This window comes from Melospiza georgiana, chromosome 11 (assembly GCF_028018845.1).
Source record: "Melospiza georgiana isolate bMelGeo1 chromosome 11, bMelGeo1.pri, whole genome shotgun sequence".
NCBI lineage: Eukaryota > Metazoa > Chordata > Aves > Passeriformes > Passerellidae > Melospiza > Melospiza georgiana.
The window spans coordinates 16,756,129-16,816,663 of record NC_080440.1 but is presented as its reverse complement, the minus strand read 5'-3'; the positions used below and the strand labels follow the sequence as shown (position 1 = coordinate 16,816,663).

At 44.3% G+C, this 60,535-nt stretch overlaps 1 protein-coding gene across 1 annotated transcript; it reads left to right on the top strand.

Annotated features, from left to right (window-relative positions):
* Positions 1 to 8,402: 8,402 nt before the first annotated feature.
* DCAF1 (DDB1 and CUL4 associated factor 1) lies at positions 8,403 to 58,550 on the top strand. Its single transcript, XM_058031924.1, has 24 exons — positions 8,403 to 8,483; positions 16,177 to 16,294; positions 20,852 to 20,928; positions 21,184 to 21,257; positions 22,206 to 22,319; positions 24,017 to 24,154; positions 24,965 to 25,468; positions 26,602 to 26,703; positions 27,896 to 28,054; positions 29,339 to 29,518; positions 30,727 to 30,936; positions 32,153 to 32,322; positions 33,494 to 33,618; positions 34,692 to 35,952; positions 36,838 to 37,036; positions 37,722 to 37,804; positions 38,575 to 38,659; positions 40,018 to 40,251; positions 40,789 to 40,882; positions 41,342 to 41,446; positions 42,143 to 42,216; positions 43,129 to 43,233; positions 53,884 to 54,139; positions 57,582 to 58,550. Exons 2-24 carry the CDS (start codon positions 16,185 to 16,187, stop codon positions 57,638 to 57,640), a joined length of 4,518 nt encoding a protein of 1,505 aa, XP_057887907.1. The 5' UTR covers positions 8,403 to 8,483; positions 16,177 to 16,184; the 3' UTR covers positions 57,641 to 58,550.
* The last annotated feature ends 1,985 nt before the right edge of the window (positions 58,551 to 60,535 follow it).

The window sequence follows — 60,535 nt, the reverse complement described above, 5'->3', positions numbered from 1 at the left end:
TGTTACTAAAGTCTTGGCAAAGGTTCAGCCAGAGAGGACCAAGAGAGAAAAGTTGCATTAGAAATAGGAGTAAAAACTTTTCTTTGTAAGTGTGGGGTGTCTGCAACCAGTCCAGCAAGACAAAAGGGTTTTGTGAACCTGCTTGCAAGAAAGCTGCTTTGTTCCTCCTCCTTTCCCATTTTCCAAGGAGACTGATGCTGATCAAGTCCAGGCGAAGAGGGAACTGGTTCAGAAGAGCTGGAGCTGTGAGACCTCAGCACTCCCTTTCTCTTGGTGAAAAGGAGAGATGGGGAGTTGCATGGTTGGATCTGGAAATGCTGCTCTAAAGCAAACACTGAATATTCACCATCTGGATGGTGGGTAACCGCAGCTCGCTTGTAAAACTTTCCACAGCAGGCAATGTTGTTCCCTGGAGCTCTCCCTTGGGGATGCATCTTCCAGGGGATTCTCTCCTCCCCCGTGGCAGCTTTCTGTGCCCCAGGAGAATGTAACAGTAGTTAACAGTGAGTAGTGGGAGGAGGCTGTGTCTGAAGGAGCTCATCTGGCCTGCTGCACCTCTCTGCTACAAAACAGGCTGGGAACAATCCCAGCCAGCCTGCTGGGAGAGGCTGGGATGAAGAGAATTCAAAATGTCTATGGTGAAATCTGGCCTTTATTATCCTAGTCACTAACATCCCACATATTTCAAGGAGACCAGCATTTTACTCCCACGATCCAAAGACAAAGCAAAATAAATCTTGGTACTCTCAGCCACAGTGCAAAATTCTGATTTATAGAAAATAGCATCCTAGCCTTGAAGAGTGGCTAAACACACCTCCTTCCTCCTTCCTGGCTTAAAGCTTTGCATCCCTATTGCTAAAATCTCCTGTGAGCTCTGCTGTCCAAACAGCCTGTAAAAGCCATAAATACTTCTCATTGTGTCCTCCCATCTTTTTAATTTCTCTTCAGGCTAAAGCATTGTTTTCCTTGCAGACTACACTGAAGACTGCTGCTCAGGTACTACATTAAATGTAATGAAATTATGATAAGCATGCAAGTGTTACATTAAACACAAATATAGACTGTGAAATAAGGTAATACAGGGAAAATTCCAGCTGATCCTATCCAGTTGTACTGGTGATTTGGTGTGTCCAATAGCTGAAAATTGTCTTTTTTTCTCTGGAGAGGACTTGATGAAAAGAGAGGCAAGATAATCTTGAGAGGGAAAAAATTTCTTAACTGGGGTATGCCAAAATGATTCCTCCGAAATGTCTCTATTTCATAATTAGTAGCTTTTAATTGCAATTTAACAGTCACATTGCAGCAGGTAGGGACAAACACGTAGCTGTAAATGCACACTGCAATATTGTGAATCAAGAGCCCTCCCCGGCAGTGAATGGCATCCACTTCTCTGTAACTGCTGATGGTGACATTGGTTTTGGATAGTTTGTTGTTCCTTTGCACCCAGAAGTGGTAATAATGTGTCTTTCTCAGAAACCTCTCACGTCACAGGGAGGGTGTGTGTGTGTTACACATAGGACTGGTGCTCAAACTGAATGGAAATGCAGAGCTTTGCATCACCCATTTATTGCCATTTGCGGCCATCACTGCACACCTGAGCTGCCCTTACACCCCAGCTCCAGAAGCAGAGAGGACATTCAGGTATTCTTCTGGTTATCATTTATCAATGCTGGTTTTAGAATAAGGATAAGGATACAGTACTTATCTACATCCCAAAAGGAAAAAAAACCTACTATACAAAATGCCCTGCACTCCTACAAATGCAGCTAAATGTTCACAAACAAGGTTCCCTGGAGACCAAAGCCCATGAGGATGTCCCTGCAGTTGCTAACAGAGCGTGCTGTGCCCTGGGAGGCACTGGGATTTTTCTCCCTTGTGGGTTGGCATCCAATTTGATTCCTAAAAATTCAGTGTTTTCCCTTCCCTTCCTCCATATTGTCAGGTACTTTTGATTTATTTGGGCAAAGAAAATTTATGAAGCTTCATTCTTGCCCTATTCCCTCTCCACTGACTGGGGATATGAAGCTCCTGGAAGGAAGAAAAGACACTCTCATCTACATGAGGGAACTAGTGGAAGAGGGAAGGGAAAAGCCTCAAGCTGGTGCTGCTGTCTGGTTGTGGGAGTTCAGCAGCAGAACCAGAACTTTTTAAAGTCACCATGATGTCAGAAATCTGGATCTGCACCAGTAACAACATGCCCCAAGGCCCACCCAATTAGGATTTCCTATGATGAACCCCACATAGTTGTTATTAAGACCCTTGGTGGAATCCCTCCATAATAAAACAACTCATAAACACAAAATTGCCATCTGCACATGTGCCTGCCACCATTATAGCCCACTCTCACCAACTTGCTTATTGTTTCCATGTGCATCAAAACTGAGACATAAATACACTTGACCTAATAAACTCCTATAGAAAGATGTCATGAGGAAAGCAGATGTAAAATCTGCACTTAAGGCCTGATAAAAAGGAAAAAAAAGAAAAAAAAAAAAAAAAAAAAAAAGAAAAACCAGAAAAAAACCCAAAAACTCTCCCCTTAAAAAGGCTAGTAGTCTTAAAATGGTACTTTCCCCTGGTTCTGTTTAGTCTTTGTTTTTTAAAGTTGCTATTGTTGCAAGCAATCCCTAAGATCCTTGTTGCTGGAAAACATAAGGAAGAATTTGTTTGTATTCCCAGTGTGTGTCTTGCAGGCATTTCACAGTGTGCTGTGCAAAGCCTTTTCTTGCTTCCTTCTGTATGAAGAGTTTCCTTTGCTGGTTGTTTCCTAGAGTAACAAAACAGATTAAAAAAGGGAAAACCCTTGTTAAACCACAAAAAACTAGCAAGGGATTTTGTGTAGTGCCTGAAATGAACTTTTAACATTCCCCATTTAGAGAAATGAGTTTAGTCAGGAAATTATGTCTTGTTGCCATGATGTCACTTTCTGTGTACTAACTGCCCCCAACTTTTCTCATGTTCTCCCTTGTATATTCTCTGTGCATGGTTTATCTGTCCACTTCCAGTCTCCCAAAGGCTTTTTCCTTTCATAGCCTCATACCTCTGCATAGCTCATATATCACAGGACACACCAATAACCCCATTTTTCAGTAATTTAGGAAAAAGGAGAAGCATGAAAATCTGCCTGAAGTTGCTGTGTGTGTGTGTGAGAAGATGAGCACAAAGCTCTGAGCAAGACTGCAGTAGCAGAGTGGTCAGGATTTGGGGGCCATGCTGCTGCAAGGCAGAGGTGCATGGCAGTATATACTTCATGCAACAGTGATCACTTTGTACTATTGAACTTTTTTGTTGACTTTCAGCCTCCAAACGCAGATGTGCTGTCACTCAGATGCTCAGCTAGGCAGAGTTATGTGCTCTTGGCATCACACTGACTGTCTGAATGGAGAGTTTTGGCACCAGCCTGTTCAGAAAAGAGCTTTTTGCCTGCTCATGTTCTCATTAGTATCTGAGCTGATGAACGACATTCTTCTGCATTTCCATGCTCCTAGATATAGATCTGGCTTCTGTCTCAGTCTGGGTTAAATGCTCAGGGGGAGCTGGCTGGGCAGCCTGTGTCTGCACTGCTGAATCCCTGCAAACACAGGAGAGCTGGGGAGCACCTGCCTGATGGGGATCCTGCAGATCCTGTCAGTGTCCAGAAGAGTTAGTGCAGGTGGCCATGGCAAGGTCCTTGATGCTTTCAAGAGTGAACTGCTTCTACTCATCTACAGTAGTTAAACAAGACAAAGCTGTAGCTCTGCCAAAATGTGGGTGTCTTCCTGGCCCCTCCTCATAAATAGCTTAGCTGGTTTTAGTTTGTGATGCTGTTTTAGCTTTTTAGCTCCAGCCCAGAGAAAGCCTGCCCCAGAAGTGTTGCTATCACTCTTCTATCACTCTTTCCTCTCCCCACAAGCACCCACCCTTGAAATCCTCTTCCAGCAGGAGCCATCAGCCTGCTGTCACTGTTCCCCTGTCATTGTATCTCTGTGAGAAAATTCTTCTTGAGCTTTGCTTGGCCTTTTCTTCTGGAAGGAAACCCCAAATGCTCTCTCCACACACAAGAGCAGGCATAATTCTCAGAACAGGTGGCAACTCCATTCCCTGGATCAGCGCCCGCCTCTGCTGCCCTCCGTGTGTTTCCTCTTTGCATCCCATTGATGAGCGAGCCTCCCCTGCCTTTCCCACCGTCACTCAGAAATAGCAAAGGAGCACAGGCACAATTCCATTGAATGAACACATTTCGCCTGCCCTTTTACATTTGATGTCTCTCTCCAGTTGTTGGGTGGTTTTGCTCTGTGTGTGTGAGCACACAGATGGCTCCTCTAAGCACCTCGGCCCCGGATGATTGCTTGTTAATTTTTGCTTTGGGCTATTTTGAGCTTTTTCCTCTCTTACCGAGAGGACTTTGGTGTGGTGCGGTGATGCCGGTGTGCCACCTAGTGATTGAGCTATTCCCTTGTCGCACATCATTGATCGGAACACTCGGTGCACGGATTCTGCCCCATTTGCTCACCTGGATCTCAGGTAACCTGCGGCAATGCCTGCAGCCCCTTGCTCTGCTCAGTCTGTCCAGGCAGAGGGGATCCCACTGAACTGCTTTTCCCTGCTTATTTCACTTTGTACCTTTTCCCCTCCCTTTGTACCTCTTTCTACTGTATTACCTGCAGTCTCTGTGAAGCGGACAAGAAATGGGAGATCATTTGAGGGGTGCCAGCTTGCAGGTCACCCATGGCCATAATTAATCCATCAGGCAATATATTTTGTACAACATGAAAATTTAGCACTAGATACATGTCAATCAGATGCTCTGGGGAAGTTTAGACAGTATTTAAAGCCCTTTAGGCACGAGGGGTATCATTGCAGATATTTATCTGCTTCACACCTCATAAACCCACTTCTGAACTATTTGGGCAGATCCAGGCTGGGAGAGCAATAGATGGTCCTGGGGTTGGAACTGAGGCCTTTTTGTCAGGGTTTTGTGCCTGCTGGCCACTCCCAGATTCCCAAAGGCACCCAGGAGACTGGCAGGGTGGGAGGGGGAAGGCACTGGGCACAGAGGTGCATCGCAGCCCGCTGGCCTCCAATGCTGCCCTGGCAGTGAGCTCTGCTCCAGGTGCAGCTCCCCAGACTGTCAGACCTCCTGCCGGGATCCGCATCCCCCGGGGCATGGGCGTTGCACAGAAACTCCCCCAGCTCAGAGCAGCTGAGCAGAGCAGGTTCAGACCCTGCCAAAGGCTCAGGTCCCGGCATTGTACCCTTCCCTGGATGCTGCTGGGAAATCCAGCATTGTACCCTTGCCTGGATGCTGCTGGGAGATCCAGCATTGTACCCTTCCCTGGATGCTGCTGGGAGATCCAGCATTGTACCCTTCCCTGGATGCTGCTGCAGCTGGAAATCCAGCATTGTACCCTTCCCTGGATGCTGCTGGGAAATCCAGCATTGTACCCTTCCCTGGATGCTGCTGGGAGATCCAGCTGGCTGCTGGGTGCAGCTGCAGAGTGATCCAGAGTGCTGGGAAGGGACTGAGCTCTCTTCCTGAGCTCACTGCTCACCTGCCATGAGTCACACAGCAAAACTGTGCTGCAGAGGCTGGTTCTGCTGGGTCAGTGAGCACTGTCACAGCTGCCCTTCAATAGGAGCTCAGCTGCAGGGAGAAACACGGTGACAAGCAAACTGAGACCTGCAGGAGGATGGGGAAATTAGTGACAGGTTAAGTGTAGGAAGTCAACAAACTTTGCCACTGTAGATCTGTGTTGGAGGTCATGGTGAGCAATTACTCCTAAAAGCCTAAAGAATCCATCCTGTCCTCTCCTCGTAGGGCAGCTGTGGTGAGGTGTCTCTGAATGTTGTGATTTTTTTGATAATGACCTTTTTCTCATTCTCAGGGTAAAGGTCTGTTCAGGCAGAAGGTGAAGTTGCAGCCTGGGTCTGGGGCTCTCTGCCTTTGCCAGCAGCTGTGAGAGTTGAAGCATTCCAGACAATTTTCCACCCCTGTCTGTACTCAAGGCATCCTTTGGAAACACAATTTGTGTCTTCCTGGCCTCTCCCACAGTGCTGCTCCTCCTCTGATCCCACAGCTAATTGTCCTTAAGTCTAGAAGATTATTAGGGCCCCATGAAATGGGTTTATCCTCTCCTGTAAACCACAGTGTTGAGGTGATCTGGGATGTGACAGCAGTGGGGAGAAGTGGTTCCTTTGTTCAAGGAGCCTCAAGCTGTGACTCAGCCATAAGTCATTGTTACTGTCAGGTGGCCATCCCATGGAATATGTTGTTCTTCTGGCTGGGGAGCTCAAGGAGTTGAACCTTCCCTTCCTTGCACACCACAAGTCTCTCTCTCAGCTACAAGATCCCACAGGGCAAGAGGTGCCAGCTCACTGCTGACCTCTCATTTTTATTGCTCTGCAATCCACGGCCATATTTTGCATTTCTTTTGTGGCTTTTTCCCCTTCATTGCATCATTAAGGTGAAGTGTTGTTGTGAGGGTGGGGTCCTACTGCATCCAGTGCTGCAGGATTCCCACTCATTATCCTGGAGTTAATCAAGACTGACAGTCAAATGTTGCAAGTGTGGTAGCAGAATCTCTACCTGTGCAAACACTGCCCAGGGCGGGGATTTATGCAGTTGCAGTGCAGGAAAGTGGATTAATGTGGACACTGTGGGGCATCTTAGATAGGAATGGTGCTTATGAAGCTTTTCCTTGAGAGGGCCCTCATTCCCCTTATTTACTAATTTTTTATTCATATTTATTCTTCCATAAGAAAGGCTTCTGCCAGTACCTGGACAATTACTAGAGCACAGCAGCATAAACTGGGATTTCATTGCTTCCATGATGTTTTGTTCCTGACAGGTGAGCCAGCAGGACTCCCACCTGCCCTGTGGGAAACAAGAATGTTGGACTGAATCCTTCCCAAACATCTTTGAGGTGTGGAAATGCAGGAGCTGGAGGCCTGAGCATTTCAGGCAGTTTGTGAGGAGGCTGTGGCAGAGCCAGGGGCTGGCTGCAAGCTGTGCCCTGTGCCAGCAACGTGCCAGGCTCTGGCAATGAGCAGCAGGCTCTGACTCTCCTCACCTGCTCAGGTGAGCTGGGAACTGAACACCAATTTCTGTGAGAAGTGACCCTTCCTCCAGTGCACCATGGATATGGCAGGAACTGGAAACCTTAATTTTGCTCTCAGCCCTTTGAACGTGGAGACGAGGAGGGGAATGCTGACCTCTGCAGCTCCTGCTGAACAGCCCCACGGCTGCCTCGAGGCTCCCAGGTGCCATGCAGGGGAGGGAAGGTGCAACTGTGGATGTGATGATCTTTTCTAGATAATACTGCTGCAGGCAGGTCTGATACTTTTGAGACTGCAGCCAGCCAAGAGGGCCTGGGTGAGGAGGAGTGTGCATTTCCAGACTTTCCTTCCCCTCAGCAGAGGTAACTTCGCTGAGAGCACGTGGATCGTCACTCCATCCAGCGGGGCAAGGGGCTCTGCTGAGTGACAGCTCGTTGCCACTGTAAAGCACACAGAGCAGGGGTACTCTCACTGTGGAACCAACAAAGAAAAGCAATCCCAGAGGAGCAGGACGTGGAAGGCACCCAGGGATGGGCTGTGCAGAGCTGAAGGGTTTCTTTGCACACACTCTTCCATGGCAGGCAGGTGCATAACTTCTGCAGTGACGGAGGGAAGGACAGGGAGGCGGAGGAGCTCTCCGAGCTCATAATGAGCAGCTGCAGGGAGGGTGGGAACGTGGGAAGAGGAGTCTCCTCTTCCTCCTTTGTTATGGTCCAGGGCAGGGTAGAGGTGGGTGCTCAGTTCCTCTGTGGGGTTTTACCACATCTGCCAGAACCAGCGCTGGTTTAAGTGTGAAGCAGCAGGACGCGATTCCTTACCAAGCTGGAAATAGGAGGAATCACTCTGGGGCAGGAGCCGAGCTCTCCTGCAAGCTCCCCTCCCTGTGGAACACCTCACTGTCCAGCTGGAGGTGAACACCACAGCGAACAATGTCCAGCCTTGGGAAAGGAGGAGCAGGCGCAGCTGGTGATGTCCCGCCTTGGGGCTGTAGGGCGGATGGCGGCGTGCCCAGCAACGCGCCGCTATCGGGGCGGACACGCAGGTATCGGGGCCGACAGCTGCTGCTTGGCGGCTCCTCCGTGTCACGCCGGGCCGCGGAGCCAACAGCCTCGCCCCTCTCCCGGAGCGCGACTGGTGGAGCGCCTATCGCTCCGCCCGGAGCCACCGCGCTGGGCAATGGCGGCGCGCCGAGAACTACAGCTCCCAGCACCCCCTGCGGCGGCAGCTCCGGAGGACGCGCATGCGCCCCGCGCGAACTCCCTTTCCCGGCAGGCCGGCCGAGCGCGCGGCCCCCGCCCCTCTCCCTCAGGGCCGTGACGCGCTCGCCGTGACGCAGCGCGGTGACGCAAAAAAGTGTGCGCCCTCCAGAGCGATCGCGGCCGCCGCGGGGTGCGCGGGGCCGGCAGCAGGGGCCGGGGGCGGCGGTGGCACCGCGGGGCAGCGCTCAGGTACCGGGGCCGGGGTGGGCGGGACGCGCCGCCGCCGCCGCCGCTGCTGCCGCTTCCCCGGAGCCTCGCCGGGCCGGGCCGGTTGGCGGCCGCGGCCTCCGCGCCGGGCAGTGGCAGCGGCGCGGGGTGTGGGGGGGGCGCCTGAGGGGCGCGGGGTCGGCTGCGGGTCCGCCCCCGCGCTAGGGGGCGCCCTCGGGGCGGGGGGCCCGGTGGGCCCGGCCCGGCCTGGCCTGGCCTGTCCCCCCCGGCCCGTCCCGTCCCCCCCGGCGGGACCGGGCCTGCGCCGCCCCGCCCGGCCCGGCCCGCCCCCTGCGCCGGCTCTTCCTCCTGCGCCGGGCCCGCTGGGGCGGGCGGATTTCTGGCCCTTCGCTCCCCGGCTCTGGTCTCTGCCGACCTCTAAACGTTGGGGCCGCCCGTGCGTCCCGCGGAGCCGGGCCGGGCCGTGCGGGACCCCCGGCAGCTGTCACCGGCCGCCCCCGCGAGGCGCGGCCCGCCTGTTTCCCCTTGCAGCCGCGCGAAGAGGAATTGGTGTTGAAACGGAGCGCAGCGGGGCTTTTTTTTTCTTTTTTTTCTTTTTTTTTTTCATTATTTTGTAGACAGCAGAAGTTTGTTCCTGTTTTTTGGGCTTGTCTTGCCAGATCAGATCGTAGTTCTGTTTGTTTTGTAAAAGGAGAAATTTCAGGAAACTGAATAACCTTGTGGTTTTCCCTGTCCTTAAAATGCCTTAATTAAAAAAAAAAAAAAAAAGAAAAAAAAAAGAAAAAAACCAAAACAACCGAGTTTTTAAGCAAATACTTAAAGGCAACATTAGGGATATGTTCAGTATAGCAGCCAATTTGGAGCTCTGTCAAACAAGAAGTTGAACAAACGTAGACTTCCCTCAGTGTAGGAAGGACACCAAACCATGTTTTGTGCTCCAGAGATTCCGAGGCTTTTCTTACTTGGTGGTTTTGTTATTTCCACAAGTGAATTTCAGTGTTGACACTTTGTGATGCTTTAACTTCCACGTGGTTATTTCAGGCTCAACAGGTTTAGACAAATAGCTGTCAGGTGCCTCATCTCTTTAAAGGATATTTGTGATGGGAGGGAGAATTTTATTTTTTTCTTAAAGTAAGGAATTCTTTGTGTTAAAGCATTAGCATAAATGAACCTACAAATGTGCTGCTCAGCTTTGCTTGGCAATTAACTAGATTCCAACTCATTAGTGGCACATTATTACTTTAGTCTTCCTTACATTTTGTCCTCAGCCACACTTAGAATCAGTTTTGGCACCAATGTCAAACTGGACTATTTAAGCTGGCCCAAAGTGCAGTTATTGGAATTTGAGTTGCCCCTGTGCATGTGGAATTACAAATCTTCATGTAATTTTTGTCCTTTAGTGTGCACATTAGTTTAAATGTGCAATCTTTCTACAAAGTGATCTAAATTGTCGTTTTTGGGAGATTTTTTTTGCTCGAGGTATAATTTTTTGTTTTATTATATAGCTCATTCATTTGGCATTTAAATTGCTAAGTTAGGCCTTTTGTGTTCATTTCCCAAATAAGCAAAGTGTTGGTTTTCAGATTTTACAAGTATATTCTCTAAGAGGTTTCATGCTTTAAAACGTTTATCTGTGAGGCGTTGGTGTGTTCAGCACCTGCTGATCCTTTCCCTGAGCTCAGCATCAGCCAGGGAAGGAGCTGCAGTGCTGTTGCAGTAGGTGTGAGGCTCCACTGGACAGAAGGGTGGAGCTGAATTGCTCCAGCTGCTCCAGGCACTCAGGCAAGGTTTGTGGTGAGAGGTCACTGGAATTTGATTACCTTGCTCTTCAGAGGTGTCTCACTGAGGTGACTCAAGTGGCAGAGGTTTCAAAAACATGAGAGCACCTTGAGGAATCTGTGTCTCGCTACTCTCTGGGTTTCCCTTTAGTGTCACATTCTTACAGCCAAGCTCAGAAGAGAGAAATGCCCATAAAGGCTTTGCAGTGGCACAGCAGTGCCAGGCAGTGTTTGGCATTACAGCAGTGCCAGGCAGTGTTTGGCATTACAGCCTTTGCTGTGGCACAGCAGTGCCAGGCAGTGTTTGGCATTAAAGGTTTGGCTGTGGCACAGCAATCAGTGCCAGGCAGTGTTTGGCATTAAAGGTTTTGCTGTGGCACAGCAGTGCCAGGCAGTGTTTGGCATTACAGCCTTTGCAGTGGCACAGCAATCAATGCCAGGCAGTGTTTGGCATTAGAGCCTTTGCTGTGGCACAGCAATCAATGCCAGGCAGTGTTTGGCATTAGAGCCTTTGCTGTGGCACAGCAGTGCCAGGCAGTGTTTGGCATTAGAGCCTTTGCTGTGGCACAGCAGTGCCAGGCAGTGTTTGGCATTACAGCCTTTGCTGTGGCACAGCAGTGCCAGGCAGTGTTTGGCATTAAAGGTTTTGCTGTGGCACAGCAATCAATGCCAGGCAGTGTTTGGCATTAGAGCCTTTGCTGAGGCACAGCAATCAATGCCAGGCAGTGTTTGGCATTAAAGGTTTGGCTGTGGCACAGCAGTGCCAGGCAGTGTTTGGCATTACAGCCTTTGCTGTGGCACAGCAATCAATGCCAGGCAGTGTTTGGCATTAGAGCCTTTGCTGTGGCACAGCAATCAGTGCCAGGCAGTGTTTGGCATTAAAGGTTTTGCTGTGGCACAGCAATCAATGCCAGGCAGTGTTTGGCATTACAGCAGTGCCAGGCAGTGTTTGGCATTACAGCCTTTGCTGTGGCACAGCAATCAGTGCCAGGCAGTGTTTTGGCATTACAGCCATGCCAGGCAGTGTTTGGCATTACAGCCTTTGCTGTGGCACAGCAATCAGTGCCAGGCAGTGTTTGGCATTACAGCCTTTGCAGTGGCACAGCAGTGCCAGGCAGTGTTTGGCATTAGAGCCTTTGCTGTGGCACAGCAGTGCCAGGCAGTGTTTGGCATTACAGCCTTTGCTGTGGCACAGCAATCAGTGCCAGGCAGTGTTTGGCATTACAGCCTTTGCAGTGGCACAGCAGTGCCAGGCAGTGTTTGGCATTAGAGCCTTTGCTGTGGCACAGCAATCAATGCCAGGCAGTGTTTGGCATTACAGCAGTGCCAGGCAGTGTCTGCCATTACCACAGTGCCAGGAGCACCAGGCACAGTGTGCTGGAACAGCCACATCTGAGTTTGCAGTGGCCACCAAGGTGGTTGAGACTGCAAATATTTGTCTTTCAGAGTCAAATCCTTTGAGTAAGTGCTTTATGTTTTGTTAATATTGATTCTAAATATATTTTGGCCATAACACTGTTTGGGATAAAATCCCATTCCTTAGCTTTTATTAGATGTTCAAAGTGAAATCTGTAGTAGGCTGTGATTTTCAAAACTTATTAAGAGAAAAAAATTACATCCCTCTGCCCCCTCCCCTCCCCAAATTTAAATCTGATGGGTTTTGCTGGTTCTTGGAGAGCAATTTAAGATTGGATTTTTTCAGCAACTTGTGCTGAAAAGGGAAGTAGTGAAAGTCAGAGCTGTTCTCCCAGGTTTCCTCTCCATCAGGCCAGGTGTGTTGCTGACAGTTACAGGTTGGTTCATTTCATTTATGTTCTTGTCTTCTCTGCAGAGCTCTTCACTTTGGTTTAAGCTGTAATTCCTGACAAAAGTGAGCACAGTAGGAGTTTCTGTGGTGCCATCTAAAATAATTGTATTTATTTGAATAGATTGGAAGGGATAAGCCTGTGGAAGGGAGGAGGTGCCTTGGCAAGACATTCATTGTCACTGCTGAGTCCCAGTAGAAAGGGTGGCATTTCTATGCTATAACTTAATTCTAGGAAAACAGCTCTCTGTCAGCACCAGTTCTTTAGACCAATAATGAGCTTTATTGAGGCAGGTTTTAGGGATAACTGGGATTTTTCACTTGGTTTTGGGGTAGCACAAGGTGTCCCAGAGGGCTGTGAGCAGTTCCTGTGGTGTTCTGGCTGGGACTTTGTTGACCTGTTGCAGGTACTGCTGAACCTTTTCTGTTTTCCAGCAGGAGCAGTTGAGGGTTGTTAGAGGAAGTAAATTGTTTTCCAGATTGCAGGGGAGCCTGCACAGGCCCTGAACAAGCTCTGAGCTCACAGGGCCCTTTTTGCTGTATCCCTTGAGTACAGAATGGAGATGGGGTTGTCTGAATGTGGATTCTGTTACAGCACTTGGGTTCTGAGGCCCAGAGTGGATTTGTCTGAATGTTTTTCTGTGATATTTAAAAGCTCTGAAGAGCTACTGGCAAGTGGTGTTCAGTTAATGAAAAAGGAAATGGAACTTAATGAGCTTGGAGTAGTTTTTATTTTTGAAGGTGTTTTGGAAGTGTGTCTGTGTGTACAATCTCATTATGTTTTTACCTGCACCTAGGCAGTGTTTCTTCCTAAGCAATTTATGCATTTGCATTGAATTTCCTGATGTAGTTCTGAAATGAATGAATGAATAATGAGTGCCCTAGATAAAATCATAATTACTTGTGATTTAGGAAGCATTATTTTTCTTCATGCTTAGGTAGTTTTTTTGTTAGCATATGTCCAGTGCATATAGTACTTAACAGAATGGTGTTCTAGTAGTCACAGGTTTATCTTTTCATAGTCTTTGGCTGATAACTTCTGTGCAGTTTCTGCTGGTTTAATCTTCAGCCAGTGTTCTTAACTTCATGTTTCCCATTTAACTAACCAGTCACAGTACATTAAATTCAGGAGCACCTATGGGACAAGAGGTAGAACTGTAGGATTGTTCATCCATTCCCTGAGTGAGGAGAAGTTTTAAACCAATTGGAGGTGTCCAGCACACAGTTAAATTGTGGGGATGTTTTGCAGAGACAGCTTGGGCTATAAATGCATGTATAATCTCTGCTATGGCTGCCTTTAGTCTGCCATTTGACTGGCTCCTGAACATGTATTTCAGGAGCTGATGTGTATGTCACTGTCTTAAACACTTCTGTATTTTACACTGGTTTGAAAGCTTCTTTCTCTGGGTCAGTTATGACAAATGGGTATTTAATCTCATGACAGATGGGTATTGGCTATGTCATGGCTAATGAAATGCTGGAAACCTTTGTGTGGTTTTGGATGGGAAGAAATCTGTTTTGCTTGGTGTACTCTCCCCTACATCCAATACCAAGTCAGTTTATAAATCATGTTTAGGTATTCCTTCCTCCAGAAATTACAACTCTTCACAGCAATCACAGTCTGTCAGGTTGGAAACTAGGGGCATGGCAATACCTTGAGACAGATTTTGTTCTAGTTGAAGCTGTTAATATTTCTAGTAGGTTTTTATCAGTTCGACAAAAGCTGACACCTGGAAATTTAAAGGCTTAAACAGAACCTACAGTGATAGTTCCCTTCATTAAATGATACTTCAACAAGTCACTCAGTGCTGTAGGAGTTTCTCACTTTTGAGGATGGGAAGATAAATCTTCTGTCAGCTGCTGTCATGCAAGTAAAGGCTGATAAATCTGAAGTAATTGCTCCAGTGCTCCCTCCTGTGATCATCCTCCCTTCCTCCTGGAGCCAGTGGCTGTTCTTGGGAGCCCTGAAGGAGCTGTGCAGGCTCTGAGGGAGCGATGGAAGCCCTGGAGGAGCAGTGGAAGCCCTGGAGGAGCAGTTCAGACCCTGAGGGAGCAGTGGAAGCCCTGGAGGAGCAGTTCAGACCCTGAGGGAGCAGTGGAAGCCCTGGAGGAGCAGTTCAGACCCTGAGGGAGCAGTGGAAGCCCTGGAGGAGCAGTTCAGACCCTGAGGGAGCAGTGGAAGCCCTGGAGGAGCTGTGCAGGCCCTGAGGGAGCAGTGGGAGCCCTGGAGGAGCTGTGCAGGCCCTGAGGGAGCAGTGGGAGCCCTGGAGGAGCTGTGCAGGCTCTGAGGGAGCAGTGGAAGCCCTGGAGGAGCTGTGCAGGCCCTGAGGGAGCAGTGGGAGCCCTGGAGGAGCAGTTCAGACCCTGAGGGAGCTGTGCAGGCCCCGAGGGAGCAGTGGAAGCCCTGGAGGAGCTGTGCAGGCCCCGAGGGAGCAGTGGAAGCCCTGGAGGAGCAGTTCAGACCCTGAGGGAGCAGTGGGAGCCCTGGAGGAGCAGTTCAGACCCTGAGGGAGCAGTGGGAGCCCTGGAGGAGCAGTTCAGACCCTGAGGGAGCAGTGGAAGCCCTGGAGGAGCTGTGCAGACCCTGAGGGAGCAGTGGGAGCCCTGGAGGAGCTGTGCAGACCCTGAGGGAGCAGTGGGAGCCCTGGAGGAGCTGTGCAGACCCTGAGGGAGCAGTGGGAGCCCTGGAGGAGCACAGGGAGCAGTGGAAGCCCTGGAGGAGCAGTTCAGACCCTGAGGGAGCAGTGGAAGCCCTGGAGGAGCACAGGGAGCAGTGGGAGCCCTGGAGGAGCAGTTCAGACCCTGAGGGAGCAGTGGAAGCCCTGGAGGAGCTGTGCAGACCCTGAGGGAGCAGTGGGAGCCCTGGAGGAGCTGTGCAGACCCTGAGGGAGCAGTGGGAGCCCTGGAGGAGCACAGGGAGCAGTGGAAGCCCTGGAGGAGCAGTTCAGACCCTGAGGGAGCAGTGGAAGCCCTGGAGGAGCACAGGGAGCAGTGGAAGCCCTGGAGGAGCAGTTCAGACCCTGAGGGAGCAGTGGAAGCCCTGGAGGAGCTGTGCAGACCCTGAGGGAGCAGTGGGAGCCCTGGAGGAGCTGTGCAGACCCTGAGGGAGCAGTGGGAGCCCTGGAGGAGCACAGGGAGCAGTGGAAGCCCTGGAGGAGCAGTTCAGACCCTGAGGGAGCAGTGGAAGCCCTGGAGGAGCACAGGGAGCAGTGGGAGCCCTGGAGGAGCAGTTCAGACCCTGAGGGAGCAGTGGAAGCCCTGGAGGAGCTGTGCAGGCCCTGAGGGAGCAGTGGGAGCCCTGGAGGAGCTGTGCAGGCCCTGAGGGAGCAGTGGGAGCCCTGGAGGAGCTGTGCAGGCCCTGAGGGAGCAGTGGGAGCCCTGGAGTAGCAGTTCAGACCCTGAGGGAGCAGTGGAAGCCCTGGAGGAGCAGTTCAGACCCTGAGGGAGCAGTGGGAGCCCTGGAGGAGCAGTTCAGAGCCTGAGGGAGCAGTGGGAGCCCTGGAGGAGCAGTTCAGACCCTGAGGGAGCAGTGGAAGCCCTGGAGGAGCAGTTCAGAGCCTGAGGGAGCAGTGCCCCCCTCTTTGCCACCACGGCTGCCCTGGGGCTGCTCCCACTGCCCGCAGCACTCAGGGGCTGCCTCTGCTCCTCAGCACTGTGGGCCCCAGGAGTTTGTTGGCACCTCCAGTGCTGCCTGCAGGGCATTAAAATGGGATGAGGACACTGATCACAATCTTGCTGTCCTGGCTGGGTTGGTTCTTGAGTAAATCACCACAAAGGGTAACTCAGGTCTGCTCCTGGAGTTGAGGTAGAGCTTTTGAAAGGCTCAGGCAGTGAACACAGTGTGGTGAGCTGTGCATTCCAGACAGCCTGGTCAGGGCTGGGCAGCTCCAGTCAGGACTTGTGTTCAGAGGTGCACATGTTCTTTAGTCTGCAGGGAAAGGACCGGAAAGAAACTTTCACATTTGAAAGCACTGTTCTGTCACTTTGTCTTCTCACTCCTTTTTGCTGAGTATTATTTGCCTCTTTCAAATGACTTCTAATATTTGATTTAGATTGTTTCAAGGAATAAAAGAGTGGGATTTCTTGCTCATTTTTATGCCTTTTTTTGTCCTGGTTGTTACCTCTCCCTTAGGCTAAGCCATGACTTCAGGATCTGGGCATGTGGACTCCAAGGCTGAGCTCACTACTTTGCTTGAGCAATGGGAGAAAGAACATGGCAGCGGGCAAGACATGGTCCCTATCCTCACCAGGTAAGATCTATTGAGCAAATCCCTAAGGCTGAATGGCTGAAGTTACATGACAGCAGCTTTTACCTTGTTTTTTCTTGAGGTGTTCACATAGCTGATAATCCGTAATTCATTTTCTTGGTCTAGAAAATGAACCATTAGTGTGGTATTTAAATAAAAACTTTTAATGACATCTTACACTGTCTCTACAAATTCCCTGAAATAGTAGAAGTCAGGAGCATCATTAAATGTTTGAAATAACTTTGGTATCTTTACTTGAAGCTTGTAAAACATTCATTGTGGTGGGAAGCAAGGTGTGAGAGGTTTGAGATTGCAGTGATGTTGATCAGATTAAATGAAAGGGTGAGAGTAGGGTGAGCAGGAGGAGCTATATTGAGAAGGTATTAGTGAAGCTCATAGGGCATGTTTAAAGTGAAATTTTAAAACCTGATTGTTTTTTAAGCTGCGTGATGGTCGAGTGGCATTGTGTTGTGAGAAAAATGCCCTGGTCCAGTAAATTATTTGGGGTTGTTTAGGTAACACCATTAATTATAAGACAGTATCTAGTACAAAAGAAAGATTTGAATGATCAGTTGCATTTGTGTTTTCCCAAGCCAGGCTTCATTTGGGTAAACTGACATTACTCCTGCTTTAAGGGGAGATTTGCAGAAATTCCCCCAGTTCCTCAGAGCTCTGCTGGCAGATCCATGGCCTGCCTCACGTGTGCAGGACTCAACTGCTCTGCAGTTCAGGAGCAGTCCAGGTGTCTCTTCTGCCTCATTGGGTCAGACAAGTCAGTGCACAGAGCTGGAGCTGGCACTGTGTGGAAGTAACAGGAATCTGCTGGAGGTTCTTTGCTCAGGTCTGTGCTGTGCCTCACCCACTGGGCACAACTTCTTTGCTGTTCTTACTGCTTTTTAAAAATAGCAGCATAGGAGGAGGAGATGAGCAACAGAAAGCCAATCCTAAACACTTGAAAATTAGTGGGTCTCTTGAAAATCATGAGACTGGTTTTGGTGTATCTCAGTGTGTTGTCTGAAGGAAATCTGTGCTATTTCAAGGCTTTTTCTTGTGGGCATAACCAGAAATTTACTGTGTTCGAAGAAATTTAAAGACATTTGAACTAAACATGTATTTTTTTGTGCTTATAGCAGTCTGGCACTTCTTGCTCCCTCTCAGCTCCTGGAGCTCCCTATATTATTTCTGCTCAGACAAGTCTGATAACTTTGTTGGTTCTCAAGGTTTCTGTGCAGCAGGCAGAGGGGTTATGAATGGTGAAGGCTTGGGTATTTTTGCTTTAGTGGAGATAGTACAGATTAATTAAGGTAGCATGGGGATTTCACCAGAAGTTAAAATCAGAAATTAGATTTACAGTGCTTCAGTTATCAATGAGAGCCATGTTTCTGTTTGTAGGAGAGACTTTTAGCTATTTAGATATTTAGAGTTGCTGGCAGAGATGCTCCTGAGCAATCCTCACCAACTGGAGCTTGCAGTGCCAATCTCCTGAGGCAGGGCAATGCCCTTGCATATTGGTTTGGTCTTAGGGCAGAGGGAGCTGTGGTCATACTGGTTGGTGAGTGATATTTCTCTACTTCCTTCCTCCTTGTGAGCTAAATGAAAGAAAACTTCCCTTTATGGATGGGAGTCTGTTGAATGTGATGCTGAGGCAGCACAGGGGGGAGTGCAGTAACAGGACAAGGACAGCAACAGTTACAGCACCAGTTGCAGACCACAGCTGAGCTGCCACTTCCAAAAAGCTGGATTCACAAACACTTGAGTGTTAGAAGGTATGGACTGAAGAAATTGCTTGGAAAGCCTATCAGCAAAAATCAGATATGTAATATACATGGTTTTCAAAACTACTGTAAATTGAAATGATACTGTAATAGTCTTACTTCATAGATTGGATGCAAGTCATGTTCAACCAATCAGGCAAATTGTGAGACTCAGATAATTTATTGTGTCCCAGGAGCCTCCTTCATCAAGGGAATAAATCAGCAGTGTAACATTGTAACTTCATCTCCACAAACCAGCTGTATTGTGGTGTGGGATCCTAGAGCACCTTATGCTCTGGCAATCTGCTGTAAAGGCTCAGGTTGGTCATTAATGCCAGGTGATGACACAAAGCAGGATTAGGGTGGCTTTGTTGTTCCATCTGGATCACTGGGGGCCTTGCAGAGTTGACAAACTTCTGTATACCCCTGCTCCCAAGGTGAGCTCAGTTTGTGGCAAGTGGAAATGAGGATCTAACTAACTTTCCAAACACAGTTGTAAAGAGAAAAAAAAATAGAAGTAAAAGGCTCAGTGTAAATCCTACATCTTGTCTGCAGACTTGGAAGTGGCTGCTGAACCAGTACAATGCCAAGTGAATGAAGGAAATCTTGAAACTTGAATAAAAGTTGTGTGGTTTTGTGAACTGTGTTTTGTTACAGCCCTGTATACCAGGTGCCTATGTTAGAAGGCAGAAATGAGCTTTGGTAGTTATTTGACACTCGGTTGCTTCAATTGAGAATTGACAAAGCTGTTGGATCTAGATAGATTTATCTAAGTCAAGTCACAAACCACCTTTGTATGTCTTAGTTAAAAGAAGGGCATTGTAAGCAAGCTTGATTTTTCTCCTTTTTTCTTTTTTGAAAGTAAATTTCAAAGAGGCAATGTTTGTGTGGGGTTTTTGTTTTTGTTTTTTTTTTTTTTATTTTTTATTTTGGTCAAACAGTTGTGAATAATTGTCTCAAAACCCTCCATAATTAGTGATTCACATTTGTCTTTCTTTGAGCCTGTGATAATGTTGTTGTCCCTGGAAGCACTGGGAGCTGGCTCGCTGCTTGGCTGCCTACCCAGACAGGATGCACTGGCCAGAGTGTTGTGCTCACTTTCCATGCTGCTTGTCTGTCCTTCCTGGCACATCACCAAAATGCTAATTATCACCTCAAAAGACCTGACAAGGCGAGAGTGCTGCTTCCCAGCTCCCCATTTGTCTGAGTTTTCTGTCAGCAGACATCCCTCAAGCTATTAGTTCTCATGGAAAAAAATGAGGAGCTGGCAGTGGAGTATTTAAGTGACTTGCTTGTGCCAGAATTTCTTGAGAGCTCAAGCTGTGCCTCCTATTATTAACAAGGGACACAATTTGCATCCTTTCACAATCAGGCTTATAAAAGTAAATATTGGAACCCCACAAGATCAACAGCTTGTTGAAAGATAATTGTTAGATCAAAGGCAAGCAAGAAAGTTCTCTGCTCATTTCCAATGAGCTAATTTGCTGTTCCTGGAATCTGGCAGGAGTTATCCTCTGTCACACTGGCAAGTCAGTGTAGCTCACAGAGGCAGGACTAAGAACATTTTTGCCTCTAGTCATGCCTGGGAGCACTGGGTATTTTCTGGAAAGTAACAGGCACGGAATAGAAGTCAGCAGTGTTCTGTAAGGGAAATCCTCTGTGAAAGACAAATATTTTTCCAGGGATTACTGCAGCCTTCCAGCAGTTTTCCCTCCCCTGTGATAAACTCTGCCTAGATAACTACTGTGAGGTATTAAGACCTTGTTTTAAAATGCTGTGCTGCACATAGATGCTGCCTCCCACTCTGAACCTCTGTAGAGGGGAAGGAATCATGTCTTATACCAAGGAAATGAGATTTAATTTCCTAATGTTTTTTCAGTTGAATTGAGTGCTCTTTATCTCACCTCAAACTGCATGGAGAAGGACAATGAAGGACTATGGAATTATTTATTCCTTGACCATGAGATAGTTTTCCTCTTCTTGATTTTGTGTAAATAAAAATAATAATTAATTCTCTTACTGCTCATTCTAAATGAGTTAGAGTGTAGGATTTCTTATTTCTGCTGAGGCTGCTTCGAAGTTTAAGGGAGGGCATAGCACCAAAACAACTCAGTTTTGTGTTTTTGATAGAGAGGAGCATTTAATGTATTTTGAGGATCTTTGAGCAGGGAGCTGGCTGAGTTTCTCCTTGTCTTATCCGTGGTGGTAGTTGACGCATGGTAAAAAGCTGATAACTGAATAGAGGTTACACAGCACTTAATAAAGCTATTTAATATTTATTAAATATTCATATTTATATTTAATTCTACAACACAATTGAAATTTAATGTGCAGAATAACAAAAAACTATGCAGGCAGTTTGAGCAGCTGCCCCTGCACAGACTGAGCAAAGGGGAGAAATAAGTTACCTGTTCAGGACTTGCTCTGCTGCAAAAGAAAGACACTGTGGTGGTGTGAGGTAGTGCTCAAGCCCTTTATTGGCTCTAGTTCTCTACACTGTGTGTAGAACATCACAAGGAGTCTAACATGAGTAAATAAAAGGTGTTAGCCCTTCAGAGTGTCAAAGTTTATACATCTCTGGGTTGTCACTATGGATTCAGTGCATTTTGGAGCTAAAAATGAGATGAGATAGTAGAGGCCAGTGTTTTCTCTCCCCCCTATTGTGGCCAGTCAGAAATCCTCTGGTGGCACTGAACACTGGTGAGAGCTGATGGGCTGGTTTGCAGTGCTCTGCCAGGTGTGTGACTGTGAGGAGCTGTGCTGCAGCAGTGTGAGTGCTGCTCACTTTGTGCTGTTCCTGCTGCAGGATGTCCGAGCTGATCGAGAAGGAGACTGAGGAGTACCGCAAAGGGGACCCTGACCCGTTCGATGACCGACACCCAGGTGAGGAGTCCTGGCAGCCCCAGCTGTGCCCCAGTGCTCACTGGGAGCTCATATTCAAAGGTAAACAGCTTCTAGCCTGGATGTGCCAGCTCTGATTGAGGTCTGACTGCTTTTGCACTAGGGAGTTGTGCTCTGTAGTGCTGACTCTGGAGCATCCCCAGGCAGTTTGAAGGTAGCAGTTCAGTATTGATGTTGGCATATTGAAGAAGGAAAGTGAGTGTTGAGTGTTTTCCTGTGTTCCTGTTTGTCCCACAGGTCGGGCAGACCCTGAGTGCATGCTTGGTCACTTACTGAGGATACTCTTCAAGAATGATGATTTCATGAATGCGGTAGGTTTGCTCTGAGAACTTTCTCTGTCAGTTCTTCACACCACCTTACTGCTTTTATTTCCTCTGTGCTGGTTGGCCTTGTTAGTTGTTTAATATTTATTTTAGTGGTGTCAGAATTCTCTTTTCCATAATACTGGATTTTAAGATGGGTTTAAGAGCAACTCTTTTGCCACTATTGGAGTCACTCAGATAAAGGGGAGTTCATGAGCTGTTGGAATGTGTGTAGCAACAACTGAATTAGTTGTTTTCAAGGTGTATCAATCTCTTTAAAGAAAATGGGGCTTCTTTAATACAATTCCAAAAACATAATTTCTTTCTATAATGAAGATAATGCCACTAATTCTAGTGCCTTGTTTCTGAGTGCTTGGAACTACTGGGCTGCCTGCAGGAACAGAAGAGCATGTTGGCTCTAGAAGACTCAGGCAGAGAATCAGGAGACAAGAGTCTGCCTTTCCACTTGGACTGCTAAACTCTAACATGACTTAATAGCTAGAATTTTGTGACCTTTGCATGCCTGCAAACACCTATATCAGTACACATTGCTGGAAGGATTCTGACAGATTACTTGCATCTCTCTCTCTGTCAGACTGCAAGTGATAAGAAAATACATGTGCAGTCAAAAATGTGCAATTTCTTATGTTAATTTTTTCATTACCTTTTAATGTTTGTACTGTTACAGTTTTTCAAGGCACTTGTCTTTACAGATCAGTTCAAGATAGATATTTAGTCAGTAAACACCAGATCAGAGGCTCTCTGGTTCTCTGAGAAGTAGTTTTGACTTCCAAGGCACTCAGGGAGCAGGCTAAAGGCTGGTCATGTTGAGATCCAGGGCTTAGAATGGCATTCCTTACTTTATTATTTTCCTGCCATGGGAGCTGTAAGGCTTTCACTGCTCTGGGTTTGGTCAGAGTTGAATTTCAAACCTGTGCTGTTCCTGATCTTCTCCAGCTAGTGAATGCTTATGTGATGACAAGCAGAGAACCTCCACTAAACACTGCAGCCTGCAGACTCCTGCTGGACATCATGCCAGGACTGGAAACAGCTGTTGTCTTCCAGGAAAAGGTATCACCTGCACTAAAGCTTGGGTTTTAAGCTTGCTTTATTTTGTACTCCAATAAGACTTCCCAAAGGAGAAGCCAGTAAAAAGCCATATTGAAATCCTGTGTCTGGGAGCCAATCTGTTCAGTCTCACTAATGGTCTGGGGCTTTTTGCTCTTGGCATGTTCAATTAATAAAATCTTGGGTATTTCATAGCTTTTTAAAGTGTGATGTGACTGACTGAAACAGAGGAGCTGGAATTTAATGTAATGTTTTGGGAATTGTTGCTTTATAGGCCTGTGAATGGAGCAGGCTGTGCAGAACATGGAGGACTTGCCCAGTAATCCCCAGCTCTGGCAGAGCAATAGCTTTCCTAGAGCTAAGTGATAAGCAAGTCATACTTTAACTGAGCAGTCTAAAATCCACAAGCTTTGTGAGCATTATCTGGAGCTCTGATAGACAGCTGAGTCAGACTTCACATGTTGACAGATGAGTTGTTCTGAAGGAATGCACGCAGAGTGGAAATTGAGGAGAAAGTGAATTTCACTCAAGGCATAGTTTCCTTGTCTGTAAGAATTAATATTTTTCTGAAGTTTGGAAATGAGGCAGTGCTGTATATAAAAGTTCTGAATTAATTTCTCTACTATTGGAAATATGCAGATGAATTCTAAAGCATAATAAAAGATAATAATGTGCTCCCTTTGTGAAAGATTTAATTTAATTTGAGCTCTTTGTGATTTGTCCAAAAGCTGAGGCTGGGAAGCCTTGATCAAAAAACAATTTAAAACCAAAACAGTAATTCCCCATTTGAGGAGAATATAGCTATTTCCAGAGATAAAAGCTTTCTGTAAACTGAAATGAAATTAAGTTTTGCACTGAGGGACTTTTTTCCTTTTGACTTGAGAATATCTAGAGCTCTGTTCTGGCACTTAGGGCTCCTCTATATAGGAGGCTTTGGGAAGAGGATGTTGTTCTTGTCACAGAGAGGCCCTCTAGCGACCAAGGGATTTCACAGCACATCAGTTAGACTTTTTTTTTTTTTTTTTTTGATTACATAAGAGCAATAATAATGCAATTGTCTTTAAGTATATAACAGGCAATAAAAATCTGTGAGCTGAGTTCCTGTCAAAATGTGTCTCTTCATTATTACTTTTCACTGATTTTCTATTGTATTGTACCTGTAATTCAAATTATGTGCAAGATTTCTGTCAGGATAATTGTTGTCGATGTTTCTAAATCCAGTGGCAATTTAGAGGAAACAAATTGATCTTTCATTCCAAACCATTGTCTTTCTAATTGTCTGTTTTAAATTTGGCCAAATTTCATTTTATTTGATATAAGTTCAACACAGCTTATTTGAAATTTGCTAAATTGCTGGAGATTTTTATTTCCCTGGCCACTTTTTGCATTTGTGCAGATCCAGGTATCTGATGCCTGGGAATAGCTTCGTGCCACTTAAAGATTTAGGGGTGGGGGTTTTTTTTGTGTGTTTTTTTTTTTTTTTTTTTTTTTTTTTTTTTTTGTTTGTTTTGTTTTATTTTGTTTTTTTGGGTTTTTTTTTGGTTGCAGCAGGTATTTTTATTCATTCCATGCTTGGTGGGAAATCCAGCCTGGTCATTACTGCAATAAGAGAGAATTCTTCCCAAAAGATGCTTTCACTGGGACCTCACTAAAGATGAAATGTAACTGTTAGAACTGGTTTCTTGTTTTCTCCCTTCTAGGAAGGCATAGTTGAAAATCTCTTTAAGTGGGCACGAGAAGCTGATCAGCCACTAAGGACATATGCAACAGGACTGTTGGGAGGAGCTATGGAAAACCAGGATATTGCTGCAAATTACAGGGATGAGAACTCCCAGTTGGTAATGATCTCTCAATCACTTTCCCTTTGTGGAGTACAGTTACCTCTTTATAATTTTTATTTATGGGGAGCTCACATTCATGGGTTAATGTATGAGTCTTACAGTGGTTGTAGTACTGTCTGTAAGGGTCATGGTTTCCATCCTTTCCTGCCTGAGTTGGAGCATGCAGTCTGATATTCTGTTAACAGCAGTTGTATTCCAAATGCCAATGGAAGCCTAAGAAGTCAAATACTTTTTAATGAGCTCATATTCATACTTTCCTTAAAGAACAACTTTCAGAAGCTCTACATCTGTAACTATTGCACATTGTGGTTTGCCCACCAGACAGAGGTTTTAAAATGAAAGGTGAGTCAACATGGAGACAGCTATGACTTCTCTTCTAAACATTAAAAGTAAAAGCATGACCTTTGGTTTTGTGGAACTGCAATTTACCAAAGCTGCTGCTTCCAAAGGGAATGTTACCTTTATTTCAGGCTGGGCAGAGATGGTGGAAGGATGCTGCAGTCTGGTATGTGGTTCTGTTAGCACCACTATAGCTCATCTGCTCTTAATGGCTTTCCAGCTACTTCCTTCTCACATGGGAGACATGGTGCTGATATTTTAGAATGAGAGTTGCTGTAGCAAAATGGATTTGAGTTCTCTCAGACACTTTGAAGTTGTTATGTCTCTGGGCAAATGTACACAGCAACGTACTCTGACCTGTATGCTGTGGAGGGGTTATATGATGATAACTAAAAATATGGCTGAGGTGAGTTGCATGATCAAAGCAAGGAGTGTATTCTCATGAGTGCTGCTGCTTCTCTGAACCAGGTGGCTCTGGTGCTCCGTCGGCTGCGAGAGTTGCAGGTCACTGAAATGACCACAAAACAGGAAAACAAGCGCCCCAGTCCTCGGAAAGTGCCCTCAGATCCTCTGCTGCCCCTCGATGAAGAGGCTGTGGATATGGATTATGGGGAGATGACAGTAGATGGAGAGCAAGAAGAAGTTTCTGCTGATATGGAGATCTCCTTTCATCTCGATTCAAGTCATAAGACCAGCAGCAGAGTAAACTCTGCTACCAAGCTGGATGACGGGGGACTGAGAAGAAGCAAATCAGGGAAGCAGCACGAAAGAGACGGCTTCCGCAAGGCCAAGCAGAAGCTGGGCTTCTCCACCTCGGAGCCAGAGCGGATGTTTGTGGAGCTGTCCAACAGCAGCTGGTCAGAAATGTCCCCGTGGGTGATTGGCACCAATTACACGCTGTACCCCTTGACTCCTGCCATAGAGCAGAGGCTGATTCTTCAGTACCTGACTCCCTTGGGGGAGTACCAGGAGGTGAGCATATGAAGGTGGGAGGAAGCACTCTGTGCTCTAATTCTCTGTACAAAGCTGAGTGGAATTGTGGGGGGAAATTGGCAGAACTGCTCTATCACGCTCTGGTATTTCTTGTCATGATTAAGACTGATAACTTTTCCTGAGTTGTTGATGACTTCTAAACTGATGAAGTCATTAGTTTGAATATTACTTGGTGGGTAATACTCAAACCTAAACCTAGCAGATGTGTGGTCTGGAAGTTGGAGCATGGCCCTGGGGATTTTGTCCCATGTTCCTGCTAAATTTAGTGCTTGGAAGCTTTGTTTAAAATGCAGACATTTCCTGTTTCCTATGGTGGATATAATAGAGTCCTGCAAGTAAAAGTCTGAGGAAATAATCAACTTGAAATTCTAAATGAAGTGGTTTGTGTAACCTCTGTAGTAGCTCTGAGGAGAAGTGGCAGGGTCTATGTTATGCAGATGCTTTTGATAACTGGTAGTACTTAAATGGACAAAATAATGTGACTGTGTCAGGTTTACCAAAGAGTGTTTCCTTTTTTTTTTTTTTTTTTTTTTTGTGGTTTACCTTAATTAGTAACAGAACAAAGCAACACAAGTTTTGCTTTGTGGTGGATGTTGTGTGTGCACATGTGTGCCTTGTTTCTGTGAGACCCAGTGAAACCATTACCCCCTAACACCCTGCATGCAGACTGGATTGCTTCATATGCCAGCAATAATAGGCTATAAAAATAGGAATTACTAGCATAAAGGTGTTACAAAGAATGATGCAAAGGGTTTTGGTCTGTTGCCCTGCTCTCCTGTTTTTTCTGTTCAGTTGTTGGGTAGTTGTCTTTGCACAGATGGAAGGTGGAGCCTCTCTCCAGGGTGGTATCTGTGTCTTCCATAGCTGCACTTGGAGGAGAGTCTTAAGATTTCCGTGTGGCAGCTGCCATGCACCTTGCTGCAGTCAGCAGATGTAATACAAGAGGTCTGTTAACCTTTATTGCTTCCTATGGATGGAGCTGGTTACCTCTGACCTCTCATAACAGGTATCTGCTAATAAGGGAAAACTGGGGGTTTGAGAGAGTATAAACCAAGAGAGACCTTGTAATTCCCATGAAACATTCAGCTAGTGTCCCATTTTTGTTTTCTCAGCTGCTCCCCATCTTTATGCAGCTGGGATCAAGGGAGCTGATGATGTACTACATTGATTTGAAGCGAACCAACGATGTGCTGCTCACTTTTGAAGCCCTTAAGGTAAGCTTCTTTCAAAGTATATAAAATATACCATAAATATTGTAAAAACATGGAATATATGCTTGCTATGTGTCAAAGGCAAGTGCTCATCTTCTTTAGGCTGATGTCTTGCAGCATTCCCTTGGATTGGAAGTGCTTTTCACTCAAGCTGAATGTACTGCAGTTTTGATTTTTGAAGTGTCAAGCACTTAAAATGAAAAAACAGGAAAGGAATGAGGGAATAAAAAGATCTTAATTGTGCAGGAAAGGCCATTAAGTTCATCTTTCAGCTACCTATTTGAAGATGATAAAATTTCCTCTTTCTGTCAAATGATTGTGTTCCTGCTGCCCTTAGATGGCATTACTGAGTTATTCCACTGCCTGCTATCTCAAAGGACACTTGTGAGGGGTAAGGAGCATAAACATCTTATTCCCAGAAGCTCCAGCATGACATCTCTGATCTCAGTGGTTTAAGTACTAGTTTGGTGTGAGTAGTCTTTAGGGTTACCTCCCCAAGGTAAAAAGCCACACAAAATAACCTTACTCAAGCCAAACCTGCAGTGCAGCAGCACAAGTTAAACTCTTCTGTGCATTCTTTCCCTCTTTCACAATAACTTCTCTGCCTCTGATCCTCCAGAGTCTTCCTCTCTGTATCTTTGTCATTTGCCTGAGAATTTATTTTGAAGGAGCAGTGTTCCTACAGTAGCTGTTGGTTACTTCAGCTGGGAGTAGAGTGGGGTGTACAGTGGCTCTTACTGTTTGCTCTTAAGGTGTGGGTAATACAGAAAAGCAGTGCAGCTGCAGGCTTCCCTTTAACTGTCTTTACACCTCATTTTGTAAAATTCCTTCCATCAGCAAGATGTCATAATCAATATATGAATGGAAATTTAAATAGTTAGTAGTGATAATACAAAGTGAGTGAATTTGAAGACAATAAAAAGACCTTAAGGTGGCCTGTTGGATAATTTCTGAGTTGCTCTGCTTTTCTAGTATTTTTTTTTTTTGCAAAATGTGTAAAAAAATGGTAGTGCCTCTTTTGGTTTTGTTATTGGGATAAATACTGCATTGTGGGTTAAATGTAATGGGAGGAGGAAGTGAGGTGCACAAAGCACAGAGCAGTTACTTTTTCTGCTGTCTGTTTTTCTATGGGGTGGGGATGCAACTGATGGCAGTTTCAAGAATCCTAGTCTAATCTGCTTTTATGATTCCTTAGCATTTGGCATCATTGCTGCTGCACAACAAGTTTGCTACAGAGTTTGTTGCTCATGGAGGAGTGCAGAAGTTGCTGGAGATTCCTCGTCCTTCCATGGCAGCCACAGGAGTGTCCATGTGTTTGTATTACTTGTCATACAATCAAGATGCTATGGAGAGGGTAAGAGCTGTTCTTGTGCTGTAACTGCAGTCATTCCCATAATTTCTCAGTGTTTCTACCTGTGTTCAGACACTGAATAAGCATCTTCTAAGCTTAAAAGCAAATTTATATGGATGGTTAATTGATATATGCAGAGGCTTTAGGAGGTGTATGAATAATAGTGTATTGTTTCAAGGTGTATATATGAATAACAGTGTTTTGTTTTAAGGGTGTGGATTTCAGTTCCTAGGGAATTAACTGAAGACCTTGTCAGCATTGTCTTAATACTTTAATCACCCTTTTCATTCTATTCTTTCCCTCACAAAATCCCAACAGAAAACTCCTTCATCCTCATTTGCCTTTCTTTTCCTGTCTGTTCCAATGGACTACTACACCTGAGATTGTTTTTCTCCATGGATGGTTCCAGATGTTCTGCCAGATGTTATCCCCAGTATATTCAGATACCAGGTAGAGGAGGTGTCTGTGGTACATTTTGGATTTCAGAGGAAGCTACCTTCAGGGTACAGTCATTTGTCAGGTAGTCCATGCCAGACCTCAGGTCTGAAGCTGGTAGCACTGGATTCTTTGAGTGTATCCAACACCAGCAGAGAAGAGATGGAAAACTCTGCTAACTTGGCACACAGCAGCTGGTGCCAGCACTTCAGTTCCTCTTGTCACTGACCCTGACAGAGGGTTCCCAGTTCCTCCTCAGTGGAAGTAAATAGACAAATGCAGAAGTGCAGTTCTGAGTGTATGGTCTGCACATCTTGGAGGCACAGCCTGAAAACAGGAAAAGACCAGCTCAGTTGTCTGTTTCCAGAGAAAAGTCAGGCTTTAGACTTGGATTTGACAATCCTTGCAGTTCCCCTAAGCTTCAGTGCTGCTAGAGTTTGGTAGTACCTTAACATAGATTATGGTACTTGGTTTCACTGAGCAGAATTTGTGTTTCTTCAGTGGAAACCTGTCTGCCTCTAGCAAAGCATTCTTTGGATATGTGGAAATGGTATGGAGAAGGACTGGAATCATACTACACTAAGGCTGCTGTATTCATTGTGTTTTACTCTGGGAATGGCCAGTTTCTAGTCCTACATTGCCAAATCATACTCTTTATTAGTCTTTATTAGTCAGCAGCTTTTTTTACCGGTCTGGAAATGAGACTTCTTATTTCATGTCAGATGTCTGAAGTCAAGCTGAGAATAGCTGATACTTGTCCTCTGCTTCTCAAAGAGTATTCATTCTCCTTGGACCAAATCTCTTAAGCGATCTGTTTGAAGTCTTCATCAAGAATGTTCTTTTGCTTTCCAGGTGTGCATGCACCCCCACAATGTGCTTTCAGATGTGGTGAACTACACCTTGTGGCTGATGGAGTGCTCCCATGCCTCGGGCTGCTGCCATGCCACCATGTTCTTCTCCATCTGCTTCTCCTTCCGTGCTGTGCTGGAGCTCTTTGATAGGCACGATGGGCTGCGGCGCCTGGTGAACCTGGTAAGGACTGTGGCTTTTTAGGGGACAGGGGCTTAGTGGCAGGTTTTGCACCCTGTAAATGCAACTGTGTAGAGTTTTGTTCTTTTGTTTGGTTTTGTTTGGAGTTCTTCCTCCTCAGTTCCCAAGAGATGGAGGGGTGGGTTGAGTTTTCTAAGCAACACTTGCATACATCCTTTTATCTTTATTATTTTTATTATTATGATTATTGTCTAGAGACTTAATACCCTTTGGGAGCTTTTTTGTGCAACTCCTGGGTTAAGCAATACTCATTCAAACAGTGGTGGCTTAGTGGTAGTCCAGATGTTTGTTGCCACTCCACATAGATGTGCACCCTGTTGGATGTGGATCAGTGCAGCCTTGTTCCAGGAGAGGAATGGCTGTGTGCATGCTGCAGGAACTGTACTACCTTCTGGGCACAACTTCAAGACATTGTTCATGTAGAAAAGCTGCAATGCCTGCAGGGTGTGGCTGTGCACTCCTGCAGCTTGGGCCCTGTCTGACTCAGGGGCATTAGTGCTGCAGGGTGCCAGCACACCTTGTGGTGCCATATTTTGCTTAAGAGTACTGAGCACAACACTGCCTCAAGACCTACACTGATGTAACTTCTTTAGCCTGGAAAAAAGGGAAAAAAGGAGGCTCAGGGGTGACCTTGTCACTCTCTACAACTACCTAGTCAGGTGGGGGTCGGTCTCATCTCCCAGGCAGTGAGTGACAGAATGAGAGCAGAACGCAGTCTTAAGCTGTGCCATAAGACATTTAGGTTGGACATCAGAAAAAAATTCATTGAAAGAGTGATTGGGCACTGGAATTGTCTGCCCAGGGAGGGGAAACATGTCTCTGGACATGTTTGAAAAAAAGACTGGATGTGGCACTCAGTGCCATGGTTTAGTTGATGAGGAGGTGTTAGGTCATAGGTTGGAGCTGATGATCTCAAAGGTCTTTTCCAACCTAGTTCATTCTGTGATCCTGTGATTTCTGTCTTCATGGATAGTGAAGGAGAGGGCATGGTTCAGTTTTGGCTGTTTACCCACACAAAGACCCTTTTCTGTTCAGACAGCCTTTCTCAGCTCTCAGTGTGCTTCTATGTCCTGTACAGCAAAGACAGTGTTAGAGTTTGGTGTGAGAGCAGCTGAGAGTTGTAGATGCTTTTCTTTCCTGAAGACTGAGCTGATGAACCATTTTTTCCCATACCCAACTTCTTTCTGAAGATAAGCACTCTGGAGATCTTAAACCTGGAAGACCAAGGAGCCCTGCTGAGCGATGATGAGATCTTTGCCAGCCGGCAGACGGGGAAGCACACCTGCATGGCGCTGCGCCGCTACTTCGAGGCGCACCTTGCCATCAAACTGGAGCAGGTGAAGCAGTCGCTGCAGCGCACCGAGGGCGGCATCCTGGTCCACCCACAGCCCCCCTACAAGGTGAGGAGCACATGGCAGGCTTCAGCTTTTCACCAGGTTGTTGCATTTCTTAGTTGAATCCAAGCTGCAGACGTGCAGATCCCTTTGAAGCCAGTGCAATAACTAGGCAGGCTGCAGTTGTTTTATTTGTACCTTTTTCCTGTCGTGTGGAATGGCATTGTAATAGGGAAATACAGAGGCTTGTCTGAATGACATTTGATGAGGGTTCCTGCTCATGTGCTGTGGTTCCCTTTCCATCTCTCAGAAACTCAGAGGCAGGTTGTTTTTGGTATTTGTATTTGATACAAATATCAAATATTTGTTTGTATTTGATATTTGTATTTTCTGTGCTGTGAATCTCTGAAAGAACAAAATTTGTACATGTATAGAGGTCCTTAATGCTGAAAAACTCAGAAATACCTTTAATTTGATAATGATAACTGAAATGTCTTTTGAACACCACTGTTTTTAGAAATGACCCATGAGATTCAGATAGATAATAATCATAGTCTTGGCCATGATTTTTTTTTCCCTGATTTCTCCCTGCAAAGCTGGTTTTGTTGATTTTTTTGGGGTTTGTTTGTTTGTTAGGTTTTTATAAAACTAGATTGTAGGGCTGCTGGTTTTGAGAAAGTACATTCATCTGTGGTTCCTGATTTAATTTATGATAGTTCTCTGGAGGAACTGAAGTAAGAAAATATAAGGGAGCTTTTGCTTCTGCAGAAATCACTTTTGTTCTGTAACTAAAAATGTATATAAAATGTTGCTTTCTCGTGTAATTAAAAATATTGAAAGGCAGACTTTCTAGGAATTTTTTAAAATTCAGTATGCTTTATAGTCAACACTTAGAAACTGTAATTGAATATTTTTTGCAACCTTTTTAGTATTTTAGCATAAATGTATATTGAATGATGGTGTAGTAACTACTAGATTAGTAGCTTAAAAGCAGAGTAGAATTGTAATTTAATGTAACTTTTCTTCTTAAATTTGCCTTAGCTTTCTGAGACTGTAAAGAAACTTTAAGGATATTATCCTTAAGCTTATTATTGTGTATTATAGTGACAGTTGCTATATTCTTTTGTAACTGGGGAATAAACCAGAAAGCAAATACTTAATCTGCAAGACACAGAGTAGTCTAATCTTACAGATGCAGTTTTCAGTTAAATCCCAGCAGTGAGGGATTTGATGTGCAAATTTGTAACCCTTGTGATGTAATGGTGTCCCTTGGACCCTGCAGGCCTGCTCCTATACTCATGAGCAGATTGTGGAGATGATGGAGTTCCTGATCGAGTATGGTCCAGCACAGCTTTACTGGGAGCCAGCAGAGGTTTTTCTCAAGCTGTCTTGTGTCCAGCTCATGCTTCAGCTCATTTCCATTGCCTGCAACTGGAAGACGTACTATGCAAGGTGAGCTCTTTGCTGTAGTGCTCTGTTTGATAGGCAGGACATTACATTTCCAGATTTTCTACCCTGATATTGTTTAAAACAGGCACGTGCTGGTTAGTGCTGTTAGGGCCTGTGCTGTGGCCACACAGTGCTTATCAAAGCTAACTCTGGGGAAAGCAGGACTAAAATTGTAAGGTAGAGGGAGGGATGTCAAGAAATTTCTGAAGAGCCAAAATCCCTCAGGCCTTTGATTAGTATGACACTGATTTCTCAGAAAAGCTTCATCACAACTCTGTGCCTCTTTCTAGCTGTCTCAACATTTGTTTACCTTTTTGTTAAGAGAAAGACTAGAAAATGATCCAAGAAGAAGGTGAAATCAAGGTGTACCTTAATCCTGGAATGAGGTGGGCCAGGACTCCCTTCTTATTTCTGCTGCCTACAGGAGCTCCTTGCCTAACTTAAATTGAAAGCCTTTGAAATCTGTTTTTGCTTCTGCAGTTCCCTGCCTCCCTCCCACTCTCAGGTTGCACTCTCCTGCCTGGGTAGTTTGTGTTCTCCTGTTTCTTTCCTTCTGCAGCTGTTTCCTAATTGCTCTCTGGGTTAACTCCTACCTTTCCACACAGGTTAAAAATCTCCTCTTTTTTGCATTTTTCTGCTCTCTCACCTCTTGCTGAACATCCCTTTTCATCTTCCACAATCCTGCATCTTCCTTAAGCTGGAGCCTAAGTTGGTGTCTTTTTGACTATCAGAGTTGTCTGGTTTACTGCTGAACAGTTTCTCTTGATTTAAGATAAACTTCCTTGCTAGTTAACTGGTGACAGAGTATTTTTGATAGCACTGTTTCCCTGCTAAGATGTAGAGTTAGATTAAATTTAGCAGCTTAATTTAGAATGGTTTCTTTAGTAAGTCCTAACATTCTTATTTTTATAAATATAGAATTACCATGCTTTTAGGAGCCTGTGAGCCATGTGGGATAAATGCTGGCAGACTGCAGGCAGTGGTGTGCATGTGAGCACTGCCTTCTATGGAGACCAGCCCTTTTCATTCTAAAATCAAAAGGCACCATCAAATGCAGCAGATGTGACTGATTTGCTTCCATTTCTTGGAGTAGAGTAAATGGAACACTATTTTATGCTATTGAAACAACTCTGTACATGCAATTCTAAGAAGTCCATCTGTTGCTGTCTTGCAGGAATGACACGGTACGATATGCTTTGGATGTGCTGGCCATCCTGACTGTAGTACCTAAAATCCAGTTGCAACTGGCAGAACCTGTGGATGTGTTAGATGAAGCTGGGTCTACTGTTTCCACTGTGGGTAAGCAGAATATGGTCCTAATGACTTAGACATTTTTCAGTTGTCTCCTGCTACATGGGTTTTGGCTGGCTGTTCCTCACCTGCAGTGAGACAAGGGTTAAAGTAATTAATGTAGTCAGAGTTACTGTCAAGGATGCAAATAAATGGGAGAGTGCACTGTGGTTAAAATTGTGTCATGATTAGCACTGAGGTTGGGTTACAAATTTAGAGGCAGGTCTTTCTCTTGCGCTTGTTTTCAAGAGCTCATTAAATACAGGTGGAGGCAAATATACTTTTGTAATGGGACTATTAGGTTTCCTCAGTTTGTCAGAAATTTAGGTCTCCTGAGGATATGACATCTGGGAGTAAGGGAGAGGAACAATTATTGCTGTGTGAATTATGCTCTACCTGGTTACCTCCAGGTTCAGCATATAAATGACTGAGATGTGCCTGGATCAGATCCAAGGCTTCTACTTTAACTGGGGCCTCACTTTTCTTTATAAGAAAATAAAAATAAAGGCAGACGCAATACTAGATATAGGCAAAAGACAATTCCTTTTGCACTAAATGTCCTAGGCAAACAGCAATTCTGTGAGGGTTTTGATATTCTGAAGCAGATGTGAAACTAACAGGAATTCTGTGGGGGAAAATAGTCGCCCTAAAGTTTCTTTTCTGCCTGATTCCTTTGGAAGTTGTGATATGATTATTTTGTCCTCAATGACTTGGTCCCCTTCCTTCCTCTTAGTATTTACTTTGTTGGTGTTTGTACAAGGGTTGCTCTATGCAGTAGCAATCAGAGCATGTCTGTGCATCTTGCTCTGTCCAGATACTGGCCTGTGCTTGATCACCACATCTAAGAGTTTGTGTGACATTACGTACTGGTGATGATGTGGAGTACCAGCAGGGCAGGAGAATATTTTGCTAGGGAGGTAGAAGAATATGTCTTAGACTAGTTAGCAGAACTTCAGGAATTTCTGGAATTAAGGGAAGTACCTATTTTCTTCAAATTCGCTGGAAGACTCCTTTACTTGTCTGATCAACTTGTGTGAGATACATGTTAGAGTAATAAAGAAACTATTTTTTTCCCTCACTAGGTATTAGTATCATCCTTGGGGTTGCTGAGGGTGAGTTTTTCATCCACGATGCTGAGATTCAGAAATCAGCCCTTCAGATCATCATCAATTGCGTGTGCGGCCCAGATAATCGGATCTCCAGCATCGGGAAATTCATCTCTGGGACTCCTCGTCGAAAGCTCCCTCAGGCCCCCAAGAGCAGCGAGCACACGTTGGCCAAGATGTGGAATGTGGTGCAGTCCAACAACGGCATCAAGGTGCTGCTGTCGCTGCTGTCTGTGAAGATGCCGATCACCGACGCAGATCAGATCCGGGCCCTGGCCTGCAAAGCCCTGGTGGGGCTGTCGCGCAGCAGCACCGTCCGGCAGATCATCAGCAAGCTGCCCCTGTTCAGCAGCTGCCAGATCCAGCAGCTGATGAAGGAGCCGGTGCTGCAGGACAAGCGCAGCGAGCACGTCAAGTTCTGCAAGTACGCGGCCGAGCTCATCGAGCGCGTCTCGGGGAAGCCGCTGCTCATCGGCACCGACGTCTCGCTGGCACGCCTGCAGAAGGCCGACGTGGTGGCCCAGTCCAGGATCACTTTTCCTGAGAAGGAGCTGCTGCTGCTGATTCGGAACCACCTCATCTCAAAGGGCCTCGGGGAAACGGCGTCTGTCCTTACGAAAGAGGCTGACCTGCCCATGACTGCAGCATCCCACTCTTCTGCCTTCACCCCTGTTGCAGCCGCTGCCTCTCCGGTGACTCTGCCTCGCACTCCTCGCATAGCTAACGGCATCTCAGCCCGTTTGAGTAGCCACACTGCTGTAGGTTCCACTGCCACCTCTGTCCATGCTCAGGCAAGGCCGTCTGCATCCCAAGGTCCACCTGCCCTTCCAGGCCCTTCTTACGCCAGCAGCTCTCCTCTGATTGGCAGGATTAGCTTTGTCAGGGAGAGGCCGTCTCCCTGCAACGGCAGGAAAATCAGAGTGTTGCGACAAAAATCGGACCATGGCGCCTACAGCCAGAGCCCAGCTATCAAAAAGCAGCTGGACAGACACCTTCCTTCCCCACCCACGCTGGACAGTATAATCACAGAGTACCTTAGGGAGCAGCACGCCCGCTGCAAAAACCCTGTTGCCACCTGTCCCCCTTTCTCTCTCTTTACTCCCCACCAGTGTCCTGAGCCAAAACAGAGGCGCCAGGCGCCCACTAACTTTACCTCACGGCTGACCCGCAGGGCGGCCTTTCCGAAGTACGGAGGGGTGGATGGTGGCTGCTTTGATAGACACCTTATATTTAGCAGGTAAGGAAGAAAACTGTGTTGTGATCTCTCTCAGGATGTACCCTGTGCCAAAAGCCTTACCTGGATTCAGGCTGTGCAGTCCCACGGTGGAGTATCCTTAGAGACAAAAGAATTTTCGTTCACCGTGACAGTGAGAGATCCTTGAAAGGCATTTTTAGTAGTCGTTCTCTTTGTCTTGTCCTTAGTGCTGACCCTTAGTACACAAAGCACACTTTATTTTCAGTAGCAACATTGACTAATGAAGCTGGTAGCTCTTTGTTCTCCTTCGGAAGGTGAGTATGCAGCACCAATTCTATGAGAATGTAACATAGCCTTGAGGATGGTTGGCTGACAGATGCAGGACAGTGAAATCTGTATTTTCTTCCTGCAACTGAATCACCAGCACCACCAGTGGCCTTTCCTGAGGTTAAACTGGAAGGTGATGTAAAGTTTATTAAAACAAAGGTGACACGTTCACGAGGGCGTCTTCACAGTGAAAGCAGTGTCACTGTGGGAAGTTATGATGCCAGGATGTTGTTTAGCTCATGTGACATCCTCTTGTGCTAAGCGTTTCAGAACTGTTAGGAATTTTTTTGCTGGCTTTCTGTATTTACCCAGGTGTTGACATTACAGGTTTTCCATCAATCCAGCTTTGAAGATGGAGTCCAAGTGCTTCAGCTTAATGATGTGCTTTAACAGAAGTACCACATAGTGGAAAACAAACCCTGAAAGATTGCAAACACTGTTGTAATACTCAAGCACTAGTCTTCAAACTGATACTTGGCTTACTCTAGAGAAAGTTATAACTTGTACCTGTGTAATCTTTAAGGGCTTTATTTAATATCACACAGCATTTCAGTTTTGCTTCTCTCCTTTGGGTTACCCATGTGTTTTTGCCTTCTCTAGGTTCCGTCCAATTTCTGTGTTCAGGGAAGCAAATGAGGATGAGAGTGGCTTTACCTGTTGTGCATTTTCTGCAAGAGAACGATTCCTAATGCTGGGTACTTGCACGGGGCAGCTGAAGCTCTATAACGTGTTCAGTGGACAGGAGGAGGCCAGTTACAACTGCCATAACTCTGCCATCACGCACCTTGAGCCATCCCGGGTAAGGAGCCACAGACCTGTTCTGATCTTCAGCAGTTCTCACTGCCTGAGCCCTGGCATGTTTTGGGCCCATCTGGGTTTGTACATCTGAAGTGCACCCACTGGCTGGCCTGCAGTGCCTGTTGATGAAGTACTTTTAATAGTTGCATGTTGCCACTCTTACGAGTTCTACATTTAAGGCTTTTTCTTCCCAATATAGTAAAGAAGATACACAGTGGCTGTATGCTTTCTTAAGAAATTAATATATGTGTCTGCAAGTGGAAAAATGCTTAGACTCACTATTACACATTTATTTATGTGTGAGATAAGATATCAGAGTTTATATATATTTGCTGGAGAAAGAAACCTTTCAGGAGATCATTCTAGGAAGAAAGAAAAGATTATAAGCAGAGTGGACTCCCCTCACAGGGCATCAGAGTTCAGCCATGGATTATCCTGATTTTATCTGCTGTTAACATCATAGATTGTTCCTATTCTTACCTGTAAACTTTGTCTACTTTGGGCTCTTTGTTATACACAGTGTTAGATACTTGGATTTTATTCCTATAGGAGTAGTATTAAGCACAAAAGTGTCTGCTCTGCAGTTTCCAAATTGATCTTGTAAGTTAAAAGTGTACAGGTAAAATGATAACCTCTGTTTTCCCTGGTGTTTTTTTCTTTTCCTCTGTGCCTATCTGGAAACTCAGGATGGATCTTTATTGCTGACATCTGCTACATGGAGCCAGCCTCTGTCTGCGTTGTGGGGAATGAAGTCTGTCTTTGATATGAAGTAGGTACACTCTTATTCAGTTATGGGGTGTGCTGCAGTTGAAAGAATCATTTGATACAGGAATGAACTCTTAAACAGAATAGCACAGACCTCAAAATGTCTCTTGTGAAAAATAAAATGTGGTCCCTTTCCTATGTTGGTCATTACCCTATTTTATTTGGTAGAGAGCAAATTCTAAGTTCTACCTGAAGTCCTGTTTCATACAAGATATATCACTAAAGTCACTGTTACTCCTGAGGGCAAAGAAACATGTTTGTGTTTATATTCTCATGTTTGTAAATTACCTTGTTGATCTTTCTGTATCCAGTTCAGAATTTGACTAGCATGGTGGTTTGCATGGTGCAATTGTCAGACCTGGACTGCAAACTTTAAAATCTATTGCAGTATTTACAACTGTTCCTTCCCATAAAAAAGTGTGTGCAAAACTCTTCATTTTAAAAGGTTTGATTGTTGTCTACTTTAGTTGCAAACAACTGTTTTGGTGTAACCTGCATGGGGTCAGGCTTTTCTTCAGAGGAAAGGTTTGACTCCCTAAGGTGCATGTGTCAATGTCCATAATTCACTGCTGACTTCTCCAAAGTGTTGCATTTGTGGCAGGCTCTGTTGATGGCAGATCTGAATTTGTTACTGCAGGATGATGTGATCAGTGGTAAAGGAGAGGGTTTTCTACATCTTTTCTCTCTTGTTGAAACCTGTGCTGGAGATGTTGGGGTTGTTTGGGTCATGTAGAATCTGCAATTCCTTGACTTCTTTACTGGCTGTATCTGCAGGCATTCCTTCCCTGATGACCACTATGTGGAGTTCAGCAAGCACTCTCAGGACAGGGTCATTGGCACAAAGGGAGACATTGCACATGTAAGTACCAGGAAAGCTGATGGCTGTGAAGCTCTGGCAGAAATATAATTCTCCATAGGATGGCTGTTAATTGATGTGAGTGCTTTGATGCTCTGTATAGCTGATGAGCTTCAGAGGAAAGCTTTGAAAGTGTCAAGTAACTTCTCCTTGTTCCTGAGGGTATGAACTTGACCATCCCAAGCAGTGTGTTGCCTCTGGGCAAGGATCCTGGGCAATTTTAGAGTCTGCTTTGTTTTATTCATTTGAGAGAGATCATGCGGGATTTTTTTTTCCTCTGAAGATGCTTTCTTAGTGTTGCTCTTTAGTAATAATAATCAAGTTCCACTGTAAACAGTAGCTCAGTTAACAGCTGTGGAAATGACCTATTAGAAATGTCCTCCTTCTGCCCCCGACAAATTTGCAGCCTACTTTTGGGTAATTTAACTTTAGCACTGTATCTTCAGAGAGTATTGTAGTGCTTTGCATGAATTCCTGCAAGGTGGACAGACAAGACTTCAGAGACCTTCTGCTGCTTTGCAGTGCTAATTTGCATTTGTTTAGGCCCTGTCTCTATTAAAAGAAAATTTGTATAAAAAATTTCCATGAAATATAACTTATTCAAATGATTTATAATTTCACATGTTACTCTGATTTGTTTAATTAAACTCTATTCCTGCCCAGTTTTAACTTGGATTTAGCTAGAAGTTTGTTTATTGTATTTATCTGGTAAATGGATTTGTTTTCCAGTTCTAGAGAATATTTTCCTCTGTAAGTTTGAACAAGAGCTAGGCTCTGAGGGATGTTACAGATGAGATTTATCTGAGGACATGATCACAAACCCTTTGTACTAGTTTAAAGGCCTTTTTATATTCCAAAAGTTTCTTGTGCCAAAGCTCAAATTTGCTTTTCTATGTAAATGCCAGGAATTTTAACTCATTTTCTATAGTTTCTGGCTTTTTTCCCCCCTCACTGTGTGCTTTGGAGTTTTAATGTTTGTAAATACCATCTGCTCTGAAAGCAGTTCCATTTCTGAAATAGTTTCTGGCTAAGTGGTACCTTGTGATTGCAGCTTCCCAGTCCACTCCTCATAGTGAGGTTATTTTATTTGGAACTCATCCTGATTGTAGTGAAATGTGTCAGTGAACCTGCAGTAAGCCAAGCACTGGCCAAAACTTGTTGTGAGGCTTGGTTCCAGCTGTGAAAAACTATAAAAGGGCTGGTAGGAAAGGTTATTTAAGGAATGCTGTCACCTGAAATGCAAAAATGAAATGGAGAATGGGGTGGTTCTGTAAGCAATCTAGGAAGGGGAATGGGAAGATTTTAGGCACAGGTATATTACAAATTGTGACTAATCTTTCTTTTTCTTTTTAATCTAAAAGATCTATGATATTCAGACTGGCAACAAGCTATTGACTCTGTTTAACCCAGATCTTGCCAACAACTACAAGAAGAACTGTGCCACCTTTAACCCCACTGATGACCTTGTCCTAAATGATGGTGTCCTCTGGGATGTCAGATCAGCACAAGCCATCCACAAGTTTGACAAATTCAACATGACTATCAGTGGTGTTTTCCATCCCAATGGGCTGGAGGTCATTGTCAACACTGAAATTGTATCCTTTGGGCCACTGTGCTAGCTGGTACTGGGAGCTCAAGAGCTGCTATGGATGAACAAGTGGCTGTTTGCAGAGTTGTATTCATGGTCTTCTGTGCTACTTGTTCCATGTGGTAACAGGAGCTTCTACCTGTGAATCAAGGAAGAGTAGGGACTGTTAGGTAGCTAATTTAAATCTAGATTTGCCTCTGATGCAGTCTGGAGAAAATACTTAATACAGAGAGAGAACAAGAGAGATTTTCTTCTCTGATAACACTCCATAGCACCTCAGCTCTCTTCCTATGTTTTATCGAGAGCAGCCTTGAAGGTACTGCAGTCACTTCTCATGTCTGGCAATGGCATTTTGAGTAAGAGCTTTCTTATTTTGAGCACATGGAATGGATTGTAGAGCAAGTGTCCACCCCTGCTTTAATCATATTTGCAAGACAGATGCAATGAGGTTTTTTGAATGCAGTTAGCCAGTTCTTTATCACTCAATTGAAAAGGAAATAGAAATTTTTGTTTGTTTGTTGCTCCTTAGCCTGTGCTTTTTCAGTGGGACCTCCGAACTTTCCATTTGTTACACACAGTACCTGCACTGGATCAGTGCCGTGTGGTCTTCAACTATACTGGCACAGTGATGTATGGAGGTAGGACTTCTCCCCTTCCATAACTCTCCTGGGTCACCTCCTGTGAGATAAGTGGCTGCTTGTTCAGTGAAATGGGAAGCTTCAGAGACTCTGTAACTCTAGGCCTTTCTGGCATATGTGACCTGGATTTTTTCCAGGATGTTCATGCTGCATGTATTGCTGACAAAGACAGTTTTCTGTAACATCAGCAATATCACAACTAATTAGTGAGATTGAAAAGCAACCTATTGTATAATGGCAGATCCAGTGATGCTTGAGAAAATAATTTTGTCCTCTGTATTAAGTTTTGATGATCTGTACTATCAATAAAGGCATCTCTGGAAGAGTAGATATTAAATGGGTCTTGCCAAGCTTTTAAATATAAAGAAAATTCATGTCAGAGTCTCATTTGATCTGAAATTGATTAATGGTAGTGACTAATGGAAGGCAGATTTTTGGAATAATCTTTCCTTGGTTCAGCTATGTTGCAGGCAGATGATGAGGATGACCTTCTGGAGGAGAGAATGAGAAGTCCCTTTGGCTCTTCTTTCAGGACATTTAATGCAACTGATTATAAACCTATAGGTAAGAGTAAGAGAGGCACCAATAGCTTTGTCTGGAGGTTTAAAGGTTTTTTAAAAGTTTGCTTAGTAACATTGACTTCTCTCTTTGCACGTGTGAGAAAACAAACTGCAACATCCTGTTCTGGAGGAAGCACAGGAGTTGGGTTTAACACTGACATAATTTTAAGTATCGTATCCCATTCAGTGTGTGACTGCCTTACTTGCTCCTGTTCAGCAGTTCTGCCTTTATTTCCTCTCTTCTTTCCAAGTAAGGCATAATCTGAGACAGTAGGTCATTTGGCCAGGATGGCATTGCTCTCATTTCACACGGGGCTCTTTTTTTAGCTCAAGGAGCTAAGCTAATTGCTGCTGTGGACATGTACAAATGTGGCTTTTGCTGTTGAAGGGAGGCATAGGACACAACTCAGTCCCTTTGTTGCCACCTATTATGAAGGATGTGGTGGTGTTTATGGTGCTTAGGAAAACCAATAAATATATTATCAAGGGAGGACGCACCATGCAGAGCAGGTTAAGAGCTTACTTGACTGTTTTTTACAATGGTCTCCAACATTTCTATTCTTTATTACTACAAACATTCATTTCACTAGTTTCAGCTGTTTTTTCTTGTCCCAAAACTGTATTATTTGGTTTTAGACACTTTTTTCAGTGAGCATTAAGTAACCTGCAGTTAACTATTGACTATTGTGATGTTTTCCAGCTACCATAGATGTAAAGCGGAATATCTTTGACTTGTGCACAGACAGCAAGGACTGCTATCTGGCTGTCATTGAGGTAAAGCTGCTAAAATAAGCCCTGGTCTCTGTAGCTGTGGTTTGAATGCACTGCTTGTTGTTTCTTTTTTGGAGCTCCTGCTGTTAAATTCATGTCCTAAGCAGTGGTGATGTTTTGATGGTGCTAAAGATGCTGTTTGTTTTTTATTCTGCACCCCCTACAGTTTTGTTTTGCTGCCTCTTATTCCTTAAATTTCCAAACACATTTGCTTCTCTTCTTCAAACTCTTCCCACTTCAATATGTACAGAGATTTTCTTTCTCATGAGCATGAAGAAAAATGGCTTTTTTCTTATTTATAGCAATAATTTCCTATTGCAAATTAAAATGTGTATCAAATAACTGGGAAATGCAATCTTTCGGAGGCTTCCCACAGAGCTTTTCTGTGAATCACACTCACTGTTCCTTTTACACTTGTCTTCCTAGCAAAGGAAGGATTTGAAGCAAAGGATTTGAAGCAAAAATTACTGAGCTAAACTTCTGGTTTGTTAGGGATGCAGTTCTTTGCTCCATAATATGTTTCAGAACCCAATTTCTTGCAGCCTGATTGTGCATGTGTAGTGAGTAATGTAAAGTCCTGTCAGCTTTATACTCTGTGTGTGAATCACTGATCCCTATAGACCACAAAAGGATTTTTAGCAGGACAAATTCCATGTCTAACTACTGAAGCTGGAGATGACAAGGGTTGTGAGACCAAGAAAATTTTCTTTAATAGGAGTCATTGGAAATGTTATTTCAGGGAACATGGCAGGTCTTGAAACCAAAGACTCATTTTAACTGCTAATTGTAGTGCTGCTGGTAAATGGGAGGGAAGGATTTTGGAAATGTTGCTGTGATTGAGGCCGGATGTAGCACTGAATGTAGCAGCTGAGCTGAGTTCCTGGCATTGACTCCCATGTGGGCATCTCCCTGCAGAACCAGGGCAGCATGGATGCCATGAACATGGACACCGTGTGCAGGCTCTATGAAGTGGGCCGGCAGCGGCTGGCAGAAGATGAGGAGGATGAAGAAGAAGATCAGGTGAGAAACTTACCAGTGATCTGAGTGTTCTAGAGTAGCTGTTAGCCCTCTACATGTGTTCATTTATTACCCAGAAAGTACAGAGGCCTCATTTGGCCTCACCTAATATGAAATAGGTCACTTTACTGTCAGTGTAAACTGAAACTGTCTGGTGCAGAACCTGTGGGAGCAGTAACTTTGTGCACTGTAAACTAACACAATCTAAACTAACACACTGTAAACTAAATAATAGTTTATTTATTAATTTATTTCAGAATTCAGTCTTGATCAGAAGCTTTGCTTTCTGTTCTGCTTTTTTTTTAAGTATTTCAACCCCCAATATAGACAGTAGTCTAGCTTCAGGCTTGAGTCTTTCCTTTTTTTCAATTCCAATTCTCATATTTGGACTTAATTTATCACTAATTTATCACTAATTTACCACTAAGAGATACAGCTTATGACTAATACAGTGAAACTGCACAGTACTTCTACACAGTAAAAGGGTTAAAGAATTTTAAAGAGGGCTCTAGGTTTGAGCTGGGATATGTTGGTTTTCCTTTTCAGATCAGCTGTTTCACCTCTGGCAACTTGACAAAAGAGCTCAGAACTGCAGTAAGGGCTCCTCAGGGTGCAGCTAGTAGAATACACAGTAGCACAGAATGCTTACTGCAGTAAAGAGAGAACTAAAATTCAACAGAATCAGTTTGTAACTTTGTGGGTGTCAGGTGTTTTAGGTTTTTTTTTTTTTTTTTTGGACAGGCAAAAACCTTATGCTTCAATTCTCTAAAAATTTAAAATGCATTATTCTTTGCTCTTTGGTGTCTCCATTCTTGTAAATCATACATTTGTATATCCTGTGAGAAAAGCTGACTTCACCTTTTTCCAAAGAATGCCAGAAGCTGAAGGTGATACTTTGGGGGGGTTTTCCCCACTGTTTGGAAAGCTGGATTTGTGCTACTTTTTCTGTCTCTGAATCTTCCTGTTGTTAGGTTAGAACTTGTACTTTCTAGTTCAGGAGGCTGGAGAGCAGGTCTCAGGAAAGAGTAACTTTGCAGTGAGTAGTTGTTATTATGATTTCCCTGTAATTCTGAAGATAAAGCAGTAGTTCTGGTTTGGGTGTGAAGTGTGCTGTCCTGGCCACTCAGTGTGCTACAAGGTTGCTGTTGGAGTCTTGGCATTCTTTTGATATCTTTGGTCACTGTTTCTATCCCTAGATTGAATAGATTAGAAGAACAGAATTTCTTGGGAAGCAATGAAGAGGGAGGAAACATTATTGCTCTCTCCTTCCTTTCTGCATCCTAGCCATCCAGTGCTTGCCCTGGGCAATATTTACTATTTCTATCTCCACTTCCATTGTTTTTGTTCACTTTCACTATATTTTAATATTCATATTTTCTTCATTAGATCTCCAAGAATCGTTTGTAGCAGAAATAGCTCTTGCATTGCACAATGATTAACTAGGAGCTGTCAGGGCACTGCTTTGCAAAATGACTGGTAAGTGTTGACTTAAGGGAGATTTGTGTTTGTGCAAGGCAGTCAATGGTTCCAGGCTGTAACACCAGGTACTCAGCAGAGATAAGGGATCTGCCATCCATCAGATGTGACTGGGGACACTTTCTGTCTTACAAATAGAGGTGGCCCCAGGCAAAATCTAAGTGTGCTAAAAGCTTTCCTGTGAAGCTGATGGAGTGTTCAAACAAGGCTGCTCCTGGATTGATTTGCAAGCTAAGAGTGATTAGTTGGTATTGCATAACTGCTGCTTTTTATTTCTCTGTTTCTGGGGTCAGTACATGTTCCTTAGACAGCAACTTTTAGGGATTGTTACAACCAAGTTTCTTTAGTAGGAGAGATTTGGTTTTAATATAAGCAACACTTATGAACTCCAATTCAATGTACAATCTAGCCAAAGATAAACTAAGCCCCTTGCTCTTCATCCCACAGATGTTCTATGCTTTTTCTTCAGGTTTTTTTTTTTTGTCTTATTTTTTGTCTTAGGTTTAAGAAATAGAGGTTTTGTCTCTGTAGAAACATCCAGCATTGAGCTAGAATGAATAGAGGTTTTCTTGGAAGGATTTTTGTTTGTGTGCATATCCATATCCTCACACATATGTGTTTAGTATTTGCCTAGTTAGTTTCTGTGATTTAGCTTTTGAAGAATTTGGTATAACATTTCAAACTTGTTGCAACTTCTCACAGATACTTTAAAATCCTCTAAAAGAGGATGCTTTCTTGATCTTTCATGAAAGTGGTGGTGGGGGGAAATGCATATGAATCAACCTTTTTAGTCAAGGTTTGTGAAGGAGAAACGAGTCTGTTTGACCCCTACTTCTTCACACCTTGACTTGATGTATATTTGGGTTTTTATATCTAACCTACATGGGTCCATGGATACCTTTTTTGGCCTGTACAGAAGATAAAAAATGATGAATACTCAGTACAGAAAATACAAAATAATGAGTACTCAAATGCAAGGGTGGCTTACAGGCAAGCTTTGCTCAGAAGTCATGTGTTGCACAATGAAATGGCTTTAAAATTTGTGCTAAGAGATAAGAACTATAAAGAAAAATATCTGCCTTTTTTTTTACCTTAAATTTTGATTCCTCACAATGTCAGTTCTGACAAATGTCAGCTGATGGCTCCATGACAGCTTTTTCAGAAAGCAAAGAGTGAGAGTCTGTAAAATGAATCTAGCAGAAATGTTTGGTTTACAGATATCTTTCAGTTCCTTCTGTAATTTAAGAAACAAAACGTCTATGTTATTCCTCCTATCTCAATCTAACCTTGTAAGATCAACTCATCTGCTACACAAATTGCCCTCAAATTAAATGCTGGGGCTGATTCAGTGGCTTGAGCATGGGACTGCTGCAGTGAATGTCTGTGGGTTTGTTTGCAGTGCTTGAGGACAGCACCATGGTGGTCTGGTTCCTCCCTGCTGCTGTAGCAGCCTGTCCAGTGAGATCCCTGGGAGGCTGTTTCCCTAGGAGTGGCCAGAGCTGTCAAGCCTTGTTAAACAGAACAAATGCCAGTAAATGGTGATGCTCTGTGCTCTGTACTTACTGTGCACTGAGGGAAAGTGAGGAGGGTGTAGCATGCTTAACAAGAGTCTGTTTGCAAGCTCTTTGGTTGGGTGGTTTACTCCAAAAATACCAGTGTTCCTGCCTTGAACTTCCATGAGTTTTGTGAATTATTTCACTGCAGGATGAGTATCCAAATGTGTCCATCAATAACCAGCAGTCTTACTCATAAGTATTTGCAAAACTGTGTTCAGCATTCAGGGAAATAGGTAAGGGTTTCCTATTTTTCAGTCTGGCTGCTAGATCTTCCTCTCTTTCCTCCTGTATTTGCCACTGTTCTGATATACTCCTTCAGTTAGATTGTGAAGATATATTGGGTGTCTGAGCTACTGGTACAGATCTTGGACCATCTTGTAGTTGTTAGCTTGCTTTATTCTTACTTATTTCTCTTTCTTGGCTGACTAGTATCCCCTGTTTCCCTGGTTAATCTGCTGTCTTCTGTAGTGAGGCAGATGAGGAATTTCAGAGGAAATGGCACATGGCAGCTGCCATGGGCTAGAAAAAGAGACTTCAGAAATATTACGTGCTCAGAAAAGCTGAAATCAGGGGAGAGTAGACTCAAAAGTGTGAAACTGAAGTCTGGATGAGGTGATCTGAGTGGGTTTTAGGATTTTCATTTTTACTTCCCTATTTTAGCTTTCCTTTCCATATTACTTGCTTAAGGCCTGTTTTTCTCTCTGTGGTACATGTGGGTGATGTTGCATCTCTAAGGCCCTAGTAGTGTCCTCAGTTATTGTCATGTTCAGAGAGATTTATGGCTTCAGTAGCACATTGCTTCACCTAGCTGTCCCTGTCCTATAAAGTGTTCTACTTCTTTTGCCAGACCTGAAGAACTGTTAATTATCCTGCAGTGCTTCTGGCCTATCCAAATGGTGGATGGTAGGTGTGTAATTTGTCTTTTTGCATTGGTTTAGAAAATTCCAGGTGATGGGAAATAAGCTTTGTTGATAAGGCAATAACGACTCAAAAGACAATCACTATTCTAACATATGGTTTAGCCAGGGTGGAGAATGTTTTCCTCAGCTTTCTATGTCTTTCTGTGTCTATGTGATCCCAGTTTCCACTTTTATCTTAGGATTCTCCCCCTGTGTACCTGCAACAGTAATTGCAACAGCAATTCTACTGTACCTTATTGCTGTTGTTTGATATAGTTGGTTTGTTTTTTTCATGTGAATACTTACTTGCTGGGGAAAGACCCCCCCCACCCCAAACCTTAATCTATATTGGCATATTTGGGAATATTTGGGAATCATCAGACCATGGTGGTGCTTTGCCACTATAAGCTGACCAGAATGATTTTTGTCACCAGGGACCCTAAAGTAAGGGTTTGTTTTAGGAGCTGTTCCTGTAATATTTGAAGGTACAGTTTGATTTCAGATCTTACTCAGGAATAAAATGGTTTACAGAATAATAGCTGTGAATGGGTGTTTCCAGACAAATGTCTTAAATGATAATAAATATGTGTCCATTGCACACCTTCATAGAAATCTTTGAGGTTAGTTGCAGCTGGGAAGGCTGAGTAAAGAGTGGTTTCTATCAAAGACCTTTTTATATAACAGACACATCTTTTGAGCAGGCATCCTCCAAAACTGATATTTAAAAGAACAATGCCTGTACTTTTAACCACATTTTTAGATTGTAGCAAATAACTGTGACTACTTTAGACTATCCTATTATTTCAGAATCTATTTTCAGTAGCTCTCAGGCAGTGCAAACAGAGGAATTTTTTGGAAAGAGATAAGTATTTGGAGTTTCCAGAAGGACAGATTTAGTATTATGGAGTAAAGCTTCAGCAGAGATAAAAACATATTCTGCCTGTTCAGTGACATAAATCAAAGATTTCCTTTCTCTTGCCTAACACATCTTTCTAGAATTCCCACAGTAGCTGGGATCCAAGTAAATAAAAGCTGCCTCAGCTGTCATGAGAATGTCAGTCAGAGGCTTGAGAAAATAAAGTAATAAAATCTTGTCCATAGAAAGGGAGTTCATTTACCTGCCAAATTCTTAAATTCCTTTATGCAATATTGTTCTGTGTCATGGAATGAAAGAAATTAATTTATTTTTGTAAGTGAGAGCGTGAGATCAGTGAGAGAAAGGAAAAGAGGCATATTGAGAAACTCTGCCCAGTTCTGTACTCCTTACATTACCTCTGGGCCCTGCAGCACAGACAATATAATAAGTCACCTTAGAACCTTTATCCCAAGCATTAAGGGAGTTACCAGCTGTGAAATGGTGGCTTGCACATGCCTCAGAGGGCAGTGGCTGGAGCCAGGTTGATTATCATCAGCTGCAGACAGTTAGATTGAAATGGAAACATTTCACAGGCAAAACCTGAGTTTGCTCAAAAGGGCCCCATCTGAACCTCTGATCCATGTGAGCCCCATTCCCTTAAAGCTTTTGTTTGTCTGTATCATGGATAGTTTGTCATTCATCACAGGTAAGTAGTCATTGTTAGACAAGCTAAACCTACTTATCCAGACTAAGAGATTAACTGCTTTTTATTTCTTCACTCCATGTTTTGCCTCTGTGACATTCTGTACGCTGTGTGCTGTTTCCTGTTTTAAATCTGCATATACCCACCTGCATAGCAGCCTATGGTAAGATTCCTTGCTTGTTATATATGGGAACTTCTGCACCTTCCCAGGCTTCTACATTTTTAGCTCTGTGACTAATGGCTAAGAGGAAGTAGAAATTCTAACCCTGAAGTAGCCAAGACGATAAAAGTAGGTGCAGCCCTGTAGCATGAAGGAGATGAATACTTGGAATTGATTACTGGTGGATAACAGGAATTAGGGGTTTGCTAGCTGAGGGGGGGATGGACAGGTAATCCAGGAGATGAAAATCCTTACATGCTTCACCAGGGAGTCTGTTGGCCACATTTAAGCTTTTTCCACTACCCATTGTCTGGGAGTGTTAAGAAGTGGCTGGGGGGAGGGAATTGGATAGAAACTCTAAAGTGACTGAAATGCAGACATTGTCACTCCTGGGAATTGCATTGCAAAGGCCCAGGAAGTACCAACATGGTACTCAGCAAGGAGTACAATTGTCAGAAGATATGACAAGGGGATTGTGTGTGGAGAAAGATAAATTACTAGAACAAGGAGAAAGCTTGCTCATCTGGGTGAAACATTGTTCAATACACTTGTATTTGAACAATGATCATATGTCCTTTTTTATGAAAGCAAAGCCCCTTCCCAAGCTTGGCAATAGGGAGTAATTAAAATAATACTGATAATCTGGAAAGGATCTGATTGCTGAAGTTAAAAGTTTGCTCTAGGAGAAACTTGGGGAAGGAGAGTGAAGTAAACAAGTAGGCTGTTTCTTGCAAAAATTCTTTACAAATAAATTAACCAAAATAATGGGACTATGGGAAACATGAATTTCTTTAGAAAGAAAACAAACCTAGATGAAATAAACAACTGCTGGAAGCAGATAGTACCAGCAGATAATTTGACTTGTCTAAAAGTAGCCAGAAGTGAATTAAATATGAGCTGAAACATTTGAAGTAGTGGGAAGAGCTTTGCTAACATTGATTAGTTGTTCTGCAGATTGCAAAAAGATAGGTGAAAATAAGAATAGTCAGAGTAATACCATCTAGCATGATTCAAACTGAGAAGTGCAATAAAGATTGTGTTTTCAGAGGGAGGAAGTGTTGCTGGAAAGCAGCTGGAGGTGAGAGGTGCTGATGGGAGGAGAGGAAGAAAAAGTCAATGAGGTGCGAGACAAACAGATGAAGCTTTTTGTAACAGCTGAAACCATGTAAAACAAGCAAAAAATCAGTGACCTGTGGATCTCAAAACTGAATCAAAATTTCAAACCCAAATATCAACAATTGAAAAAGACCTGTGGGATCTTCCTGTGGCAACTAAAGGCCAGCCTAATGTAAATTTGAGAGATGGTGTAATCTGCATTGGAGAAGTTTCAAATTCTGGTCATGTGGTCATAAACTTTAGGATTCAAGAAATGTGAGAAAACTCTAAAAAAAATGTCTTGAGAATTTGAAAGCAGGCTGGTGTATTTTTATATACTGCAGATCTGCAGTGCTGCAAGTCGTACTTCCTGGAAGCACTTTGTACATACACTCATTTAATGTTAGAATACATTACAGAAATATGTTAAAATCAAAAAGTTCAAGTTCTGCTTAGCTAATGTGTATTTTGCATCAGTTTGAATAAGTGAAATGCTGGAGTTTTCCTGAGCCTTTGATTGATTCTTGAGAGATGAACACCAGTATGTCAAGTATCAATAAGATTTGCCACCCAAAAAGGACAAATTTGTGAATTTGGTATGTGCAAGATGATTGGTAAAGGGGAATGGTAAGAAAGTTGATGATGATGATGAAAGCTTATGAAGTACATGCCAATAATCCTCAAAGGACAATTTGGCAGCAAACACATAGTGCTTGAACAAGTGCAAAGGGTATTTACTAAGCTCTGAAAGGGCTGTAAAAACTGGTAATATAAAAAATTTGGTCAAGTAGCTTTTTTTTATTCCTGTGCAGCTACCCCAATGTCTGCCATTCAATTAGGGGGTGTTGTTTAGTTTTTTCCTTTGGGTATTATAAATGGTAAATTAATTGAACCAAATCTACTTGGTTTTCTGGAAGCAAACTGGTAGTAAAGTTACCAGTAATTTGCTTTGAGATGATCTTGAGATAGTTCTTTGCTGTGTAATCTGTAAGTTTGTGTCCAGGTTTTCTTGTACTATTACATCTCTGTAAATGTTTCCTACACAAACCTGGATATGGTTTGGAATAGCTGTCTTGTCTTTTCTTGTGGCATGGCACAAGGGTTTTTTTCTGTGCTCTTACTCAGAGTGTTTGAGTCCCTGGGGCAGGTGTGCCATTCTCTCTGTGTAGGGATCCCTTTACATGAGAGTTGTGGTATCTCGTGAGAATTCATCTTGAATCCTCATGAACAGCCTGGATATCACTTACATGTGTTGGTGTTAGACTGCACCTGGCACTCCCTCACCCCTTTCTCAGCTGTGTCCCAGGGGCTGGGTTTGGAGCAGAAGCTCTGGTGCTTTGTTGGGAGAGCTGAGCTGTCCCCAGGCTCTGCTTGGAGCTCTCTGCTCCAGCTGGGAATGCTGAGCTGGCCCTGCAGAGCTGCTGCTTGGCTTGCCTCAGAAAATGAGACAGAATTTATTTGCCTATGGCTTAGCAGAAGTGTCAGAGTGTCCAAGTGGTGTTTGGCTTCTTTAGAACATGGCAAGGTCCAGGTTTCCTCCTCACTGATGAAGATGCTCCTCAAGCCCTGTGAGGTGTCACCCCTCCAGCTCTGTGAGGATGTCACTGCATGTGTCACACTCACATGCACGGGTGCCTTCTTGGAGCATGAGTTACACACTGTTTTCTGTTTTACCAAGGACAGGTATAATTTTGATATCATCTTACTGTTCTTAGGTGGTTTTTACATGAATGCAACCTGGCCCTAATCACCAACTTCAGATTAAGTAATTTAAATGGTAGAAGTGGAAGCATTTCATTTTTTCTGTCTGTATTTTCACAAAGTATTTTTTCTTCACTGATTGATATAATCCTACAAAGTTAATTTGCAGCTAAATATACAACCTTTCTCTGTAATTTGGTTCTTACTCTTGTGACCCAGAAGGGATTGTTAGCTCTATACAACTGTATTCAATTTCATCCTGTATTTGAAGGGTGACATTGGTATAAGGGCCTTGCCTTAAGCTTGAATTTGAACGTTGATGAAACAGTAATTCAGTTTCCAATGTTATTTATGAAACATAATCAGATTTAGTAGTTTTGACATTTTGAATTCTTGTGAACTAGATATTTAGGAAAAAATACTCTCAGAAATTCAAGATGTGTAGAAACACAGAGGGGACCTAACTCATTTCAGAATCCTTCAAGTTTTACCTACATGGACTCTAAATGGATCTTGGAGACAACATACTTGTTTTTCTTAATATCTACAGGTATGTCTCTGTCTCCAGAGACTGAGAAACTTGGTTTAATATCTCCAAGATTTTTTTAATAAATTGGTATTTCTTTTCTGCTTCAGAGTTGTTTAGACACTGGAAAAGGAAGATAAACTCTCCTGCCTTTTCAGTTTTTAATCAGCTTTTCAATTCTGAATAGAGTAATAAAATTTAAGACATTGGTCTCTGTGCAGATACTGCATAGAACTAAAAGAAATACAAATTATTAATGCAAAGCTTTTATACTTGATTCAGTGTGTGTTATGGGAAATTATACCCAGTATGGCACTGCATAAAACTGAACTGCAAGTAAGATGTTTCCTCTCCCAGTGTGTATACAATTAAGTCTGTTTATCTGAGGACTCATTAACTCAAAGTAAAGTTGTAATTTCTTAAAATAAGCACAGACTTCAAAAGAGGTTGGTTTTAATTTTATATTTAATATAAACTCTTTCATAAAGGAAACTGTATGTAGCAAACCATTGCTGTTGTGCTGTAATCTGCATTTAAGAACATGGCACTTCTGGTCAGCAGTGAAGACTTGGCTGCCTTTTGCAAGTGAAGAAACAATACGATTTACTTTTGCCCGTGACAGATGTTGGATTTGTGTGGGTGTGGTGGTTTTTTATAGCACTGACTGAAGCAAAAGTAGGCTGGGGAGATGACAGCAGAGGACTTTCCTCTGTCCCTTTGGATCTGAAAATGCAGCAGTCTAAACAGTGGGAGTGTGGTGAGCTTGAGGACCAAAGGAACCCTTGAAGTGTGTTGTTAGATATCGATCTTAATTGCTTCCTAATTTTCAAAATGTGTCACCTCCCAAAACAAAGGGGCAATTAGGACTGAATGAGCTGAGAACATTCTGTTAGAGAAACAGGCTGTGGCTGAGGAGAGGTGCAGGTGGATCGAAGCTTTTCTTTCAGCCCTGGAACACTCTGGAGCTTGGCTTGTGATGGCAGTTTGTCTGGGAGAAGGGTGGAACTGTTACAGCTCCTTCCCACTCAGTCTCATCCACTACACACAGATTTCTGGATTTTGCCTGTACAATGAGGAATTCAGTTGCTTTACTGAAGGCAAATTCTGATTTGATAAAGATCTTGATTCACAGGTAAATACCAAAGATGTGGCTCCTGAGCTGCCTTAAACAGTTCTGTCATCTGAAGCCGAGTGATTCAGGGACTGGCTTAGGCTAAAAGTATTTTTCCTACATTTTATACCTCATCTAAATGGCAGTGACAGAGACTGATGGTGCATGTGGTTTGGTGTCAAATGGAGCATTTGGTCCTGCTGAAACTTAAAGCAGTTTGCACAAGACTAGCAACAAAGCCATGGATTAACAGGTCTTACTGCATGTCCTTCTTGAGGGTGCATTGTGGTGCCATGTGTTGGTGGCCAGTCCTGGAGAGGAGGTTGAGCCAATGGTACCTGTTAGCACCAGCATTTTGCAGTTGAGATTTTGCAGGCCTGCAGGTGATCTGGCATGTGTGATATTCTGAAGCTTTGGAGAGAGTGCTTAGATGGGTGATGGGAGAGTGTTTATCATGTCTGATGGCTGGATGTGGGGAGAAGTGAAAACTATAGGTTTTCTTTAGTTCCTGTTATTCCATTTTACATTTATCTTAATGTCTGCAATGGACTATTTTTGCTGTCTTTATAGGAGGAAGAGGAGCAAGAAGAAGAAGATGATGATGAAGATGATGATGACACAGATGACCTTGATGAGCTAGATACAGACCAGCTGCTGGAGGCTGAGCTGGAGGAGGATGAGAACAATGAGAATGCTGGTGAGGATGGAGAAAATGACTTTTCTCCCTCCGATGATGAGGAGATTGCCAACCTCCTGGAAGAGGGAGATGAGGGAGAAGATGAAGATTCTGATGCTGATGAGGAAGTTGAGCTGATTCTTGGAGATAGTAAGTGTGTGGCTGCCTTGGTGACCTTGTCCACTGCTTAAGGTCCTGACAAAGAGGTAACATCTAAATTCCCCCTGAAATGACTTAACTGACTTGTCCCTGGCTGGTATGAGTGACAGGCCATCATCACCTTGTTCACCTCGGGCATCTCTTAAGTAATCTGCTGATAAAAACAGCTGTTTCTGTGAGAGACCAACTGTGCATTCTGGGAAAGGAGGTATCTGCTTTCTTCAGGTGCTCCCAGGTGTGTGTATGTGTGAGAACTCTGTGTGAAGAAGCTTGGTATGATTGCTTGCCTGTCCTGCCCTTCAAGGGGACACAGGTTTAACTCTTCACCTGTCCTCTGTGCCTCTTGTGAGCCTGTAAGGACAGAGAAGCACTTTTGATCCTTGGTGCTGTTCTTTCTCTTTTGTAATTACCTAAAGTGCAAAGCCAACATGGCATTTCTGACTTCACTTCCTTTATTAGACTGTTCTGAAGCTAACAAAACTTTTGGGATACAATTTAAATAGTTCTCTTTTTTGGGCATTCTGCAAATACAGTGATTTGAAAATACAAAGTGTGTGTGTATGTATGTGTGCATAGAAAGGTCTGAACTTTTAATGTAGCAATAAAGTTTGGAAGAATGCTTCACAAGAAAGGTGAGTAGGATAGCATAAGGCTTGGGATTTGTGACATCAGATTCTTTTCCCTCTTTTGCAGCACATTTTTTGAGTATGTGCAACCAAACCACTTAGTTATTTTTAATTTTCAAGCTGTAAAAATGGACATAATATTGTTACCTTAAGTTAAAAGGTTGGTAAGGGTGAGTAATGACAGTGTGGAAGGTGTTTGAAGTCCTGCAGTGATAGATTGATTCCCATCTCAGCTCTCACATCACTGTTCCATGGCAGTGAGCTGGAGGATGAAGCATGCCAGGCCCCTCTGGGGCAGTGATGTGGCTGGCAGGCTCATCCATGTCTTCTGTGGCAATGTAGCTCAGTCATTTTTAAGGACATGGCCACATGAGGTTGCCAGAGTTATTCTGGGGGGTCACTCTGCTGTTCTCTAGAAGGAAATGGGTTTATACTGTAGGGCCATATAAGATATTTGCACAGCTCAGTCATTAATGGCATCTTGCAGTGCAACATTTTGGGGTTACAGGGAACCTCTGTCCTAGTAGTGGACAGGATCTTTGTGACACAACTCCACTTGTTTTTACTCAGGGAATGCAGAGCCAAAAGCTCTTCAGAGAGCACCTGGTGTGCTGTACCTTCAATTGTCCAAGGGGCAGCCTGGCCAGGATGTTCAGGCCATCTCAATAACTCTTCCTGGAACAAACCAGGGGCTACTTGACAGAAATTTCAGGCGTGCTCTGCAGAGCACTGTTATGAAGTGGCCACATCTGTACCTCATTTATAGATAGAGCTACTTGAGCAGACCTTGGATCTGTATGGCTGTGGAGCTGCAGCCAGCCCATCCTGTGGCTGTTGGGTTGCTTAGCAGCAATTTCAGGAACTCAGAGCAGGAAGTGCAGCTCTGCCAGGCTGGCCCTTGATGGGTTTGATGAGTGGGGTTCTGTGGCAGCTTTTCTGTGACTTAATCTGACTTCTTTTTGTTTCCCACCCAGAAAAGAGCAATTAAATTTTTCTTTTGCTTATGCTTGTTCCAGAATTAAAAGTTGGAATGGCACTGCCAGTGTAGAGAGTACTGGCATGGGGTGCATTTAGAGTGTTCCCTGCTGCAGATTCTTGCTGTATTGTGAGTGAACCTCCATAACATACAGTGAGTGTTGCCAAAGCAAAATAATTCAGAGAGCAATTGAAATAGAGCAGTGAGTAGCATTGGTCTCTTGTGCTTTAGAAGAGGTTCTAATTCCTTTTTTAAAATAATCCATGGAGAACCTGAATTTGTCTTCCTCCCCTTTGTTACCACCTCGGGGACATTAGATCTGTTTGTCAAACCAGTTCATGCATTGTGCAGGACATTGAAGAGCTTCTTCCTGGGCCAGGTGGGTGTAATTTTTGAAATGTGTATGTGATATAGGATGGGAGAAATATATAGAATTCTCACCAGCAGCCTGACTGAATTGATTCTGATTCCTCTTTTCTTCCATAATCCAAAATGGCAACTTCCAGGCAGGTCTGTGCAAACTAATTATACCAAGCAGTTAACTGCAGTCAGCTTTACTTACAGAGCTCAGAACTGGAAGGTTGTGTGGTGAACTGGGGAATAGTGAGGAGATCCTTTCTCAAAGCTTTCCTCTGAGTTAAAAAAAAAACCAAACCAGCAAACCCCCCCCTAGAACTCCAACTTTTTCAGCTTTGCTTCTCAAAGGTTTCTGGATTTTTATCTTGCTTGTGCTTCTTTCCCTCTTGCTGTGTGAGTGTAGCTGCTGCAGCACTGGCTGGTGTTTTCTAACTCCCCAAAGTGGCTGTGGCTGTTCTGGGAGCCCTGATGACCCCTCAGCTTAGGCTCAGTCTGGTGGATGGTGAGAGGGAGCATCCCTTGCTGATCACAGTGGAAAGGCAGCTGGCTGATCTTCAAGGAGGAGGGTTGGGGAAAGGCTTTGTGCCCTCTCTGCTTGCCTGTGATTTTTTTTCCCTAAGGATCTGACAAGGGGTGAACCTTCCAGAAGGTCTCTTTACCTTAACAGGCATTTAGAGATCCACCATTTCTGAGATGGCTAAGTGGAAGTCTTGGTGTCTTTTTTTTTCTTTTAAACTATTTTTAACATCCAGTTATCTGCTGCATCCAATGAATTCACATAAGAAAAAGAGCCAACATCACCTCTAAGGTAAGGCAGGAGCCCTCTTGCTGCCAGAGCTGCTACCACTTCCCTCTTGCAGAGCCGAGGGAGGAGAGATCTTGTGTTTCAAGATAAAAAGCAAGTGTGTGTGTGTGTGACTGCTTCTGGTAAATCCCTTCATGTCTTCATTCTATACCACAATGAAAAAAAAACCAGGAAAAGTGCAATTTGCAGGTCACCTTTAGAAGGTGACCTGTAGTTAAATTCATTACAGAAACCTCTGAGTTACTAGAGGAAGGTTCTAGCTGGGAGTGTGTGGATTGCTTCCACCTTTGGGGTCCAGCTCACTCCATAAGGAATTACCTGGTGCACATCATACAGGGGCCAGGCTGGTGGAGCTGTCCAGCTTGAGGAACGACTGCCACATCTGTCCAGCCCCTGGTGTGAAGAGCTGTTGCCCTTTTTTGTGCACAGGAAGTTGTGCAGGCAGCTCTGCTGGTGTCCTCCCTACCTTGTTGGGGAAAAACCTGCCAGCTCATAGGAACTGCACTTACTAAAGCTGCTCTTCTTGAGCCTCTGTTGTAAGCAGGGAAGGGAGGCTCTGGTGCAGATTTCCTGGCTGCATTTGAGCACTTTGGAGCACTGATGGTGCAGGGCAGGGGTGACCATCTCCCATGTCACAAACCCAGCATAACCCACGTGTCTCCTTTGCAGCCGACAGCTCCGATAACTCAGACCTGGAGGACGACATCATCCTGTCCCTGAACGAGTGAGCAGCGGCTGGGGCGGGGTGTGGGCAGGAGGAGATGCTCCCTTCCCACAGGAGAGACCAGAGACCAAATTGGAAAGCGACTGAGCACCCCAGCCCTGCTTTTCTGGAGAGCCTGAGGATCTCCTGCCGATCCGCTCTGTTGGTTTGAGTCGCTTCGAGGCTCGGGGCTAAGTCTCAATAAAGAGACCTGGGGCTAGGCCTCATTTCTCTCTGCCTTTTTTTTTTTTTTTTTTTTATTTTTCATTTTAGGCTGAGATGACTCTTCAAGGAAACTTCTGAAGATATTTCACAATATATTTTCTTTGTATAAAGTTCTTTCCTAAAGAACAGAAATAGTTTTATAAAAAAAAAAAAAAAAAAAAAGAAAAAAAGGCAAGTGTTCTAGTAAAGAGGGGAGACCTTTGTATTCCTGTAGTACCTTGTACCATGGGGTAGGTTTGGGGAGAAAAATTGTTTAAAATTAAAAGAAAATTTATGCAACTACTAAGTGAAATAAGAGGATCATGGTTTCTAATATCGTTGAGGAGTGAGAATATTTTTATTTTAAATATGATTTTATTTTTAAAAAAGAAGATCTACAGGTGTTATACCTGCTAATGCACCAGTGTGTTCCAGATGCTTTTGTCCTCCAGGGAAGAGCTCCTGGGGTGTTTGCCAATGTCAATTTGTGCTGTGGTACCAGCTATAGTGGGAGGCTGAAATCCTGGCTGGGCCTAGTCAGAGCCTGGTATTCCTGAAGACATGGGAATCTGGGATTGAAGTTTGAGCCCTTTTTCTCCCCTCTACCCTTTGTGGTTCAAGTTTTTTAATCTTTATTTTTTTCTTTGTGTTTTTTTTTTCTTTTTTTTTTTTTCCTCTTGCCCTCTGTGTGGAAACTGCAAATTGAAGGCCTTTTTCTTTAATGTAAAGTGTATTTATTAAAAAATTAAATACAAATCCTGTCTGTGTCTATGGCTGTGAATTGTAGCCATGCAAAAGCAGTGCTCCTTGTGCCTGCAGGGCTTGGCTGAGAGCAGTCAGGTGTAGCTGGAACCTCTCTGCAGTAAGGAAGGGCAAAGTAAACAAAAAGGGGATTTGGGAGTGCAGCATGGCCATAGCACAGCAGCTGTGGGTTCCAGTCTGATCCCTTGGGTGGCCTGACAGCCTGGAATTCTCAGTGGCATGCTCACCACACTGAGTGGGAGCTGGATGATGCCACTGGTGCTGGGCTGTTCTTGTGTGGGGAGGTGCTCTGGAGCATCCACTCTGCAGCTCAGGCAGGGAATTCCACATCTCCCAGGATGTGCCAGGAGCTGGGAGCAGCACCTGCTTCCTCCTGTGCTTTGGCATTGCCCAGGCTGCCCTGTGGCTGTCAGGGCACAGGGAAAATCAGGTTGGGGTGTGACAAGAGGCCCTGCCCTCAGAACAGGAGGCAGAAATGGCAGTGGAGTGTTTGAGTTCCCAGAGCAGCACCCACTGCCCAGCTCGGGCCTCTGCTCAGCTGCAGGGGCATGGGCTCACTGCTTGCCTGGCCAAGGCCATGGCTGTGCTGTTTGTTCCCATCCACTCACCTTTTAACCCTCTCTCTGTTTTGGCCACTTGCAGAATAGGGTTTAAGGCAGAACAGGGAACTGGAGACTTCTCACTCCTTGACACTACAACCACTTTTCCACCAAGAACTGCTCATTTCAGCTAAGGCTCAAAGTCACTGCTTGAAGAGGAAGGATATCCTTTTGAACTGAAAGAAGGGATAGCTTTTTTCCCTCCAGCATTGCATCTACTTAATGCACTTACCCTGGGCTGCTTGTTAATAATTAAAAAGAAAGGTTCTGCTGCAACTTGTAATGGATAATTGTACCCTACACATTCGATAAAGATGAACAAGTGACTACTACAGCATTTAAGACCAGCAATTGGAGCAGCATTCTGATTAAATGAGGGGATTGAAAACTGGATCTGCCACCCAACAGCTGTGGAAGTAGCCTCTACCTTATCAGAAACCATCCCACCCAACTTCACCATAGAATATGTGCAGCTCAGGAGGAGGAAAAAATAAAGCATGTACTCAGCTACTACCCTCAGGGAGATGCAGTGCCAGATGTCCATCTCTTGTTCTGGCATTAAACCCCAGCTGTAATTGACTGCATCTGTTGCTGGTTTGGGCCTGGCTGTTTCAGAGGCATTTGCCAGTTTTGTGAGACAGAACCAAATCACCTGGGCTGGAGCTCCTGTGTGTGCATTTGACTTGGAGCTGAGATGCTGTGAGTATATGAGCCTCCCTGCCCTCCCATACCTGCCCCAGCTGCACTGAACAGAGCCAAAGGAGTGGGTTTGGGCCTCACCCTGTGGGCCTGCAGGCCACCCCCCCAAAACTGCTGAAGCAGCCCCCCATGCCACTGCCTGAGTTCTGGGGGTCTCACTGAGCAGTTCTGGGGAACAGGTGACTGCACCAGCCTGGGTGCAAAGTGGAGTTGAGAACTGGGGACTAGCAGGGATTATTTTGTTTTTGTCAGGCCTTCATAATTCTGCAGCTGCTTGGGATGGGGAGAATTCTCAGCATTTGGAAAATCACCTGCCACCCTGGCATCACGATTTAATCTATTTAAAAGCATGTTGCTTGGAAAGAATCCTATAATCTTCTGGAATACGCACAGCACGTGGCTGATGTGCCATACAGTATTTCTTCTATGCAGCAGTCACAGACCCTGGCTTAGGGGGTGGAAGGAGATTTAAATGTCCTGCCAGCTGGCTCAGACATACTCCTACCTCTGCAGCAGAGGGGAGCAGGGAGGTGCTGTTTCCTCCCACGGTGTGAGCAGACAGGCCCAGCACAGCCTGTGCCCTCCTGTCAGTGTGGTCCCCAGTGCACAGGACCCGAGTAGCTGCCTGGCCCAAGGGTGCCCTGCAGCACCCTTCC

What these genes read in the sequence shown, in the direction of transcription:
- DCAF1 (XM_058031924.1), top strand. Translation starts at nt 16,185, where the DNA reads ATGACTTCAGGATCTGGGCATGTGGACTCCAAGGCTGAGCTCACTACT. An exon ending in TGCGGCGCCTGGTGAACCTG is followed by an intron (nt 29,519 to 30,726) that starts GTAAGGACTGTG and finishes TTCTTTCTGAAG; the next exon opens with ATAAGCACTCTGGAGATCTT. An exon ending in GTCTACTGTTTCCACTGTGG is followed by an intron (nt 33,619 to 34,691) that starts GTAAGCAGAATA and finishes TTCCCTCACTAG; the next exon opens with GTATTAGTATCATCCTTGGG.